Source organism: Lethenteron reissneri, unplaced genomic scaffold (genome assembly GCF_015708825.2).
Source record: "Lethenteron reissneri isolate LAM-NWPU_2019-01 unplaced genomic scaffold, ASM1570882v1 scaffold_156, whole genome shotgun sequence".
Lineage (NCBI taxonomy): Eukaryota > Metazoa > Chordata > Hyperoartia > Petromyzontiformes > Petromyzontidae > Lethenteron > Lethenteron reissneri.
This window is the reverse complement of record NW_026891289.1, coordinates 39257-111345: the sequence shown is the minus strand read 5'-3', so window position 1 is coordinate 111345 and position 72089 is coordinate 39257. Positions and strand designations below refer to the sequence as shown.

The 72089-nt window shown below is 45.8% G+C and overlaps 3 protein-coding genes and 1 long non-coding RNA gene across 6 annotated transcripts; all 4 read right to left on the bottom strand.

Annotated features, from left to right (window-relative positions):
- Positions 1 to 7881: 7881 nt before the first annotated feature.
- LOC133362635 (calcium homeostasis modulator protein 6-like) lies at positions 7882 to 8860 on the bottom strand. Its single transcript, XM_061581554.1, has 2 exons — positions 8483 to 8860; positions 7882 to 8358 (listed from the first exon to the last, which is right to left on the bottom strand). The coding sequence occupies exons 1-2, from the start codon at positions 8858 to 8860 to the stop codon at positions 7882 to 7884; spliced, it is 855 nt and encodes a 284-aa protein (XP_061437538.1).
- An 8241-nt stretch (positions 8861 to 17101) lies between these two features.
- Positions 17102 to 50393, bottom strand: LOC133362634 (zinc finger protein 91-like). Its single transcript, XM_061581553.1, has 8 exons — positions 50244 to 50393; positions 47954 to 48026; positions 45505 to 46882; positions 41733 to 41794; positions 37011 to 37521; positions 28442 to 29389; positions 23344 to 23411; positions 17102 to 21197 (listed from the first exon to the last, which is right to left on the bottom strand). The coding sequence occupies exons 3-8, from the start codon at positions 46852 to 46854 to the stop codon at positions 20048 to 20050; spliced, it is 4089 nt and encodes a 1362-aa protein (XP_061437537.1). The 5' UTR covers positions 46855 to 46882; positions 47954 to 48026; positions 50244 to 50393; the 3' UTR covers positions 17102 to 20047.
- On the bottom strand, positions 29579 to 33767 carry LOC133362638 (uncharacterized). The gene is made up of 3 exons (XR_009757519.1): positions 33178 to 33767; positions 30885 to 30957; positions 29579 to 29650 (listed from the first exon to the last, which is right to left on the bottom strand). It is a non-coding gene; the product is annotated as an uncharacterized LOC133362638 (long non-coding RNA).
- A 2000-nt stretch (positions 50394 to 52393) lies between the features above and the next one.
- On the bottom strand, positions 52394 to 69150 carry LOC133362636 (zinc finger protein ZFP2-like). Of its 3 annotated transcripts, XM_061581555.1 has the most exons (3): positions 69093 to 69143; positions 66050 to 66122; positions 60540 to 64032 (listed from the first exon to the last, which is right to left on the bottom strand). In XM_061581555.1, exon 3 carries the CDS (start codon positions 64002 to 64004, stop codon positions 61770 to 61772), a length of 2235 nt encoding a protein of 744 aa, XP_061437539.1. In that variant the 5' UTR covers positions 64005 to 64032; positions 66050 to 66122; positions 69093 to 69143; the 3' UTR covers positions 60540 to 61769. The 3 variants fall into 3 exon arrangements, with proteins under 3 accessions (XP_061437541.1, XP_061437539.1, XP_061437540.1); XM_061581557.1 differs by lacking the exons at positions 66050 to 66122; positions 69093 to 69143 and adding an exon at positions 52394 to 54319 and having other exon boundaries at positions 62113 to 65106; XM_061581556.1 differs by lacking the exon at positions 66050 to 66122 and having other exon boundaries at positions 69093 to 69150.
- Positions 69151 to 72089: the final 2939 nt, after the last annotated feature.

The following is a 72089-nucleotide window of genomic DNA, read 5'->3' as shown; positions in this document are numbered from 1 at the left end:
ACTACTTTGGGCTCGCATATCCATCAACGGAAGACAAACATCAGTGGAGGGATGCAGACAAGGACGATGAGTCAGATGCCTTCTATGACCTCCTGTCACAGGTGCTAGCTAATGTGGCCCCTCGGGATAGAGTCATCCTGTTGGGTGACTTCAATGCCCGAGTTGGTCATGATGCTGGCACCTGGGCTGGAGTGATTGGAAGGCATGGGCCAGATCAGCTCAATAACAACGGTAGGAGGCTGCTAGATTTTTGTACAGCCCATGGGCTTGTAATTTCCAACACGCTGTTCCGGCATCGGCGCATCCACACAACATCATAAATGCATGCCGGGTCCAAGCATGAACATCTGCTGGACCACGTAGTGACGGAACAGCGGATGTGGGTCCATGTCCTTGACACCAGGACCTACCGTGGAGCTGATCGCGCCCACTGACCATCAACTTGTCATCTGTAAGATGCGCCTGCCATCCTTCCACTCCGGTGGTGGGTGTTTTCAGTTTCATTGATTTAGAATAACCCTGTGAGCCATTCGGCTCTTGATTAGGGTGCAACCGCAACAAACAATCAAATTACAAGATACATTAAAAATTTACTGCACGCAAATTTAAACATCCCTTACAAAAACAATCAAATCTTCCAGAAAAAGCACCATTTGTTTATGCTGCGTACTAAACTGTGCAAAAAAAATCCCATTTTGATGTTAGATCACAATAACAATCAAAATACAATTTAGATTAAAATTCAAGTCTAACTCTATACTACATCAAAAAATCTGGCTAAACTAAACTTTTCTATAAATTACTAAAATAATGCTATAGAAACAATGTAACAGTGATCATAAGAAATGTGATTGAAAGTTAACAATAGCGACACACATACCATATATTACTAAACCTAGCATCCTTCGCTAGCTGCATGAGTCAATCCATAATAGCAGGAGTAACAATAGTAGAAGCAGCACACTATAATCAAAATAGATGATAATTTCTCGCATTGGTCATCTATAGCGATAGATTTGATTTCAGGCCACTGTATAGCAGTGGCAGCTAGGGTTGTACGACTCCTCTAGAGCAGTTTTGAGTGATGGTCTTGTAGGTAGTGATCCAAGCTGGAGTTTATTGGCGATAGCATTCCAGACCCTGGGGGCATCTATAGCAAAAGCCCTTCCTCCAGTATTTGTACGGCAATAAGGAATGCGAAGCTGGTAAATGAGCGAAGATCTTAGCTCATATTTGTTTTCCGAAACAATGAGGAGATCCAGCAGGTAATCTGCGGATTTTTTTGTATGTACATCGTAAATGAATAATATCTTATGCATAACCCGTCGATCATTAAGAGATGTTAAGTTTGACCCAATGTAGAGATCGCAGTGGTGGGTCCTATATGGGCAGTTCAATGTTATATATTGAGTCAAGCTTCTTCAGAACAGTACTGGGTGCTGATTTATACACGATGTCACAGTTATCAAGTAGAGGCATTATGGTAGCTTTTATCAATTCCAAACGGAAAATATGGGGGAAGCAGTGCTTGTGTCGATATAGAAAACCAATTTAAATTGTTGTCTTTCTACCAATATAATCAATGTGTTCTTTAAAATTAAATTGTGAATCCAGGATGACCCCAAGATACTTATAGATCTTAACTTTTTCTATTTCATCATTCGTTTTGAATATAAATGGGGGTAAATAACGTCCTGCTTTAGTCCTGGTGAGAAGCATAGCACCTTGGTTTTGGAGGTATTCAGGACTAGTTTAAGAACATCTAGCTGTTTGTCGAAATCACCCTGGAGCCTAGCAATGATACTCCGACTGATGCTTGATACTCCGACTAATGCTCCTACTGTTGTGGAGTGACTCATGCAGCCAGCTATGGCTGCAAAGTTTGGTAATACATGTTGTTTACGTCGTTTATTGTGAAAATTCGGTCACAGTTCCTATGACCCCTGTTTAATTGCTTTTATGGCTTTATTTTGGGAATTTTCGAAAAGTTTTTTGGTTTTGCCATGTTTGTTTGTTGTAGTACAGAGTTAAACTGATGGCCTTAATCTAAGTTGTCTTGTGGTTGTTGTTGTTTGACTTGCATCCCACTGGGATTTTTGCACACAGTGTTGGTGTACGGTGCCTTTTCTGCAATATTGTGCTGTCTTTTCTTGGATTTTCTGTTTGCACTCAGTCACATATTCACTTTAATATGTTTTTCTTGTTCATGTTTTTGTTTTTTGTTTGTTGCGGTTGCACCCGATTCAAGAGCCGAATGGCTCACAGGGCTACACCTAATAAATGAACTTGAACTTGGATCACGTCATCTGTAGAGCGTCCAGCACTAATCAGTACAGTGTCATCTGCAAATAGATTTACCTTTGAATGATTCAGATCAGTGCCTAATTCATTAACATAGAGAGAGAACAAGAGGGGGCCGAGGATTGAACCCTGTGGAACTCCTTTTGTTATCTTAACACTGTTTGACATCCAACCATCTGTGAATACAGTTTGGGTGCGAGAAGAGAGGTAATTTTTTTACCATTCTACTGCGTGTTTTGAGAAACGGAGGCAACTTAGTTTACTTAGCAGGGTGTTGTGGTCCACTGTATCAAAAGCTTTGGACAAGTCAAGAAATAGACTGGCGCAGTACTGCTTATTATCAAGACTACTGTAAATGTGATTCAGAGAGCCCAATGCAGCAGTTGCGGTGCTGTATTTTTTACGGAACCCAGATTGTTTTCTATGTAATATATTGTTGTCGGACAGGAAACTGCTAGTTTGATAGTTCAGTAATTTTTCAAAAAATTTCATTAACGGAGACAAAATTGAGATAGGTCGGTAGTTATTTGGATCATCTTGAGGGCCTCCTTTGTGTAGTGGACGAACATAGGAATGTTTCCATTCTATATGTACTGATGCTTCTTTGATGGATAGGTTGTAAATATGGGCTATCGGTTTGTATATTAGGTGACCAACATTAAGAAGAGCAAAAACAGGAATACTATCCGCTCCAGTAGCGGAAGACCCTTTGAGGTTAGACAGTTGTTTTAGAACATTATTTTCGTTTATAGATAAGAAATAAAATTTGTTTAACGTTTGGTCAGTGGTTTCCGAAATTACTTGAACTGGGGTTACTCCCAATACATTATCATAAAGGTCACCAGCAAGTAAAAATTGTCGACTATTTTTTGGGAATCTGAAAAACACACCCATTTCGGTTCAGCATAACAGTCAGATTATCTGTTTGAGTTGTTTTTCTATACATTTGATTGTTTCCCATAAAATCCTGGCATTGCCATGTGATTCCAGGAGCGCGGAGGAAAATTAAGCATTTTTTGCATTTCGTATTTTTTTGACGCATCTAATTTTTTTTAAATCCTGTATTCAAGCCAGTCATTTACCAAGTTACATTGATGAGCAAATTCCCAAGCCTTGTCCCTTGTTTTCATGAGCTAAGTAACGGAGCATGTTTGTTAAGAATTTTGAGAAATGTGGATCTGAAGGTCTCACAAGCCGTTGTCAGGTCGGGGATATCACAGACCTTGTCAATTTCCGAGTGAAATACATCATTTGTAAATGCCTGAAAGCTGAAGTGTCTCAGGGAGTGCTTCTCAACCAATTTAGGGGGGAAATTGGGTTTGGCTGATGATCTCACCCCAAATATGAACGAGTGATCACTAAGGTTAATACCCAAAACACCAGTCAGTGTGAAATTGTGAGGGGGCATGTCAATAGGACGTGAAGCAGAGATGAATGTCCCGGATTTTTAGGTTGGGTCTTGTTGGCACATTTATTGATTGAAACAGATTAAATTCATCTGTAAAATTTGAGACCACAGCCGGTGGATTTAACCAATTCCAATTTAGATCTCCCACTAAAACTATTTCACCTTTAGAAAGGCTCCCAAAAAGCTCTCTCAGTGCAGACTCAGCTTCTACATCCTTACCACTAGGCAGTCTATAGCAACACACTACCAATACACCCAGGACCCCATTCAAACCCACAGCGACCTGGTATCAGCTGGCGAATTAAAGTTGCAAGTGAGAATGTCATCATCGCTTGCAGCTGGGGATGTTATCGTCCCCGTCTCCTCCTGATGTTGAGCAGAAATGGGCGAGGTTTAGGACTGTGACTCATGCACCTGCAATGGCTGATTTGGGTACGCGGTCCAGACCTCCCCAGAGACCCTGGCTGACAGAGGAGGTGTTCAGGCTGGCTGAGAAAAAGCGGCAGGCCCATTCTCATCGTCTACAGCATCCCACGTCAGAGAATGAGGAGGCTTACCGCAGCCTACGCTCGGAGGTTTGGAGAGCCGTGAGGCTGAACCAATACCTCTGCCGTGGCTGACCATTGTTATCACACTGTGGGCTCGCATGATATTGTTTTTTCCGAGACCAAGGTACTCTGCAAACCTTCTGACTACCATCAAAGGTTTGTTCATGAAACCATCCAGATATATAAACATAGACATAACTTCGACCAAGAAGATGGGAACGAATTGAGCAATCACTGGACATATGTGATTAACCAGGTAAAGTCTTCTCCTGATTTATGGTTGTATCTGTAGTGGTGATACGCACTGGCAGTAGGGATCGTGTGGCAGCGCGTGGTGATTGGCTGTGTGTCGGTGACGCGCGCTGACAGTGAGGGATCATAGGGCAGCGCGGGGTCATGGGTTATGTGGTGGTGATTGGCTGTGTGTTGGTGACGCGCGCTGACAGCGAGGGATCGTGTGGCAGCGCGGGGTGATTGGTTGTGTGGTGGTAACACGTGCTGGGAAAACGGATCGTGTGGCAGCGCGTCGTGATTGGTCAACTAGAGTGGGTGCTCACATCGCGGTCCGCATAGGCTCCGTCTCTCCGGGAGCGGAGGTCTATAAAAGGTGATGCGCGCGGGCGCTCGGGGAGTTGGTGACCAGTGAAGACGGAAGACGGAGGAGGAAGAGATAGGGCCCTGAGACCCCTAGTCCCGCCGTCCTTGTAAGGGCCGGGACTCTGTGTGGCTCAGAGGCGGGACCTTGGGACCCGGGGCCGGACGTCCGTGTGAGGGCCAGGCCACGGGACCCAGTGGTCGTGACCCATACCCAAGCTGGGGTGGGTCTGTAGGTTCCCCTGAAAGCTACGGGGGCTGGAGAGCCTGTGTGTGTGTAGCCGGGTGGAACAGTGTAGCGTGAGCTGTAGTGACCACACGTGTTATTGTGGCAAGAACAGTGAGCTGTAGTGACCACACGTGTTATTGTGGCAAGAACAGTGAGCTGTAGTGACCACACGTGTTATTGTGGCAAGAACAGTGAGCTGTAGTGACCACACGTGTTATTGTGGCAAGAACAAGTGTTAATAAAGTGTGCTACCCGTCAAGTGGTCTCCCGCCGTAGTTTACTATACTACATATCTACCATATATGCCGGGTACTAGTCTATTTTTCTGAGTTAATTTCCCTCCACCCGCATCCTCACCTCTCTCGGCCTCCCACTTCCAGCCCCGCCCACTTCCCCCCCCCCCCCCCCGCAGCCTCATGTCCTCTCTCCCCCTAGCGCTCACGCAGCGCTGCCCCCCCCCTCTCTCTCTCTCTCCCTCCTTGCCCCTTCCCCCCTTCTTACCGATATAACCTCTTGCCACGGCAGTTCTCTATCCCACTTCAGCAATTTTGTCTTGCTTTGGTTTTCCCACCTGATGATGATTGCTTGTGTTATTTCGAACGACGTGACTTTACCGAAAGAACCACAGAGTATGGATTCCTGCAGTCACGAAAGCTTCAAATCAAGATTGTAGTACCATTGTTCGGCTACATGCAGGTTACCATTGGCACTTACCTGTAGTTGCGGACATGTGTCAACGGGGTGGTATACATGCCAGGTGGGATGAACACGGCAAAACTGATTCTTCCGCCGTTGCCGATCATTGCTACAACGCTGTGGGCTCTCATGAAATTGTCTTTTCCGAGACCAAGGTGCTCTGCAAGCCTCCTGGCTACCATCAAAGGTTTGTACATGAGGCCATCCAAATATACAAACACAGACATAATTTCAACCGTGATGATGGGTACAAACTTAGTAATAATTGGAAAGATGTTATTAACCATGCAAAAAAGATTTAACTACACATATTTGGAGCATTCCTGGCATCGATTTCAGCCGCACCACCTCTACATAACAAAAGGCTCAGTCAACCATTCTACACAACAAAGACTCATTTCCTGGCAGCGATTTCAGCCGCATCACCTCTACATAACTAAAGGCTCAGTCCCATTTACACGCACCTTTACATCATCCGCACTTAGTTTACACAACAAAGGCTTATTCCTAACAGCGTGCTTCAGCCGCACCGAACCTCACAAAAATAATATCCAGGGCCTACCTTGGCTCCTCCCACCCTCAACTAGTATATATACAAGGACTGTTTTCTTGGAATTTCTCTCACTTGATACAGCTATCGTGCTGTGACGGTTCCACCTGAAGACGGAAGCTTGTGTTGCCCCTGAAACGTCGCGATTTATTTATTTATTTATTATTAATAAAAAATTACCTACGTGACTTTACCGAAAAAACCTAAGAATATGAATCCTTGCAGTCACGAAAGCTTCAAATCTAGAATGAACAGGGCCGTTGGGCCACTAGGGTCCCCAGACCCCAAGAGGGGGGCTGGGGGATATTCCAGGGCCCCCTAGACAGTTCCAGAAGGGAGGTGTGGCTAGGGACGGAGAGACCCTGAAACGGGTATAAAAGCCGGACCCCTGAATGGGTTCGGCAGTTCTTGTCCGCCTGAAGACCTGAAGACTCGAAGAGTCCAGTGGGCAGAACCCGAACCCCTGGCTAGGGTCGGGTTCAGACATAACCAGGGTAGTGTTAGCGCTATTCCAAAGTGAGGGCACGTTAGTCCGGAGGGGCAATCTCCTTAGGATATCGGGTGTGAGGGGCCGTTACCCCTCTGTGTTATGTTCCCCTAGTGTTGCCTCTAGTGAACCGTCTCTCCTCGTCTTGGACCCACTACACAAGGATGGGTGGTGATCCTGGGTTGCTGAGGAAATGGAATCTGCCTCAATGGCCCGCAATCACAAATCGCTCTTTAATTCCATCAAATAAGTAACCTGCAGCACCACACATATTACCATCATCATGGGTAGTAGTTCTGAGTCTATGGGTGACAGTTCTGAGTCGATGGGTAGCAGTGCTGAGTTTATGGGTAGCAGTGCTGAGTCTATGGGTGACAGTGCTGAGTCTATGGGTGACAGTGCTGAGTCTGTGGGTGACAGTGCTGAGTCTGTGGGTGACAGTGCTGAGTCTGTGGGTGACAGTGCTGAGTCTATGGGTGACAGTGCTGAGTCTATGGGTGGCAGTGCTGAGTCTATGGGTGGCAGTGCTGAGTCTGTGGGTGACAGTGCTGAGTCTGTGGGTGACAGTGCTGAGTCTGTGGGTGACAGTGCTGAGTCTGTGGGTGACAGTGCTGAGTCTGTGGGTGGCAGTGCTGAGTCTATGGGTGACAGTGCTGAGTCTGTGGGTGGCAGTGCTGAGTCTGTGGGGTGCCACACGCCTCACCTGAGACAAGGTGTGGAGCCAGTTGTTGACCTCGTCGCGTATCCGTCTGGCGTCGGCGTCGCTGATGTTCACGTGCAGGGGAATGTTCGGGCAGGGGACGCGAGCCAACACCTCCGGCACGTTCAGCTCCTCGCTCAGGAGGTCCTTGCCGGCCCAGGTGTACCCGCTGTGAGCGCAGGCCACGTAGTCTCCCGTGAGCAGCGCGACGCTCACCCAAACTATGGGGGCGATCAGCGCCTTGAACAACATCGGCCAAAACCAGTGGCGGGTGCAGCGGCAACTCCTGCCGGTTGCTCCTCCTGATGCAGGAGCTGCAGCAGGAGGAGCTGCAGCACGTGCTGCTGCTTCTGCTGCATCAGCACGTGCTACTGCATCATCAGCACGTTTAGCTGCTGCAGTAGCACGTGATTCTGTAATAGCAGCTTTTTCAGCATCAGCTTTTGCAGCAGCAGCTTTTGCAGAAGTTGTTTCTGCAGCACGTGCTGCTGCAACAACTGCTGCAGCATGAGTTTCTGCATCAGCTGTAGAATCAGCTGCTTTAGCAGCTGCTGCAGCATCAGCTTTTGCAGCATCAACTTTTTCAGCATCAGCTTTTGCAGCACGTGCAGCATCAGAAGCAGTTGTTTCTGCAGCACGTGCAGCATCAAAAGCTGATGCAGCACGTCCTGCAGCAACAACTGCTGCAGCACGTGCTGCTGCAACAACTGCTGCAGCATCAGCTGCTGCAGCATCAGCTTCTGCATCAGCTTCTGCAGCAGCTGCTGCATCAGCTGCTTTAGCAGCTGATGCAGCATCAGCTTTTGCAGCATCAACTTTTTTAGCATCAGCTTTTGCAGCAGCAGCTTTTGCAGCAGCAGCACGTGCTGCAACAGCAGCATGTGCTGCTGCAACAGCAGCACGTGTTGCAGCAGCACGTGATGCAGCAGCAGCTATAGCATCAGCTTCTGCAGCACGAACATTACGTGCCTCTACAGCAGCTGCTGCAGCAGCAGCTGCTGCAGCTTCAGCTTCAACAGCATCGGCTTCAGCAGAACGTGCTGCTGCCGCTGCTCTGCTGCACCTCTGTTTGAGGGCAGCAACTCCTCCGGGGCAGCAGGCGGTCACCGCCTTCCAGGTATCGGGTTGCAGCAGGAACCCGACGCAGAGGAGAACGGCGGCCGGGACGAGGAAGACCACCGCGACGATGTAGACGTTGAGGTCGTGGACGCAGGGGCACCGGAACACGTAGTTGGTGAACACCTCCTGGCCCACGACCACGAGGGCCGCGGCGAGGCCGTTCCACACCGCGAGCTTCCACACCTTCAGCAGGGTGAAAGCGGCGTGCAGAGACTCAGCCATGGGCATGGTGTCACCGGCCTCGCTGGAGCTGTGGGGTCTCTCTCTGTCTGTATCTCTGTTTCTGTCTGTCTCTGTCTGTCTGTCTCTGGCTCTGTCTGTCTCCTGGTCTCTCTCTCAGTCTCCTGGTCTCTCGATCTCTCTCTGTCTGTCTCCCGCTGGCTCTCTGCCAAGGTGGTAACGGGGGAGCCCTGTTAATGGAGTTCGGTTCTCAGGAATGCGTAAACTTGCACGGTGGACGTGGCCATGCGGGCAGGAGTTTTTCACTTCTCATTTCACAATCTGAGCAGATAATCATCCTGTTATATTTGCACCTGTGTCTGTGCCTGTGTGTGTCTATACCTGTGTGTGTCTGTACCTCTGTGTGTGTGTCTGTGTGTGTGTCTGTGCGCAAGAAGCTTCAGGTCTTCTCAGGCCACTGTCATTCCCCCCCTCCCTTCTCTACACTTGCGAAACGTGGACCCCTCTAATGGAGGATCTTTGCCGGTTAGAAACATTTATGCTGGCCTGCCTACGATCCATCCTGGGTTAAACCAGGCTAGATTGTGTGAGCTCACAAATCCTTGAAAGATCTGGGCAAAGTCCCATCGGTGAGCTCCTCCGGCAGGCAAGGCTGCGTTGGCTGGGTCATGTAGCCCGCATGCCCAGCCACCGCATGCCCAAACAGCTTTTGTTCAGTCGGATCGAGGGGGCTAAACAGGCGCGGCACGGGCTAGAGAAGAGATGGAGTGATGTGGTACAGGAGGACGTGGAGCTGAGTGGACTTGCCGATGACTGGTACCAGCGGTGCCAAGATCGGCCTCAGTGGAGGAAGCTCGTGACGGACGCTACTGGGCAGTTGGAGACAGTCGCCCTCCAACAACAACGGAGGGCGGAGGAGCGACGCTCACAACAACGAGCGGAGTGCCGGGTGGCTAAAGCACAGCAAGTTGGTACAGTAGGGGGCACAGGTGGTGCATCAGCCAGTCATCTCGGTCATCTCAGTCAGTCTACCCGTGGCACCTGGGTCTGCCCCGTGACCTCCTGCCAGCGGGCGTTAGACACTTCACGTGGCCTCAAGGTGCACATGGCCTGGCACAAGCGTCGTGGTGACGTCACCGACACTTAGTGGCGAATGGCGATTGTTGTTATTTGAGTCCATGTGCATGTCTGCGACGATTTGTGTGTATGTACGTCCTTGTGGGTATGTGTATATAAGTCGATGTGTGTGTGTGCGAGTCGATGTGTGTGTGCGTGAGTCTGTGTGTGTCAGTCGATGTGTGTGTTAAGTGTTAATAAATGTGTGTGCATGCTGTGTATGTAGACCACTAATATTTCACAATTAGGTTGGTAATTTTTACAATAATATTGTATGTGTCGAAGTCCATGTGTGCGTGTGAGTCCATGTACGTGTCTGCGTCGATGTGTATGTGTGAGTCGATGTCTTTATGTATGTGGGTCAATGTCTGTAAGTCTGTGTAAGTAGATGTGTGTCTGTCTTTTTTGCCCGGGCAATGCCGGGTACTTCCCACTAGTCTAACCTATAAAAGGCATTTTTTGTCTGTCTATCTGTGTGTCTGTCTGTGTGTGGACAAAACTTGCGAAGGATTTGACTAGCGATTCGTGGGGTTGATGTTTAACAAGTACCTGATGACGATTGTTTGTGTTGCGATCGAAACGTCGTGATATTTGTATTATTATTTTTCTATCTACGTGGCTTTACCGAAAGACCCAAGAATATGAATTCCTGCTTTAAGTCAAGATTTATGCGGAGAATCTTTGTGTCCTGGCAGTTGCGCGTGTGTGCGGATGCGGGCGCTTGTGTGTGTGCGTGTCTGTGTGTGTGTCTGTGTGTGTGCGGGCGCCAATGCATGTACGGCCGAGAGGGTGAAGTTGGAGTGTGCGGGCGGAGGAAGATAAGAAACCAAACAAAACAAGCAGTTCGCAGGAAATTAGTTTTCAATTCAGTGTAGTAGCGTAGTGTATATCGTAGTGTAAAGTAGTGGTGCATAGTAGTGTAGTGGTGAGTGTAGTGTGTAGTAGTGAGTGTAGTGTATAGTAGTGTAGTGGTGAGTGTAGTGCATAGTAGTGTAGTGGTGAGTGTAGTGTATAGTAGTGTAGTTTATAGTAGTGTAGTGGTGAGTGTAGTGCATAGTAGTGTAGTGGGCCCAAACGGACACTCAGACGTACATATCATTATCAGAGTTGTTTTCTTTGCATTTTGATTGCTTGTGTTGTGGTTTTGCTAACAGATAAAAGGGCAAAAACCTATTACTGGCAGTACACCGTCGCAGCGTCATAAACCCACAGCTAAAAAGGAAAATATTTAGCAACCAAATAATAAAATATTAGTTTTCTGCACACAAACATTATTATTTTTTTAATTGCTAAATTATTTGTTTATAATAGTAAAGAATAAACCTGAGTTCTTAGAGAAATATTAAATCAAATTGTACTTTACATTGCCGTGGTGAGGCCTAGTCCCGTGCAGAGCCCGTGGCCTCGCCTAGATTGCCAAGCCGGAGGAGGTGACACATTGCCTGGCTGGGGACTGGGCCGCTCTCCCCACCCGCGCTGCAACAATGCCATCTAAGCGCTCTAATATTAATATCTATGGACTTTATAGCAATAACTGCACGCATTGGGGTGGGGGGAACATATGACTTTGAAGAATGAACCTCAGTGTTGTGTGTATATTTTTAAGCATTGTTAACGCGAATGAGATTTTTTAGCGATCGTGTGTGCGTTGCTCGGGGCGCAATAGCGCGCTTTGTCCCGCGGCGGGCGGCAAAGCTACATATATAAATAACGAAATATTTGGGATTATAGGTATGCCAGGGATAAAGACGTCCTCACCTTTAGAATTGCCTGTAATGATTGTAGCTTTGATAACATTACAATGTAATTCTTTCACAATTAACCTTGTGCCATTGCATAGTCTAGGTGGGTCCAAGTTTCTCAATAGCAAGACAGGTGCCCCAATTTTTAGTAGCAAGTTGTGTGGTGGTACACCCGGGAGCTGCAGAGAATTCAAGAATTCAACTGGATAGTGAATAATTTGATCACGGTCCAACACTGTGTCAATAGATTTGTAGGACTTGCTCTCTCCAGATAATTTCTGCAACAACATGGAATTTATTCTGTGAACGGCATAATTTTTCGGAGCCAAAATGGCCCTCTCCTCTAGCCAGACAACATCTTGAAAGTGTTGTTGCATGTTTGGGTACACTTTTTCTTCCAGTTCCTCTTCCGAAGTGGAAAGGATGCCTTTAGACATGGTGATAAGTCCATCTGTGCCATCAGCAAGAATTCTGCCATTTCCAATATCAAGGAGAGCTTCAGCAAAGTTTCCTGCCTCTTGGTCTCCATGGAGATATACACGCATGTTTGTAGTTAGTCTCAGTTTCATTACGTGCCTCCAGAGGAATGAAGACTTGATGCAGGCATTTAACTCATCAGCTTTGGTCCCTCGAAGTACCACAGGTAAGGTTTGTCGGAAGTCACCAGCCATGAGAAAAGTTACACCACCCATAATCCTGGAATTGTTGCGGAGGTCCTGCAAAGTTGTGTTGACAGCCTCAAATGCTCCCTTGTGGGACATGGTGCATTCATCCCACACTATTAATTCACAATTAACCAGGACTTGTGCAAGGGCAGTCCCCTTTGAAATATTGCAAACGGGGTTTTCTTGTCGGGATAGATCTAATGGAAGCTTGAATGTGGAATGGGCAGTTCTTCCTCCAATAAGCAGAGTCGATGCAATCCCTGACGATGCCACAAATTGGGGTGGGGGGGGGGTGAAGAGGACGTTAAACTTTGAAGAATTTACCTCAGCGTCGCGTGTTAATGCGTGTGCGTATTTTTTACGGGAATTAAAAATGGCGTCCACCCCGCAGCGACGGCTTGCTTTGCCCGTTGCCAGGGGCAACCACCCTCGGTCGGCGTCTCACGCATGCGCAACGGTGTGCTGCATCACGTGCCGGCCGGCAATAGTAAATAAATAAATAAAGAGAAAATCGCACTAAATCGATAATTAAACTGCTTTAAAGACGACGGACGAAAAAACGGAAATGCCTATTCCCACCACGGGGCACGGGACGTGCCTCCCGGCAAATTTTTTTTATCCTAAACCCCACGGCCCGAGCGCCAAATCCCTCGCAAGCGAGCATACACAGACGAACAGACAGGCGGACAGACAAAAAGTTACTTTTATAGGTAAGAAAAAAGATGCACGACTTTATCTATCTGTGACAAATGCTGCACTTTCCGTTGTTGCAGGGGGCACTGTAAACCTACGCGCCCCCTGCATGAACGACGGAGATGCAGGGACAGACGTTCGATCACGTTGGAATCGATCTGCACGGCCAGTTGTGTCGCCTTATCTCGATTCCACGATCCCAACCAGGTAAAAGTCCGCATCGAACCAAATCCCCAGCAAGGCCATCTACTTAACGACTAAATGTCGTTTTCAAATAAGTCTTCCAGATGTACAATGATATAAGCTTTTAAAGAAGAAATACAATTATCTAATTCAAAAGGTAATACAATTCAAAGTTGTTTCATTTTAAAACTTCAAAACGGAGCATCGCGAGCTTGCGTGGATGCGTCGTTCGTGCGCAATTTTTTTCGTGACTTTCCTGGCCCAAGGCCATAAATGGTTGTGAGGGGCACCGCAGGCGGTCAGGCTTGCTTCAACCCATGGTTGTGAACATCTAGACGTTAATCGGCATGGAACATTTCTTGTCCTAGTTCGCCAACATATAAGACGTCATGCAAAATTCGAATGAGTGTTGTTGTGGAGAATGTATCTACTAGATGTGCTCTGCCTTGTAACCGAATACAAATCTGTACCAAAAATGCATTTCAAATGTGCTCTTAAAATTACCTCCTTGCTATGAAGCAGATCAGCAGACACGACATCTTTAACTTATCGATTTCTCCATGAAACAAAGGAATGTTTTACACAAACTATAACTAGCACAGCCTTCTGGGAGTGTGTCATTGATTCAGTGCAAGCCACCTGTGGACCCGTATTGGTGCACAGCGTCTCAAGAGCAGCCGGGCTTGTTTCAACCGATGGTTATGAACATCCAGTCGTTAATCAGCAAGGGGCAATTCTAGTCCAAGTTAGACAAAATCTACGTCAACACGTAAGACAAAATTATAAATCGTGTTGTAGAGAATGTATCTCCTCTTCTTGGTTCTTTCGGTAAAGTCATGAAGAATGGAAATAATAAAATAATAAAATAAAACAGAATAAAATAATTCTCACGACGTTTCGGCCACAACGCAAGCAGCCGTCCTCAGGTGAAGAACAATGTACAAGGTGATATATAGTATCGTAATTGTATAGTATGTAGCTGCAGAAGATGAATCCCTGCAGTCACGAAAGCTTTAAATCGAAATGTATCTCCTCTACGTGTAACTTTTAAGTGGTATGCCTTGTAACTGATGAATGATCCGAGTGTGCTCCCTATTTCAAAGACAATGAGTTACTCCAGAGGCAGACGCTTCCTGAAAACACAAAAATATCCTTTGACCTGTATCACAAGAACAACGGGTCTCACCCGAGTTATCTGTACACGTTAATCCAATAACACACTTTGTCCTAACATTACTTATTAAATGTTTGACCCTTATAAACTGTCTCGGCCTCGCTGTGTGCTGCGTTGCACCGCTCGCTGAGTAGATAACCTCGCGTCCAATAAACCCTCAGAGCCAGGGTGAACATCCGACTTCAAACGTCACTTATTGATTTTAACGAGGTAAAACTGGTGATAAAACAGCACAGATACAGCATCTGTTATAACCCGGAAACACCAACACAATGAATGAACACCACAGCATCAGAACATTGTCTTAGATAACATGTTTCTCAACAATAGAACCTGGATGGACCAGGCCCCTACATTACCACTGAATAACTATACAAGAGCATAAGCTGCTGTGTTACATAAAGACACATCGTGTATTCATCACACTGCACCCCAAATGTACAGTATTACACAACACTAAATGTGGATGAGATATTTCATCATCCTTGCTCTCAGGATCGCAATATAGTTACTTGGGTACAAGTTTGACTCGACTTATTAAATTACATGTAACATTCACAATAAGGAAAGTTGCAGGCTCCGTTGTTAACTAGGCCTCGTATTTACCATAACAATTTAACAGCATTATAAAGGCATTTACATCATTATAACGGCCATTCTAACATTATAACAGCATTGCCAATATTATAAGAACATAAACGAACCTACAATGCTTCTTAAGCTCCCACAATGGATAATCGCGGCTGGCTTCACTGGGACGTGATGTGTGCCGCCATCTTGAATTATGTGTGTAATGGCCGACGCCCGCGTGGTTGAGTGGGAATCTTAAATCGCAACTTCCTGGTCACGTGACCAAAATTTTCATTAAAAACATGAAATTCCTGTGTACATACGCGCCCCCCCCCCATCTGCCGTGAGGCAAAGCCCCTGCCGTGAGGCAGAACATAAACAAAATGTTACATGTACGCACACAATAAGACAGGTATTCATTCAAAATTATTGAGTCATTTAAATAAAATTTAATTACTGCACTGAAAAATGCTGCCGGAGGAGGTGACACATTGCCTGGCTGGGGGCTGGGCCGCTCTCCCCACCCGCGCTGCAACAATGCCATCTAAGCGCTCTAATATTAATATCTATGGACTTTATAGCAATAACTGCACGCATTGGGGTGGGGGGAACATATGACTTTGAAGAATGAACCTCAGTGTTGTGTGTATATTTTTAAGCATTGTTAACGCGAATGAGATTTTTTAGCGATCGTGTGTGCGTTGCTCGGGGCGCAATAGCGCGCTTTGTCCCGCGGCGGGCGGCAAAGCTACATATATAAATAACGAAATATTTGGGATTATAGGTATGCCAGGGATAAAGACGTCCTCACCTTTAGAATTGCCTGTAATGATTGTAGCTTTGATAACATTACAATGTAATTCTTTCACAATTAACCTTGTGCCATTGCATAGTCTAGGTGGGTCCAAGTTTCTCAATAGCAAGACAGGTGCCCCAATTTTTAGTAGCAAGTTGTGTGGTGGTACACCCGGGAGCTGCAGAGAATTCAAGAATTCAACTGGATAGTGAATAATTTGATCACGGTCCAACACTGTGTCAATAGATTTGTAGGACTTGCTCTCTCCAGATAATTTCTGCAACAACATGGAATTTATTCTGTGAACGGCATAATTTTTCGGAGCCAAAATGGCCCTCTCCTCTAGCCAGACAACATCTTGAAAGTGTTGTTGCATGTTTGGGTACACTTTTTCTTCCAGTTCCTCTTCCGAAGTGGAAAGGATGCCTTTAGACATGGTGATAAGTCCATCTGTGCCATCAGCAAGAATTCTGCCATTTCCAATATCAAGGAGAGCTTCAGCAAAGTTTCCTGCCTCTTGGTCTCCATGGAGATATACACGCATGTTTGTAGTTAGTCTCAGTTTCATTACGTGCCTCCAGAGGAATGAAGACTTGATGCAGGCATTTAACTCATCAGCTTTGGTCCCTCGAAGTACCACAGGTAAGGTTTGTCGGAAGTCACCAGCCATGAGAAAAGTTACACCACCCATAATCCTGGAATTGTTGCGGAGGTCCTGCAAAGTTGTGTTGACAGCCTCAAATGCTCCCTTGTGGGACATGGTGCATTCATCCCACACTATTAATTCACAATTAACCAGGACTTGTGCAAGGGCAGTCCCCTTTGAAATATTGCAAACGGGGTTTTCTTGTCGGGATAGATCTAATGGAAGCTTGAATGTGGAATGGGCAGTTCTTCCTCCAATAAGCAGAGTCGATGCAATCCCTGACGATGCCACAAATTGGGGTGGGGGGGGGGGTGAAGAGGACGTTAAACTTTGAAGAATTTACCTCAGCGTCGCGTGTTAATGCGTGTGCGTATTTTTTACGGGAATTAAAAATGGCGTCCACCCCGCAGCGACGGCTTGCTTTGCCCGTTGCCAGGGGCAACCACCCTCGGTCGGCGTCTCACGCATGCGCAACGGTGTGCTGCATCACGTGCCGGCCGGCAATAGTAAATAAATAAATAAAGAGAAAATCGCACTAAATCGATAATTAAACTGCTTTAAAGACGACGGACGAAAAAACGGAAATGCCTATTCCCACCACGGGGCACGGGACGTGCCTCCCGGCAAATTTTTTTTATCCTAAACCCCACGGCCCGAGCGCCAAATCCCTCGCAAGCGAGCATACACAGACGAACAGACAGGCGGACAGACAAAAAGTTACTTTTATAGGTAAGAAAAAAGATGCACGACTTTATCTATCTGTGACAAATGCTGCACTTTCCGTTGTTGCAGGGGGCACTGTAAACCTACGCGCCCCCTGCATGAACGACGGAGATGCAGGGACAGACGTTCGATCACGTTGGAATCGATCTGCACGGCCAGTTGTGTCGCCTTATCTCGATTCCACGATCCCAACCAGGTAAAAGTCCGCATCGAACCAAATCCCCAGCAAGGCCATCTACTTAACGACTAAATGTCGTTTTCAAATAAGTCTTCCAGATGTACAATGATATAAGCTTTTAAAGAAGAAATACAATTATCTAATTCAAAAGGTAATACAATTCAAAGTTGTTTCATTTTAAAACTTCAAAACGGAGCATCGCGAGCTTGCGTGGATGCGTCGTTCGTGCGCAATTTTTTTCGTGACTTTCCTGGCCCAAGGCCATAAATGGTTGTGAGGGGCACCGCAGGCGGTCAGGCTTGCTTCAACCCATGGTTGTGAACATCTAGACGTTAATCGGCATGGAACATTTCTTGTCCTAGTTCGCCAACATATAAGACGTCATGCAAAATTCGAATGAGTGTTGTTGTGGAGAATGTATCTACTAGATGTGCTCTGCCTTGTAACCGAATACAAATCTGTACCAAAAATGCATTTCAAATGTGCTCTTAAAATTACCTCCTTGCTATGAAGCAGATCAGCAGACACGACATCTTTAACTTATCGATTTCTCCATGAAACAAAGGAATGTTTTACACAAACTATAACTAGCACAGCCTTCTGGGAGTGTGTCATTGATTCAGTGCAAGCCACCTGTGGACCCGTATTGGTGCACAGCGTCTCAAGAGCAGCCGGGCTTGTTTCAACCGATGGTTATGAACATCCAGTCGTTAATCAGCAAGGGGCAATTCTAGTCCAAGTTAGACAAAATCTACGTCAACACGTAAGACAAAATTATAAATCGTGTTGTAGAGAATGTATCTCCTCTTCTTGGTTCTTTCGGTAAAGTCATGAAGAATGGAAATAATAAAATAAAACAGAATAAAATAATTCTCACGACGTTTCGGCCACAACGCAAGCAGCCGTCCTCAGGTGAAGAACAATGTACAAGGTGATATATAGTATCGTAATTGTATAGTATGTAGCTGCAGAAGATGAATCCCTGCAGTCACGAAAGCTTTAAATCGAAATGTATCTCCTCTACGTGTAACTTTTAAGTGGTATGCCTTGTAACTGATGAATGATCCGAGTGTGCTCCCTATTTCAAAGACAATGAGTTATTCCAGAGGCAGACGCTTCCTGAAAACACAAAAATATCCTTTGACCTGTATCACAAGAACAACGGGTCTCACCCGAGTTATCTGTACACGTTAATCCAATAACACACTTTGTCCTAACATTACTTATTAAATGTTTGACCCTTATAAACTGTCTCGGCCTCGCTGTGTGCTGCGTTGCACCGCTCGCTGAGTAGATAACCTCGCGTCCAATAAACCCTCAGAGCCAGGGTGAACATCCGACTTCAAACGTCACTTATTGATTTTAACGAGGTAAAACTGGTGATAAAACAGCACAGATACAGCATCTGTTATAACCCGGAAACACCAACACAATGAATGAACACCACAGCATCAGAACATTGTCTTAGATAACATGTTTCTCAACAATAGAACCTGGATGGACCAGGCCCCTACATTACCACTGAATAACTATACAAGAGCATAAGCTGCTGTGTTACATAAAGACACATCGTGTATTCATCACACTGCACCCCAAATGTACAGTATTACACAACACTAAATGTGGATGAGATATTTCATCATCCTTGCTCTCAGGATCGCAATATAGTTACTTGGGTACAAGTTTGACTCGACTTATTAAATTACATGTAACATTCACAATAAGGAAAGTTGCAGGCTCCGTTGTTAACTAGGCCTCGTATTTACCATAACAATTTAACAGCATTATAAAGGCATTTACATCATTATAACGGCCATTCTAACATTATAACAGCATTGCCAATATTATAAGAACATAAACGAACCTACAATGCTTCTTAAGCTCCCACAATGGATAATCGCGGCTGGCTTCACTGGGACGTGATGTGTGCCGCCATCTTGAATTATGTGTGTAATGGCCGACGCCCGCGTGGTTGAGTGGGAATCTTAAATCGCAACTTCCTGGTCACGTGACCAAAATTTTCATTAAAAACATGAAATTCCTGTGTACATACGCGCCCCCCCCCCCCCCATCTGCCGTGAGGCAAAGCCCCTGCCGTGAGGCAGAACATAAACAAAATGTTACATGTACGCACACAATAAGACAGGTATTCATTCAAAATTATTGAGTCATTTAAATAAAATTTAATTACTGCACTGAAAAATGCTGCACCAGGTTACATTGTATTAACAAGCTATTTCAAAAAATATTCACCGTCTGCTTAACAGTGTATGTACAACATACTTTTGCGCCATTCAAAACGAGGCCTTTGCATGCTGGTGTCTGGGTCAAAATTGAGCAAATTCCAAACATTACAAACTCCACAACTGAGATGCCACATCAACCATCGCCCTCTACTGACAGGCTCTTGTCCACATGCAGGCCGGTAAAGGGCCACCACCTTGTGCCACATAGGGGCAGCTGCTACCTGGGGATGCTATTCGAGTGTTTGAGACGAGATACGATACAAAAATCCGAATTGCCGAGGCGAATAAGCAAGCACCATATAAATGCAATTAATAACATAGCGAATGCTTGGGAGCTTATTGGCTCCCGCTCCTGGTTAGAGATCTACCAAACCCACAGGTCCACAAAGACTGGCCGCTCTTACTCTGCAGGTTGAACCTAGGAATTGAGTGTTCAACTTCACATTCTTGTCATTAAAGGCCTGTGACAAAAGTGCATAACTTAGAGCGACATCGTCTCAAGCTTATACATCTACCGGGTCTCCATTTGACTTTGTATTGTCTCGGAGGAAGTCCACCCACACCTCCACTTCCACAAACTGCTGGGAGTTGCCTCGCTCTGCCTCACAGTCAGAATTCTCCTCCTGCTTCACGTTGCCTCCATCGATGTGAAGGTCCGATTTTGGAGTTGACTCTTCATCTTCACATTTTACCTTCACTTCTTCGCTCTTCACCATCACTTCTTCACATTTCACCTTCACTTCTTCGCTCTTCACCATCACTTCTTCACATTTCACATTCACCTCTTCATATTTCACCTCGATACCTTTAAAAGTGTCCAAGCTGGGATTTTCTTCCGGTTCTTGTTTGATGAGGGATGGGCTCATTGCGGCACTTTGACTTTCACAAGCTGATTTCAGACTCCACTCCTTGTGGATCTTCTGATGCTTGTGTGTTCTCTGGTGTCTTTGAAGAGCAGATGACTGTGCAAACGCCTTCACACACACACTGCACTTGAAGGGTTTCTCTCCCGTGTGTGTTCTCTGGTGTGCTACAAGAGTAGATGAATCTGAAAACGCCTTCCCACACACACTGCACTTGAAGGGTTTCTCTCCCGTGTGTGTTCTTTGGTGTACTTGAAGATTTTGTTTAAGTGCAAACATCGTCCCGCACAAAGTGCACTTGAAGGGGTTCTCTCCTGTGTGTGTTCTCTGGTGTAGTACAAGAGCAGATGAATGTGCATACGCCTTCCCACACACACTGCAGATGAAGGGTTTCTTTCCCGTGTGTGTTCTCTGGTGTATTACAAGAGTAGATGACTGTGCAAACGCCTTCCCACACACACTGCACTTGAAGGGTTTCTTTCCCGTGTGTGTTCTCTGGTGTGCTATAAGAGTAGATGACTGTGCAAACGCCTTCCCACACACTCGGCACTTGAATGGTTTCTCTCCCGTGTGCATTCTCTGGTGTTGTACAAGAGTAGATGAATGTGCAAACGCCTTCCCACACACACTGCACTTGAAGGGTTTCTCTCCTGTGTGAGTTCTCTGGTGCCGTGTCAAATTTCCAGCATAATCCGTGCTGTATGCACACCGGTCGCATTGTTGCCTTGTCGTACCGAGCTTCGCCGAGTGCCTTTGCTCCATCAGACAAATTCGACAGAGGAAGCGACAGCTGCGGACAGAAAAAAAGTTATATCCACGTTAGTATCGATGCACAGAGGAATGCATATTTACACAGTAACACATGACTTATAAGTCGACACTTATTCATATATTCATGATATAGTGAAAAAGATTCCCAAATTCATCACACGGGCTGTTATGGCACACAAAGAGAGAGCAAATGGTTATAACCGTGCCTGGAAGCCCTCGTATCTTCAAAATTAATGTTAACCCAAGACTCAGAGCACACAATTTCAGCTGTCTGGCTTCAAAAGGAATATTTATGAAAGCTAAATTCAGCTGACATAGCAAAGGGTGTTGAAAATAATAAAAATTTTGTTCTGCAGAAATGCATAAATTAATGTTCAATCGCAACTTAGAGGTGTGAAGCCAGGCACAGATGTCCTTGAATGCTGGGATGAACAGTTCCGACTTCAGCTGCACCGTGTGCTGTGTTAACTTCCTGACTCCATTCTTACAAAGAGTTCCAGAGGAAAAAAAAAACAACTACTGTTTTGGAAAAACCTCCGTGCTCAATAGAGTTAATAGACTTTACTGCAACTATAAACTTGACACTGTCACACACTCAAGAGGCGGAGCCAGGATTTTCAGGTAGGGGGGGAAACCCCTCCAACAATGAAAAATAATAGGAGTTGTTATTAAGTAAGGAGTTGTTAGTAAGGAGTTGTTAGTAAGAACTTGTCCCTTGCTTTTTATTTGACACGTGTGATCGGCATCGTGCTCGCTGAAGTTGTTGATGCCTTCAGGGAAGTCGTGTACTGTAGACGCAACTGCGCACAATTCTGTGAGTCGCTTGTAACTGCTTTGCCGTTTCTTATTGCCAATTATGGACTTGGACTGTTGTCCTCTCAGAGTCCCTGGCACGTAATAACATGTCACACGGTGGCGGTGGGGGTCGCAAAATGCTGATTTATCTATATATATAAAAGGGAAATCTGTGAATGTCTGTTCGAAAACATGAAACAAACTTGAAATTAGGCATGTGGGTAGCTTCCAGACTGTACACAATGCGAAAAGTATAAAAATAGACTTTTGTATTTTGGGGGGGGGGGGGGTGGGGCGCAATAATGCATTTATTTTGCACGCAAGTGAGCGGTGACGTCATATCTGTGATGTCACACCCGCATGCGGAAGCATTACACAGCGTGCTTGCTGACATCACCCCCACCCCCCCCAAACACTCCGCGTAGGACGTGTTTTAATCCAAGACAAGAATCCAAGTCCCGGGCAAAGCCGGGTAGTGAAGCTAGTTACTAATAAACCCCAATGATCCCATCGAAATTAGGGATTTCGATCGGATCGTTGGGGGGGCACGTGCCACCCCACCCCCACTGGCTCCACCACTGTCACGCACTGGCACGGTTCACAGGTGGTGGTGTGTCCAGACCCACGCCTGGCTACCTTCACCTGCTCAGTATTAATGCTTCCTCACTCCACCAAGTAATTCATTGAGGATCAACCAACACAGCCGAGGCTGCGTGTCTCTCTCTCTCTCTCCCAGTGGTCGCGTTGATTTCCTTCCCGATCCCCGGGTTTCCCCTCCACATGTCTTGAGTGAACACCGCCACGCGTCTAGAGTGAACACCGCCACGCGTCTAGAGTGAACACCGCCACACGTCTAGAGTGAACGCCACGCGTCTAGAGTGAACAACGCCACGCGTCTGGAGTGAACACCGCCACGAGTCTAGAGTGAACACCGCCACGCGTCTAGTGAACACCGCCACGCGTCCAGAGTGAACACCACCACGCGTCCAGAGTGAACACCGCCACGCGTCCAGAGTGAACACCACCACGCGTCTAGAGTGAACACCGCCACGCGTCCAGAGTGAACACCGCCACGCGTCTAGAGTGAACATCGCCACGCGTCCAGAGTGAACACCACCACGCGTCCAGAGTGAACACCGCCACGCGTCTATAGTGAACAACGCCACGCGTCTAGAGTGAACACCGCCACGCGTCCAGAGTGAACACCGCCACGCGTCCAGAGTGAACACCGCCACGCGTCCAGAGTGAACACCGCCACGCATCCAGAGTGAACACCGCCACGCGTCTAGAGTGAACACCGCCACGCGTCTAGAGTGAACACCGTCACGCGTCTAGAGTGAACACAGCCACACGCTATTGACAAGCCCCACCTTGTTATTATTGTGGTTGTGGGCAGGTCTTTTCTGAAAACAAGAGCGGTATAGCAGCTCAAGCGGGCGTGGCCTGGTAAAAAATGAAAAAAAAAACTCTGAATATTTAAAACAAAACAAAGTTACAAGGTAGCGAGCCAGGTGAAGAGAAATTAAAACTTAAGCAAGATACTCTTTGGTTCTTTCGGGAAAGTCATGTAGAATAAATAAATAAATAAATTTGACAATAGCATGCGACGTTTCGATTGCAACACAAGCAATCATCAGGTACAAATGAAAGAGAAAACAAACCTAGTCAACTTAGAAATTCTATATTTGAAGCTTTCGTGACTGCAAGGATTCAAATTCTTAGGTTTTTTCTGGTAAAGTCACGTCGGTAAAAAATTAATAAAAGTAAAATAAAAATAAAATAAAAATCACGACGTTTTGGAGGCAACACAAGCCTCCGTCTTCAGGTGGAACCGTCACAGCACGATTGCTGCATCAAGTAAGATGCAGCAATCATCAAGTAAGAAGCAGCAATCATCAAGTAAGATGCAGCAATCATCAAGTAAGATGCAGCAATCATCAAGTAAGATGCAGCAATCATCAAATAAGATGCAGAAATCATCAAGTAAGATGCAGCAATCGTGCTGTGACGGTTCCACCTGAAGACGGAAGCTTGTGTTGCCTCCAAAACGTCGTGATTTTTATTTTATTTTTATTTTACTTTTATTAATTTGAATTTTTTACCTACGTGACTTTACCAAAAAACCTAAGAATATGAAACTTAGAAATGTAATGCAATACAACACAGAGAGTCGGCTAACATAACAGTCAACACCCCACCTGGTTGATCACGTTCTTCCAAAGATTGCTCAATTTGAGAGAGAGACAAAACACAGACACGGAGACACACAGACAGACACATAAGCAGAGAGAGATGACACAAAGACACACAGAGAGAGACACACACATAGACATAGAGAGAGAGATGACAGAGAGACACACAGAGAGAGACACACACATAGACACATGACACAGACACACGGAGACACACACATAGACACAGACACACACACATAGACACACATAGACACAGAGACACACACACATAGACACACAGAGAGACAACGCCTCTGTGTCAAAGTCAACATTGGGGGGGACCAAATCTTCCGGGGGGTCTGGGGTCCCCCCCCCCCCAGAAAAATATCTAAATTTGAAAACTAATTTCCTGCCATTTCCTCCCTAAAATATTTGTAAAAGTTCACTAACACATGGGATGGAATTTTTTTTATTTGATACAATGTCTAATAGTGTATTGTATTACATTGCTGTTTTTTCTTTTTTACCTTTTCTTGTTTCATAGTATGTAATGGCAGAGATTAGGGATTCATAAAGTACAACGCAATCATATAAACAGAAATCTATGCATTGTTATATGAAGACAAGTCCAGATTTTGTGGCAAAGGTTTAGCAAATTGTTGTTTTTATTAACAGAGCATCGCAATTATTATTTACAAATATTTTTACAGCAATATATTGGAGGGGCATATTTGATTATTATAATTATTATAACATATTACACTTATTATAACATTATAATTAATATATATTATTATAACTATTACAACATATTATACTTATTATAACATTATAATTAACATATATTATATTTATTATAACATTATAATTTATATATTATCATTATTATAACATTATATTTACGGCCTTGTGTCAATGAGAGATTTGGAGGTTTGGTGACTGCACACAGAGAGAGACACTTAATCAAACAAACTTAGTCAAATTTAGAAATGCAATGCAACACAGAGAGTCGGTCAACACACAACTAACGCATCTCCTGGCTGATCGCGTTCTTCCACAGGTTGCTAAACTATCTTCTTGGTTCTTTCGGTAAAGTCACGTAGAATGGAAGTAATAAAATAATACAAATATTAAACATATTAGTTTGACTATTTTATTATTTCTATTCTACGTGATGTAAAACATATTAAAAGGTTATTATGTTTTTTTTTATTTCATTGGTTTATGTTTATTCTTTTATTATTTCCATTCTACGTGATGACTTTACCGAAAGAACCAAGCAGATGAATCACTGCAGGCACGAAAGAAGCTTTAAATCGAAATTGCTCAACTAAGCGAGAGAATTGAAGCGAACGCGACCAGGCGAGGGCAGGAGGCACTAGGCCCCGCGTTGTAAAGTTTCAATCTGCACATCGCTTCCATGCTCGCTGCTACTCAATTGACATCCCTACGAGAGAGAGAGCGAGGCTCTACCTCGGTAAACAACAACCACAACCACCACAACCACCACCACCACAACAACCACAACCACCACCACCACAACCGCGATGATAATTTCTCACCTCGGATTGCAGTTCACGCGCGGAGCCGCAACTTTCCGTTACCTCGTGACGTCACGCGGCAGCAGGTGACATGACGTCACTTGCGGGGTACACCTCCCCCTGGCGTTTGATGCCGATGAGGTCACGCTGAGCGGTGACGTCAGAGGGCGGGGTCGGAGTTCAAGTTTGTTGACAGAAGGGGAGCGGCAGTGTCGAAACGGCCTCAAACGAGTCCCCGGTGCGGTGTGTCAACATCGCCAGCACTGGGGAGACAAAGGCGGCCGGGCGTGGTGCTGGCCACCCACCCCCTCGTGTGCCGTGACGACCTGCACCGGTGCTGCTACTCGCTATGAGCAGCATTTTGTAGATGTTGTGGCTTGGCTCTCGACATTTCACGATGACATTTTCACGTCCTTAAAAAGATAATCGCCATACTAACCTATGCCGTTTTTTGGCAAAATCGATCCAAATTTTCTAGCTTTATTTTTCAACGAAAAGTGCATTCCTTAGTTGTGTTTAGCCTGAGTAGCCCATATATTACGATAAAAAGTGTGGAATTTCATGCATAAAATTTAGAAGTAAAAAGAAAAAGTGAATTCCTCCATTTTGTTAAGCATTAGTATGCTCTGTATTACATTAAAAGTGGGAAATTTCACCATAAAATTTTCACGTCCCAAACAGTAAATCGGCATACGAACCTCTGCCGTTGTTGGCTAAAATTTAACGAACTTTTACAGCTGTATCAAATCGGCATACTTTACCAATGCCGTTCTTGGCCAAGATTCGCTACATTTTCATAGCTAGATTTTCCAAAAAAAGTTAATTCCTCCATTTTGTTAAGCATTAGTATGCTCTATATTACTTTAAAAGTGGGAAATTTCACGATTAAATTCTCAAGTCCCAAAAGGAAAATCGGGGATACTTATGCCGGTTTTAACCAAAATAAGCAAAATTTTCATAGCTTTCTTTTTCAACAAAAAGTAAATTAATCAATTGTATTTACCCCTAGTATGCTATGTATTAGATTAAAAGTGGAACATTTTATGATGAAATGTTTACATCCCAATATAGAAAATAGGCATACTAACCTATGCCGTTTTTGGCCAATAATGGACACATTTTTACAGCTTCATTTTTTAACAAAAGTGCAATCCTCGGGTGTGCTTAGCCTTAGTATCCTATATATATTACGTTAAAAAAAGTGGGAAATTTCACGCCGGGTACTTCCCGCGAGTACTCTTATATAAGCACACAACGTCATCTGTGATGAACCCTGCACTTTCCTTCGTTTTCATGCAGGAGGCGCTGCAAACCTACTCGCCCCCTACATAAACGACGGAGGAGTAGGGACAGACGTTCGATCCCGTTGGAATCGATCTGCAGACGGCGGTCTTCTGGCACAGCCAGCTCTGTGTCGCCTTATCTCCACCCCGCGATCCCAACCAGGTGAAAGTCCGCATCGAACCGAACCCCGGTAAGGCCATTTACCTCACGACTAGAGAAATTTCACTACAAAATGTTGTTTTCAATGAAGTCTTCCAGATGTAAAATGACATAAGCTTTAATGAAGAAATACAATTATCTAATTCAAAAATAATACAATTCAAAGTTGTTTCATTTTAAAAATTCTAAACGGAGCATCGGGTGCTTGCGTGGATGTGTCGTTCGTGTGAATTTTTTTCGTGACTTTCCTGGCCTAAGGCCGTAAATGGTTGTGAGGGGCACCGCAGGCGGTCAGGCTTGCTTACAACCCCATGGTTGTGAACATCCAGACGTTAATCGGCAAGGACCATTTCTCGTCCTAATTCGACAAAATCTACGTCAACACGTAATACAAATTATAATTCGTGTTGTTGAGAATGTATCTCCTCTACGTGTAACTTTTGAGTGGTATGCCTTGTAACTGATGAATGATCCGAGTGTGCTCCCTATTTCAAAGACAATGAGTTGCTCCAAAGGCAGACGCTTCCTGAAACACAAAAGTACCCTTTGACCTGTATCACAAGAACTACTGAGTCTCACCTGAAGTGATCTGTACAGGTTACTTGCAAAACACACACTTTGTCCTAACATCACTAATTCAATGTTTGACCCTTATAGACAAAATGGTACATGTACGCACACCATCATACAAGTATTCATTCTAAATTATTGACAGGCATATTAACAAAATTGAATTACTGCACTGAAATATACTGCATTACGTTACATCCTATTAACAAGAAGCTAATTAAAAATATACGCACCGTCTGCTTAACAGTGTATGTACAACATACTAATGCACCATTCAAAACGAGTAGGCCATTGCATGCTGGCGTCTGGGTCAAAATTGATGAAATTCGAAACATTACCGACAAACTCCACAACTGAGATGCCACATCAACCATCGCCCCCTACTGACAGGCTCTTGTCCACATGCAGGCCGGTGCACGGCCACCACCTTGTGCCACATAGGGGCAGCTGCTACCTGGAGATGCTCTTCGAGTGTTTGAGACGAGAAACGATATAGAACTCCGAGTTGCCGGGGCGATTAAGCAAGCACCATATAAATGCAATTGATAACATAGCGAATGCTTGGGAGCTTATTGGCTCTCGCTCCTGGTTAGAGATCTACCCAACACACAGGTCCACACAGACTGGCCGCTCTTACTCTGCAGGTTGAACCTAGGAATTGAGTGTTCAACTTCATTCTTGTCATTAAAAGCCTGTCACAAAGGTGCGTCTATTGGAGCGACATCGTCACTGGCTTACACATCTACCGGGTCTCCATTTGACTTTGTATTGTCTCGGAGGAAGTCCACCCACACCTCCACTTCCACAAACTGCTGGGAGTTGCCTCGCTCTGCCTCACAGTCAGAATTCTCCTCCTGCTTCACGTTGCCTCCATCGATGTGAAGGTCCGATTTGGGAGTTGAATCTTCATCTTCACATTTTACCTTCACTTCTTCGCTCTTCACCATCACTTCTTCACTCTTCACCATCACTTCTTCACTCTTCACCTTCACTTCTTTACGTTTCACCTCGATACCTTTCAAAGCGTCCAAGCTGGAATTGTCTTCCGGTTCTTGTTTGATGAGGGATGGGCTCATTGCGGCACTTTGACTTTCGCAAGCTGATTTCAGACTCCACTCCTTGTGGATCTTCTGATGCTTGTGTGTTCTCTGGTGTCTTTGAAGATTTGATGACTGTGCAAACGCCTTCCCACACACACTGCACCTGAAGGGTTTCTCTCCCGTGTGTGTTCTCTGATGTATTTCAAGATGAGATGAAAATAAAAATGCCTTCCCACACACACTGCACTTGAAGAGTTTTTTTCCCGTGTGTGTTCTCTGGTGTACTTGAAGAGTTTGTTTACGTGCAAATGCCGTCCCGCACAGAGTGCACCTGAAGGGTTTCTCTCCGGTGTGTGTTCTCTGGTGTGCTACAAGACCAGATGAATGTGCAAACGCCTTCCCACACACACTGCACTTGAAGGGTTTCTCTCCCGTGTGTCTTCTCTGGTGTGCTACAAGACCAGAAGAATGTGCAAACGCCTTCCCACACACACTGCACTTGAAGGGTTTCTCTCCTGTGTGAGTTCTCTGGTGTATTATAAGAGTAGATGAAAATGCAAACGCCTTCCCACACACACTGCACTTGAAGGGTGTATCTCCCGTGTGTGTTCTCTGGTGTGCTATAAGAGTAGATGACTGTGCAAACGCCTTCCCACACACACTGCACTTGAAGGGTTTATCTCCCTGTGTGCATTATCTGGTGTTTTACACGAGTAGATGAATCTGAAAACGCCTTCCCACACACACTGCACTTGAAGGGTTTCTCTCCTGTGTGAGTTTTCTGGTGCCTTGTCAAATGTCCAGGATGATCCGTGCTGTATGCACACCGGTCGCATTGTTGCCTTTTTGCACCGAGCCGCGCCGAGTGCCTTTGCTCCATCAGACCAATTTCTGCAGAGGAAGCGACAGCTGCAGACAGAAAAAAAGTTACATCCACGTCAGTATCGATGCACAGAGGAATGCATATTTACACAGTAACACATGACTTATAAGTCGACACTTATTCATATATTCATGATTTAGTGAAAAAGTTTCCCAAATTCATCACACGGGCTGTTCTGGCACACAATGAGAGGGTGAATGGTCATAAACATACCTGGAAGCCCTCGTATCTTCAAAATGAATGTTAACCCAAAACTCCGAGCACGCAATTTTAGGCTGTCTAGCTACAAAAGCAATATTTATGAAAGCTAAATTTAGCTGACATAGCAAAAGGTGTTGAAAATAATACTATTTGTGTTATGCAAAAATGCATAAATTAATGTTCAATCGCAACTTAGGAGGTGTGAAGCCAGCCAGGCTCACGATGTCCTTGCACGCTGGAATGAACAGATCTGACTTCAGCTGCATGTGTATGCTGTGTTAACTTCTTGACTGTTTCCATTCTTATAAAGTTCCAGAGGAAAAAACCAAAAACTTGTTGTGATATAACCTCCGTGTTCAATAGAGTTAATAGACTTAACTGCCAACACAAACTTTACACTGTCACACACTGGCATGGTTAAGAGGTGTGTCCAGACCCATGCCTAACCACCTTCATTTGCTCACTATTAATGCTTCCTGACTCCACAAAGTAATTCAATGAGGATTAATCAACACCCCTGAGGCTGCGTGTCTCTCTCGCTCCCCGTGGTGAGATGTTAACTACCTCTCCTGGCATACAGGAAGTCGTGGATTCATCCCAACCCTGACGCCTGCTGTATATTTAGTTTGTGTGTCTTTCTCTCTTCCCGTGGTCACGTGGATTTCCCTCCGGATCCCCCGATTGTCCCCACTCCACATGCAGAGAGCGAACAACGCCACGTGTCCAGAGTGAACAACGCCACGTGTCTAGAGTGAACACCACCACACGTCTAGAGCGAACACCGCCACGCGTCCAGAGTGAACACCGCCACGCGTCCAGAGTGAACACTGCCACGCGTCCAGAGTGAACACCGCCACGCGTCTAGAGTGAACACCACCACACGTCTAGAGCGAACACCGCCACGCGTCCAGAGTGAACACCGCCACGCGTCCAGAGTGAACACCGCCACGCGTCCAGAGTGAACACCGCCACGCGTCCAGAGTGAACACCGCCACGCGTCCAGAGTGAACACCGCCACGCATCTAGAGTGAACACCACCACGCTGTTGACAAGCCTCACCTTGTTGTTGTTGTTGTTGTGAGCAGGTCGCTTCTGAAAACAAGAGCGGTACAGCAGCTCAAGCGGGCGTGGCCTGGTAAAAAATGAAAAAAAAAGTGTGAATATTTCAAATAAAACAAAGTTACAAAGTAGCGAGCCAGGTGAAGAGAAATTAAAACTTAAGCAAGATACTCTTTGGTTCTTTCGGTAAAGTCACGTAGAATAAAATAAATAAATAAAATTATAGTTTCAGTTTCATTTATTTGGTATAGCCCCGTGAGCCATTCGGCTCTTGAATCGGATGCAACCGCAACAAACAAAAACATGAACGAGAAAACATCTTAAAGTGACTATGTGACTGTGCAAACATAAAATCCAGGGAAAAACAGCAAAATATTCCACAAAAAGCACCGTACACCAACGCTGTGTGCAAATAGCAAACGACGTTTCAATTACAACACAAGCAATCATCATCAGGTACAAATGAAAGAGAAAAAAATCTAGTAAACTTAGAAATGTAATGCAATACAACACAGAGAGTCGGCTAACATAAGTCAACACCCCAACAGGTTGATTACGTTCTTCCAAAGATTTCTCAATTTGAGAAAGACAAAACACAGACACGGAGACACAGATACACATAGACAGACACATAAGCAGAGAGAGATGACAGAAAGACACAGAGAGAGAGAGATACACACATAGACACACAGAGAGAGATGACACAGAGACACAGAGAGACACACACACAGAGACACACAGAGAGATGACACAGACACAGAGAGAGACACACAGAGACATGACAGACACAGAGAGAGACACACACACACACAGAGACACACAGAGAACATTGGGGGGGACCAAATCTTGCAGGGAGTCTGGGGTCCCCCCCCAGAAAAATATCTAAATTTGAAAACTCATTTCCTGCCATTTCCTCCCTAAAATATTTGTAAAAGTTCACTAACACATGGGATGGAATTTTTTTTCTTTTATACAATAATGTCTAAAAGTGTATTGTATTACATTGCTGTTTTTTCTTTTTAACCTTTTCTTGTTTCATAGTATGTAATGGCAGAGATTAGGGATTCATAAAGTACAACGCAATCATATAAACAGAAATCTATGCATTGTTATATGAAGACAACTCCAGATTTCGTGGCCAAGGTTTAGCAAATGGTTCTTTTTATTAACAGAGCATCGCAATTATTATTTACAAATATTTTACAGAAATATATTGGAGGGGCATATTTGATTATTATAATTATAACATATCATGATTATTATAACATGTTATAATTATTATAACATATTATACTTATTATAACATTCTAATTATATATACTATATTTATTATAACATTATAATTACGGCCTTGTGTCAATGAGAGATTTGGAGCTTTGGTGACTGCACACAGAGAGAGACACTTAATCAAACAAACTTAATATTTGAAATGTAATGCAACACAGAGTCGGTCAACACACCAACTAACGTACTCTTAGGTTGTTTCGATAAAGTCACCATGTAGGTAGAAAATTAAATTAAAATTATAATAGTAAAAATAGAAATAAAATAATAAAATCACGCCTCACTTGATGCAGCAAATCTGGCTGTGACGGTCCCACCTGATGACAGAGACTTGTGTTGCCTCCGAAACGTCGTGATTTATTATTTTATATTTTATTTCTATTGTTACTTTTATTAATTGTAATTTCATTTTTCACCTACACGGTGACTTTACCGAACAAACCTAAGAGTATGAATCACTGCAGTCACGAAAGCTTCAAATCTCGAGTTAACACAACTAACGCATCTCCTGGCTGATCGCGTTCTTCCATAGGTTGCTAAACTATCTTCTTGGTTCTTTCGGTAAAGTCACGTAGAATGGAAATAATAAAATAATACAAATATTAAAAATAAGACTATTTTATTATTTCCATTCTACGTGATATAAAACTAATAAAATGTTATGTTTTATTTGTATTATTTTTTTATTTTATTTTATTATTTCCATTCTACGTGATGACTTTACCGAAAGAACCAAGCAGATGAATCACTGCAGTCACGAAAGAAGCTTTACATCGAAATTGCCCAACTAAGCGAGAGAATTGAAGCGAACGCGACCAGGCGAGGGCAGGAGGCACTAGGCCCCGCGTTGTAAAGTTTCAATCTGCACATCGCTTCCATGCTCGCTGCTACTCAAATAACATCCCTACGAGAGAGAGAGAGCGAGGCTCTACCTCGGTAAACAACAACCACAACAACCACAACAACAGCCACAACAACAACCACCACAACCGCGATGATAATTTCTTACCTCAGACTTCAGTTCCCGCGCGGAGCCGCAACTTTCCGTTACCTCGTGACGTCACGCGGCAGCAGCAGGTGACATGACGTCACTTGTGGGGTACAAGACACTCCCCTCCCACAATGAGCGGCTCTGTAACTTACATAAATTATGTTAATGAGCCTGGCCCACTCGTGGAGGGATGGGCCGTGGGTGCCGAACCGGTCACAACGAACTCGTGACGTCTTTCACGAATAATTTATGTTAATGAGCCGCCAGTCAGTGGGCGTGGCTTTGCCCAAATAAGGATAGTGCTTGAACAGATAACGGAAGTGACCCAGGCAGAGGTGACGTCACGCTCCCTTGAGACGGGTTGGGGTGAATACTTTGGTGACATGACGTCACTAGCAAGGTACACCTCCCCCTGGCGTTTCACGCCGATGAGGTCATGCTGAGTGGTGACGTCACGTAGCGGGATTAGAGTTTAAGTTGATTAAGATTAATTTTCCATTGCTCCCTCCCTTGAACAGAGACCCCTTGGGTGTGTGAGCTCAGCTCAACAATGTGGACATTATTGTGTGTGTACACACACACATGGACAGTGTGTACACACGTGTACATTGTGTGTGTGTGTACACACTGTGTGTGTGTACACTGTACACACTGTGTGTACACTGTGTGTGTGTACACTGTGTGTGTACATTGTGTGTACACTGTGTGTGTACACTGCGTGTGTACATTGTGTGTACACACTGCGTGTGTACATTGTGTGTGTGTGTACACTGTGTGTGTGTACACTGTGTGTGTGTACACTGTGTGTACACTGTGTGTGTACACTGCGTGTGTGTGTACACTGTGTGTGTGTGTACACTGCGTGTGTACACTGTGTGTGTACATTGTGTGTACTCTGTGTGTGTGTACTCTGTGTGTGTGTACTCTGTGTGTGTGTACTCTGTGTGTGTACATTGTGTGTACTCTGTGTGTGTGTACACTGTGTGTGTGTACATTGTGTGTGTACACTGTGTGTGTGTACACTGTGTGTGTATACTGTGTGTGTGTACTCTGTGTGTGTACACTGTGTGTGCATTGTGTGTACACTGTGTGTGTACGCTGTGTGTGTACACTGTGTGTGTGTACACTGTGTGTGTACACTGTGCGTGTGTACATTGTGTGTACACTGTGTGATGGCTGGGTGTATGGAATTGATGTGGTTGAGGAATTGTTCTAGAGCAGGCGGGCCATGTGGCCAGATGACAAAAATGTCATCTACGTACCTCTTCCATAAGGTCGGGCGTAGAGTGGCAGTCTGGACGGCGTCAGTCTCAAATTTCTCCATGAAGACGTTGGCTACAACCGGAGATAGGGGGGAGCCCATTGGGGTGCCCTCAGTTTGTTTGTAGAAAGTTCCATTCCAGGTGAAGTATGTATTGGTTAAGCAGTGTCTCACCAGGGGGGGTACCCCAGCATTCAGTCCTTGATGAACCAAGTCTTCAATGATTGCGATGGTGTCAGGTACAGGAACTTTGGTGGATAAGGAAAACACATCAAAACTGACAAGCAGGTCGTCTGGGGACAGGGAAACGTCGTGAGAATTGTATTTTATAATGTTTAATTTTTATTATTTTATTATTTCCCTTCTACGTGACTTTACCGAAAGAACCAAGAAGATTTACTGTTTGTTTTCTACCTGATGACGATTGCTAGTGTTGCAATCGAAACGTCCTATTCTATTATTTAATTTATTTCCTTTCTACGTTACTTTACCGAAAGAACCAAAAAGCAAAATGAAAATTCGCTGAAATGCCTTGACCAACATGGTTGCTTCTTCTTGGTTCTTTCGGTAAAGTCACGTAGAAGGGAAGTAATAAAATAATAAAAATAAAACATAATAAAATAATTCTCACGACGTTTATTATGTTTTATTTATATTATTTTATTACTTCCCTTCTACGTGACTTTACTGAAAGAACCAAGAAGATGAATCCCTGCTGCAGTCACGAAAGAAGCTTTAAATCGACATTTAACATGGTTGCTGTAGCGCCACCGTGTGGACACAGAGTGCAACTGCAGCGCCTCAGCGCGCTAATTGCAGCAGTGGAACTGTCGGTGTCTTCACGGCTTCATTGCAGGAACCCGCTTGGGACAAACGCCAGAACGCCGCCGCAGCAGCAGCAGCAGCAGCGACTCACAACTCGGGGGTGACGCCTGACAGCGGCAACTGCTGGCGTGCTGTGTTGGCCTACACTGCACATGTCCACCACATAGCAGACGTCACCACGCATTGAATACTTGTCCACCAGAGGGCACACGTAGCACGTCAAGCGACGGTTAAAAACAAACCGAAACTCTGCGGACAATTTGCGCTGCAATTCTTTATTCACGGATTTTAAAAAAAAATGGTTGGAGCGCCTCCCTGCGTGGTGACGTCATCGCGCTCGGGTTGGTGGGTGCCACCGTGCGTGGTGACGTCATCGCGCTCGGGTTGGTTGGGGCGCCTCCCTGCGTGGTGACGTCATCGCGCTCGGGTTAGTGGGAGCCCCCGTGCGTGGTGACGTCATCGCGCTCGGGTTGGTGGGCGCCCCCGTGCGTGGTGACGTCATCGCGGTCGGGGTGGCGGGCGCCCCCGTGCGTGGTGACGTCATTGCGCTCGGGTTGGTTGGGGCACCTCCCCGTTTGGTGACGTCATCGCGCTCGGGTGCCTCCCTGCGTGGTGACGTCATCGCGCTCGGGTTGGTTGGGGCGCCTCCCCGTGTGGTGACGTCATCGCGCTCGGGTTGGGGCGCCTCCCTGCGTGGTGACGTCATCGCGCTCGGGTTGGTTGGGGCACCTCCCTCCGTGGTGACGTCATCGTGTGGGCGGGGGGCTGGTCACGTGGGCGGGGGGGCTGGTCACGTGGGCGGGGGGGGCTGGTCACGTGGGCGGGGGGGCTGGTCAGAATGTGTCTCACATAATACAAAATTATAATTCGTGTTGTAGAGAATGTATCTCCTCTACGTGTAACTTTTGAGTGGTTTGCCTTGTAATAGATGAATGATCCGAGTGTGCTCCCTATTTCAAAGACAATGAGTTGCTCCAGAGGGAAATGCTTCCTGAAAACACAAAAATACCCTTTGACCTGTATCACAAGAACAATGAGTCTCACCTGAGTGATCTGTACAGGTTACTTGCAAAACACACACTGTGTCCTAACATGACTTATTCAATGTTTGACCCTTATAGACAAAAGGTTACATATACGCACACCATCAGACAAGTATTCATTCTAAATTAGTGACAGGCATATTAACAAAATTGAATGACTGCACTGAAATATACTGCATTAGGTTACATCGCATTAACAAGAAGCTAATTTTAAAAAAAACGCACCGTCTGTTTTACTGGTGCACAATCATACGAGTCAGGTGTGTGTCTTAACCTCCGCCGAACCCCTGAGACTGACTCACCGAACCCCTGGGGTTCGATCGAACCCAGGTTAAGAACCACTGGTCTAAGGCTTACGGATCTCCCGGGTCTCCATTTGACTTTGTATTGTCTCGGAGGAAGTCCACCCACACCTCCACTTCCAAACTGCTGGGAGTTGCCTCGCTCTGCCTCAGTCAGAATTCTCCTCCTGCTTCACGTTGTCTCCATCGATGTGGAATTGAATCTTCTTCTTCACATTCCACCTTCACCTCTTCATATTTCACCTTGATTTCTTTGAAAGTGTCCAAGCTGGGATTTTCTTCCGGTTCTTGTTTGATGAGGGATAGGCTCATTGAGGCACTTTGACTTTCATAAGCTGATTTCAGACTCCACTCCTTGTGGATCTTCTGATGCTTGTGTGATCTCTGGTGTCTTTGAAGATTTGGTGAAAGTGCAAACGCCTTCCCACACAAACTGCACTTGAAGGGTTTTTCTCCCGTGTGTGTTCTCTTGTGTGTTACAAGATGAGCTGAACGTGCAAACGCCTTCCCACACACACTGCACTTGAAGGGTTTCTCTCCCGTGTGTGTTCTCTGGTGTGCTCCAAGAGTAGATGAACATGCAAACGCCTTCCCACACACACTGCACTTGAAGGGTTTCTCTCCCGTGTGTGTTCTCTGGTGTGCTACAAGAGTAGATGACTGTGAAAATGCCTTGCCACACACACTGCACTTGAAGGGTTTCTCTCCCGTGTGTGTTCTCTCGTGTTTTACAAGAGTAGATAAATCTGAAAACGCCTTCCCACACACACTGCACTTGAAGGGTTTCTCTCCTGTGTGAGTTCTCTGGTGCCGTGTCAAATGTGCAGGACCATCCGTGCTGTATGCACACCGGTCGCATTGATGCCTTATTGCACCGAGCTGCGCAGAGTGCCTTTGCTCCATCAGACCAATTCTGCAGAGGCAGCGACAGCTGCAGACAGAAACAAAGAATATCCACACCATCTACACGTCAGTATCGAGGCACAGAGGAATGCATATATACACAGTCACACGTGACTTACACGTCTATAGTTATTCATATATTTATGATATAGTAAAAAAGTGTCCCAAATTCATCACATGGGCTGTTAAGGCACACAATGAGAGGGCAAATGGTTATAACCGTGCCTGGAAGCCCTCGTATCTTCAAAATGAACGTTAACCCAAAACTCAGCACACAATTTCAGCTGTCTGGCTTCTAAATAAATGTTTATGAAAGCTAAATTCAGCTGACATAGCAAAGGGTGTTGCAAATAATACTATTTGTGTCATGCACAAATGCATAAATTAATGTTCAATCGCAATTTAGAGGTGTGAAGCCAGGCACAGATGTCCTTGATTGCTGGGATGAGCAGTTCCGACTTCAGCTGCTGCACGTGTGTGCTGTGATCACTTCCTGACTCCATTCTTACAAAGACTTCCAGAGGAAAACTTAAATAAACTACTGTTTTGATATAACCTCTGTGCTCAACAGAGTTAATAGACTTTACTGCAAATACAAACTTGACAATGTCACACACACTCAGAGGTGGAGCCAGGATTTTCAGGTAGGGGGGGAAACCCCTCCAGCAATGAAAAATTACAGGAGTTGTTAGTAAGAAAGGAGTTGTTAGTAAGAAAGGAGTTGTTAGTAAGAAAAGACTTGTCCCTTGCTTTTCATTCGACGCGTGTGATCATCATCGCGCTCGCTGAACGTGTTGATGCCTTCAGGAGAGAAAAATAGACTTTTGTATTTTGGGGGGGGGGGGGGGGGGGAAATGACCATGATGTATGTGGAATCAACCCGCATCACACCTGAGCTAAGCGCTCTGCAATGCTTACCCCCCTACCACATGGCTCTTCGCGCGCCGTACTTCTACAGCTGTTCACAGCGTGCCGGGAGATTTTAGGTGGCGCTTCGCTCCTGGCCGATTAAGTCATTGGCTTCTCGGAGTTTCAATACAAATCCGTGTGAAGAACGGGTACAACTGCCATCTTAAATATAAAGCAGAACTTACACCTGTTTGTTTGTGTGAAGCAGCAAAAAGTCTCCAACGCTGAGCTCTGGCGAAATGAAATATTCACAGATTATGCTGCTGGGATTTCTAAGCGAACGCCATGTCATTCCCTTCCCGAGTGGCAAAAATCGACCTGACGTAGCAGTGGGTTCAGGTTGAATTTCCTCGATTGAAAACATCCGATTTAGGTAAATTGAAGTGTTTCGGCTTCCTTCTTGCAAGCATCAATTTTTTCAGGGTTTTTCAGTGAATTATGAGAGAATATTAAATTAATCCAAGACAAGTATCCAAGTCCCGGGCAAAGCCGGGTAGTGAAGCTAGTTACTAATAAACCCCAATGATCCTATCGAAATTACGGATTTCTATCGGATCGTTGGGGGGGCACGTGCCACCCCACCCCCACTGGCTCCACCACTGTCACACACTGGCATGGTTCACAGGTGGTGGTGTGTCCAGACCCACGCCTGGCCACCTTCACCTGCTCAGTATTAATGCTTCCTCACTCCACCAAGTAATTCATTGAGGATCAACCAACACAGCCGAGGCTGCGTGTCTCTCTGTGGTGAGATGTTAACTACCTCTCCTGGCATACAGGAAGTCGTGGGTTCCATCCCGACCCTGACGCCTGCTGTATATTTGTAGTTTACGTGTCTCTCTCTCTCTCCCCGTGGTCGCGTGGATTTCCTTCCCGATCCCCGGGTTTCCCCTCCACATGTAGAGAGTGAACACCGCCACGCGTCCAGAGTGAACACCGCCACGCGTCTAGAGTGAACACCGCCACACGTCCAGAGTGAACACCACCAGGTGTCTAGAGTGAACACCACCACGCGTCTAGAGTGAACACCGCCACATGTCCAGAGTGAACACCGCCACGCGTCTAGAGTGAACACCGCCACACGTCCAGAGTGAACACCACCAGGTGTCTAGAGTGAACACCACCACGCGTCTAGAGTGAACACCGCCACACGTCCAGAGTGAACACCGCCACGCGTCTAGAGTGAACACCGCCACACGTCCAGAGTGAACACCACCAGGTGTCTAGAGTGAACACCACCACGCGTCTAGAGTGAACACCGCCACACGTCCAGAGTGAACACCGCCACGCGTCTAGAGTGAACACCGCCACGTGTCTAGAGTGAACACCGCTACGTGTCTAAAGTGTACACCACCACGCGTCTAGAGTGAACACCACCACGTGTCTAGAGTGAACACCGCCACACATCTAGAGTGAACACCACCACGCGTCTAGAGTGAACACCGCCAAGCGTCTAGAGTGAACACCACCACGCGTCTAGAGTGAACACCGCCAAGCGTCTAGAGTGAACACCACCACGCGTCTAGAGTGAACACTGCCACGCGTCCAGAGTGAACACCACCACGCGTCTAGAGTGAACACCACCACGCGTCTAGAGTGAACACCACCACGTGTCTAGAGTGAACACCACCACGTGTCTAGAGTGAACACCACCACGCGTCTAGAGTGAACACCACCACGCGTCTAGAGTGAACACCGCCAAGCGTCTAGAGTGAACACCACCACGCGTCTAGAGTGAACACTGCCACGCGTCCAGAGTGAACACCACCACGCGTCTAGAGTGAACACCGCCAAGCGTCTAGAGTGAACACCACCACGTGTCTAGAGTGAACACCACCACGCGTCTAGAGTGAACACCACCACGCGTCTAGAGTGAACACCGCCAAGCGTCTAGAGTGAACACCACCACGCGTCTAGAGTGAACACTGCCACGCGTCCAGAGTGAACACCACCACGCGTCTAGAGTGAACACCACCACGTGTCTAGAGTGAACACCGCCAAGCGTCTAGAGTGAACACCACCACGTGTCTAGAGTGACCACCACCACGCGTCTAGAGTGAACACCGCCACGCGTCTAGAGTGAACACCACCACGCGTCTAGAGTGAACACTGCCACGCGTCTAGAGTGAACACCTCCACGCGTCTAGAGTGAACACCACCACGCGTCTAGAGTGAACACCACCACGTGTCTAGAGTGAACACCGCCACGTGTCTAGAGTGAACACCACCACGCGTCTAGAGTGAACACCGCCACGTGTCTAGAGCGAACACCGCCACGTGTCTAGAGTGAACACCACCACATGTCTATAGTGAACACCGCCACGTGTCTAGAGTGAACACCACCACGCGTCTAGAGTGAATCCCGCCACGTGTCTAGAGCGAACACCGCCACGTGTCTAGAGTGAACACCACCACATGTCTAGAGTGAACACCACCACGTGTCTAGAGTGAACACCGCCATGCGTCTAGAGTGAACACCACCACATGTCTAGAGTGAACACTGCCACGCGTCTAGAGTGAACACCACCACGCGTCCAGAGTGAACACTGCCACGCGTCTAGAGTGAACACCGCCACGCGTCCAGAGTGAACACCACCACGTGTCTAGAGTGAACACCACCACACGTCTAGGGTGAACACCGCCACGTGTCTAGAGTGAACACCGCCACGCGTCCAGAGTGAACACCTCCACGCGTCCAGAGTGAACACCACCACGTGTCTAGAGTGAAAACCGCCACGCGTCTAGAGTGAACACCACCACGCGTCTAGAGTGAACACCGCCACGCGTCTAGAGTGAACACCGCCACGCGTCCAGAGTGAACACCGCCACGTGTCTAGAGTGAACACCACCACGTGTCTAGAGTGAACACCACCACGTGTCTAGAGTGAACACCACCACGCGTCCAGAGTGAACACCGCCACGTGTCTAGAGTGAACACCACCACGTGTCTAGAGTGAACACCACCACGTGTCTAGAGTGAACACCACCACGTGTCCAGAGTGAACACCGCCACGTGTCTAGAGTGAACACCGCCACGCGTCTAGAGTGAACACCGCCACGTGTCCAGAGTGAACACCACCACGTGTCTAGAGTGAACACCGCCACGTGTCTAGAGTGAACACCGCCACGTGTCTAGAGTGAACACCGCCACGTGTCTAGAGTGAACACCGCCACGTGTCTAGAGTGAACACCGCCACGTGTCTAGAGTGAACACCGCCACGTGTCCAGAGTGAACACCGCCACGTGTCTAGAGTGAACACCGCCACGTGTCCAGAGTGAACACCGCCACGTGTCTAGAGTGAACACCGCCACGCTGTTGACGTGCCTCACCTTGTTGTTGTTGTGGGCAGGTCGCTTCTGAAAACAAGAGCGGTACAGCAGCTCAAGCGGGCTTGGCCTGGTAAAATGAAAAAAAAAACAGTGTTAGTATAGAATATTTAAACAAAGGTACAAAGTGGCGATCTGGGTCAAGACAAATTAAACTAAGCGAGAGAATTGAAGCGAATGCGACCAGGCGAGGGCAGGAGGCAAGGCCCCGCGTTGTAAAGTTCCAACGTGGACATCGCTTCCATGCTCGCTGCTACTCAATTGACATCCCTATGAGAGAGAGAGAGCGAGGCTCTACCTCTGTACACAACAACAACCACCACAACCACAACCAACACAACACGCACCACCACCACAAATACCACAACCACCACAACTACCACCACCACAACCACCACCACCACAACTACCACCACCACCCCCACCACAACAACTACCACCACCACCACAACAACTACCACCACAACAACTACCACCACCACAACAACTACCACCACCACAACTACCACCACCACCACAACAACTACCACCACCACAACAACTACCACCACCACAACTACCACCACCACCACAACAACTACCACCACCACAACAACTACCACCACCACAACTACCACCACCACCACAACTACTACCACTACCACAACAACTACCACCACCACAACAACTACCACCACCACAACAACTACCACCACAACTGCAACCACCACAACCGCAACCACCACCACAACCACCACAACCACCACCACCCCCATCACTACCACCACAACTACCACCACAACCACCACCACAACCACCACCACAACCACCACCACCACAACCACCACCACAACCACCACAACCACAACAACCACAACAACCGCGATGATAATTTCTCACCTCGGATTGCAGTTCACGGGCGGAGCGGCAACTTCCTGGTCCCTCGTGACGTCACGCGGCAGCAGGTGACATGACGTCACTTGCGGGGTACACCTCCCCCTGGCGTTTGACGCCAATGAGGTCACGCTGAGCGGTGACGTCAGAGAGCGGGGTCAGAGTTCAAGTTTGTTGACAGAAAGGGAGCGGCAGTGTCGAAACGGCCTCAAACGAGTCCCCGGTGCGGTGTGTCAACATCGCCAGCACTGGGGAGACAAAGGCGGCCGGGCGTGGTGCTGGCCACCCACCCCCTCTGTGTGTGCCGTGACGACCTCCACCGGTGCTGCTACTCGCTATGAGCAGCACTTTGTAGATGTCGCGGCTTGGCTCTCCAGCACACCGCTGGCGACATTTCACGATGACATTTTCACGTCCATAAAAGGATAATCGCCATACTAACCTAGGCCGTTTTTTGGCAAAATTGATGCAATTTTTTTTTAGCTTTTTTTGCAACGAAAAGTGCATTCCTTGGTTGTGTTTAGCCTGAGTAGCCCATATATTACGTTAAAAAGTGGGGAATTTCATGCATGAAATTTTCGTATATAAAAAAGTTAATCGGCATACTGTGCCGTTTTTAGGCTCAATAAGCCCAACGTTCACAGCTTTATTTTAGGACGAAAGTTAATTCCTCTATTGTATTTAGCCTTAGTATGCCATGTGTTAGATTAAAAGTGGAACATTTCACGATGAAATGTTCACGTCCCAAACAGGAAATCGCCATACGAACCTCTGCCGTTTTTGGCTAAAATTGAACGAATTTTTACAGCTGTATTTTTTAACAAAAAGTGCATTCCTCGGTTGTGTTTAGCCTGAGTAGTCTATATATTACATTAAAAGTGAGAAATTTCACCATGAAATTTGAAGTAAAAACATCAAATCGGCATACTTTACCAATGCCATTCTTGGCCAAAATTTTCTCAATTTTCATAGCTAGATTTTCCAAGAAAAAGTGAATTCCTCCATTTTGTTAAGCATTCGTATGCTCTATATTACTTTAAAAGTGGGAAATTTCACGATTAAATTTTCACGCCCCAAAAATAAAATCGGCATACTTATGCCGGTTTTAACCAAAATAAGCAAAATTTGTATAGCTTTCTTTTTCAAAAAAAAGTTCATTCATCAATTGTATTTACCCTTAGTATGCTATTAGATTAAAAGTGGAACATTTTATGATGAAATGTGCACGTCCCAATATATAAAATCGGCATACTAACCTATGCCGTTTTTGGCCAATAATGGACAAATATTTGCAACTTCATTTTTCAACAAAAGTGCAATCCTCGGGTGTGCTTAGCCTTAGTATCCTATATATTACGATAAAAGGTGGGAAATTTCACGCCGGGTATTTCCTGCGAGTACTCTTATATAAGCACACAACTTCATCTGTGATGAACCCTGCACTTAGTTTTCATGCAGGAGGCGCTGCAAACCTACGCGCCCCCTGCATGAACGACGGAGGAGCAGGGACAGACTTTCAATCGCGTTGGAATCGATCTGCAGACGGCGGACTTCTGGCGCGGCCAGCTCTGTGTCGCCTTATCTCCACCCCGCGATCCCAACCAGGAGAAAGTCCACATCGAACCGAACCCCGGTAAGGCCATCTACTTAACGACTAGAGAAAATTCACACGAAATGTCGTTTTCAATCAAGTCTTCCAGATGTAAAATGATGTAAGCTTTTATTGTAGAAACACAATTCAAAACAATATACAATTTAAAGTTGTTTCATTTTAAAACTTCAAAACGGAGCATCGGGTGCTTGCGTGGATGCGTCGTTCATGGACAATTTTTTTCGTGACTTTCCTGGCCTAAGGCCGTAAATGGTTGTGAGGGGCACTGCAGGCGGTCAGGCTTACTTCAACCCCATGGTTGTCAACATCCAGACGTTAATCGGCAAGGACCATTTCTCGTCCTAATTCGACAAAATCTACGTCAACACGTAATACAAAATTATAATTCGTGTTGTTGAGAATGTATCTCCTCTACGTGTAACTTTTGAGTGGTATGCCTTGTAACTGATGAATGATCCGAGTGTGCTCCCTATTTCAAAGACAATGAGTTGCTCCAAAGGCAGACGCTTCCTGAAAACACAAAAGTACCCTTTGACCTGTATCACAAGAACTACGAGTCTCACCTGAATGATCTGTACAGGTTACTTGCAAAACACACACTTTGTCCTAACATCACTTATTCAATGTTTGACCCTTATAGACAAAATGGTACATGTACGCACACCATCATACAAGTATTCATTCTAAATTATTGACAGACATATTAACAAAATTGAATTACTGCACTGAAATATACTGCATTACGTTACATCCTATTAACAAGAAGCTAATTAAAAATATACGCACCGTCTGCTTAACAGTGTATGTACAACATACTAATGCACCATTCAAAACGAGTAGGCCATTGCATGCTGGCGTCTGGGTCAAAATTGATGAAATTCGAAACATTACCGACAAACTCCACAACTGAGATGCCACATCAACCATCGCCCCCTACTGACAGGCTCTTGTCCACATGCAGGCCGGTGCACGGCCACCACCTTGTGCCACATAGGGGCAGCTGCTACCTGGAGATGCTCTTCGAGTGTTTGAGACGAGAAACGATATAGAACTCCGAGTTGCCGGGGCGATTAAGCAAGCACCATATAAATGCAATTGATAACATAGCGAATGCTTGGGAGCTTATTGGCTCTCGCTCCTGGTTAGAGATCTACCCAACACACAGGTCCACACAGACTGGCCGCTCTTACTCTGCAGGTTGAACCTAGGAATTGAGTGTTCAACTTCATTCTTGTCATTAAAAGCCTGTCACAAAGGTGCGTCTATTGGAGCGACATCGTCACTGGCTTACACATCTACCGGGTCTCCATTTGACTTTGTATTGTCTCGGAGGAAGTCCACCCACACCTCCACTTCCACAAACTGCTGGGAGTTGCCTCGCTCTGCCTCACAGTCAGAATTCTCCTCCTGCTTCACGTTGCCTCCATCGATGTGAAGGTCCGATTTGGGAGTTGAATCTTCATCTTCACATTTTACCTTCACTTCTTCGCTCTTCACCATCACTTCTTCACTCTTCATCATCACTTCTTCACTCTTCACCTTCACTTCTTTACGTTTCACCTCGATACCTTTCAAAGCGTCCAAGCTGGAATTGTCTTCCGGTTCTTGTTTGATGAGGGATGGGCTCATTGCGGCACTTTGACTTTCGCAAGCTGATTTCAGACTCCACTCCTTGTGGATCTTCTGATGCTTGTGTGTTTTCTGGTGTCTTTGAAGATTTGATGACTGTGCAAACGCCTTCCCACACACACTGCACCTGAAGGGTTTCTCTCCCGTGTGTGTTCTCTGATGTATTTCAAGATGAGATGAAAATAAAAATGCCTTCCCACACACACTGCACTTGAAGGGTTTCTCTCCCGTGTGTGTTCTCTGGTGTCTTTCAAAAGCAGATGACTTTGAAAACGCCTTCCCACACACACTGCACTTGAAGGGTTTTTCTCCCGTGTGTGTTCTCTGGTGTACTTGAAGAGTTTGTTTACGTGCAAATGCCGTCCCGCACAGAGTGCACCTGAAGGGTTTCTCTCCGGTGTGTGTTCTCTGGTGTGTTATAAGAGCAGATAAATCTGAAAACGCCTTCCCACACACACTGCACTTGAAGGGTTTCTCTCCCGTGTGTCTTCTCTGGTGTGTTATAAGAGCAGATACATCTGAAAACGCCTTCCCACACACACTGCACTTGAAGGGTTTCTCTCCCGTGTGTCTTCTCTGGTGTGCTACAAGACCAGATGAATGTGCAAACGCCTTCCCACACACACTGCACTTGAAGGGTTTCTCTCCTGTGTGAGTTCTCTGGTGTATTATAAGAGTAGATGAAAATGCAAACGCCTTCCCACACACACTGCAATTGAAGGGTGTATCTCCCGTGTGTGTTCTCTGGTGTGCTATAAGAGTAGATGACTGTGCAAACGCCTTCCCACACACACTGCACTTGAAGGGTTTATCTCCCGTGTGCATTCTCTGGTGTTTTACACGAGTAGATGAATCTGAAAACGCCTTCCCACACACACTGCACTTGAAGGGTTTCTCTCCTGTGTGAGTTTTCTGGTGCCTTGTCAAATGTCCAGGATGATCCGTGCTGTATGCACACCGGTCGCATTGTTGCCTTTTTGCACCGAGCCGCGCCGAGTGCCTTTGCTCCATCAGACCAATTTTGCAGAGGAAGCGACAGCTGCAGACAGAAAAAAAGTTACATCCACGTCAGTATCGATGCACAGAGGAATGCATATTTACACAGTAACACATGACTTATAAGTCGACACTTATTCATATATTCATGATATAGTGAAAAAGTTTCCCAAATTCATCACACGGGCTGTTCTGGCACACAATGAGAGGGTGAATGGTCATAAACATACCTGGAAGCCCTCGTATCTTCAAAATGAATGTTAACCCAAAACTCCGAGCACGCAATTTTAGGCTGTCTAGCTACAAAAGCAATATTTATGAAAGCTAAATTTAGCTGACATAGCAAAAGGTGTTGAAAATAATACTATTTGTGTTATGCAAAAATGCATAAATTAATGTTCAATCGCAACTTAGAGGTGTGAAGCCAGCCAGGCTCACGATGTCCTTGCACGCTGGAATGAACAGATCTGACTTCAGCTGCATGTGTGTGCTGTGTTAACTTCTTGACTGTTTCCATTCTTATAAAGTTCCAGAGGAAAACAAAAACTATTGTTGTGATATAACCTCCGTGTTCAATAGAGTTAATAGACTTAACTGCCAACACAAACTTTACACTGTCACACACTGGCATGGTTAAGAGGTGTGTCCAGACCCATGCCTAACCACCTTCATTTGCTCACTATTAATGCTTCCTGACTCCACAAAGTAATTCAATGAGGATTAATCAACACCCCTGAGGCTGCGTGTCTCTCTCGCTCCCCGTGGTGAGATGTTAACTACCTCTCCTGGCATACAGGAAGTCGTGGATTCATCCCAACCCTGACGCCTGCTGTATATTTAGTTTGTGTGTCTTTCTCTCTTCCCGTGGTCACGTGGATTTCCCTCCGGATCCCCCGATTGTCCCCACTCCACATGCAGAGAGCGAACACCGCCACGCGTCCAGAGTGAACACCGCCACGCGTCCAGAGTGAACACCGCCACGCGTCCAGAGTGAACACCGCCACGCGTCCAGAGTGAACACCGCCACGCGTCCAGAGTGAACACCGCCACGCGTTCAGAGTGAACACCGCCACGCATCTAGAGTGAACACCACCACGCTGTTGACAAGCCTCACCTTGTTGTTGTTGTTGTTGTGAGCAGGTCGCTTCTGAAAACAAGAGCGGTACAGCAGCTCAAGCGGGCGTGGCCTGGTAAAAAATGAAAAAAAAAGTGTGAATATTTCAAATAAAACAAAGTTACAAAGTAGCGAGCCAGGTGAAGAGAAATTAAAACTTAAGCAAGATACTCTTTGGTTCTTTCGGTAAAGTCACGTAGAATAAAATAAATAAATAAAATTATAGTTTCAGTTTCATTTATTTGGTATAGCCCCGTGAGCCATTCGGCTCTTGAATCGGATGCAACCGCAACAAACAAAAACATGAACGAGAAAACATCTTAAAGTGACTATGTGACTGTGCAAACATAAAATCCAGGGAAAAACAGCAAAATATTCCACAAAAAGCACCGTACACCAACGCTGTGTGCAAATAGCAAACGACGTTTCAATTACAACACAAGCAATCATCATCAGGTACAAATGAAAGAGAAAAAAATCTAGTAAACTTAGAAATGTAATGCAATACAACACAGAGAGTCGGCTAACATAAGTCAACACCCCAACAGGTTGATTACGTTCTTCCAAAGATTTCTCAATTTGAGAAAGACAAAACACAGACACGGAGACACAGAGACACATAGACAGACACATAAGCAGAGAGAGATGACAGAAAGACACAGAGAGAGAGAGATACACACATAGACACACAGAGAGAGATGACACAGAGACACAGAGAGACACACACACAGAGACACACAGAGAGATGACACAGACACAGAGAGAGACACACAGAGACATGACAGACACAGAGAGAGACACACACACACACAGAGACACACAGAGAACATTGGGGGGGACCAAATCTTGCAGGGAGTCTGGGGTCCCCCCCCAGAAAAATATCTAAATTTGAAAACTCATTTCCTGCCATTTCCTCCCTAAAATATTTGTAAAAGTTCACTAACACATGGGATGGAATTTTTTTTCTTTTATACAATAATGTCTAAAAGTGTATTGTATTACATTGCTGTTTTTTCTTTTTAACCTTTTCTTGTTTCATAGTATGTAATGGCAGAGATTAGGGATTCATAAAGTACAACGCAATCATATAAACAGAAATCTATGCATTGTTATATGAAGACAACTCCAGATTTCGTGGCCAAGGTTTAGCAAATGGTTCTTTTTATTAACAGAGCATCGCAATTATTATTTACAAATATTTTACAGAAATATATTGGAGGGGCATATTTGATTATTATAATTATAACATATCATGATTATTATAACATGTTATAATTATTATAACATATTATACTTATTATAACATTCTAATTAATATATACTATATTTATTATAACATTATAATTACGGCCTTGTGTCAATGAGAGATTTGGAGCTTTGGTGACTGCACACAGAGAGAGACACTTAATCAAACAAACTTAATATTTGAAATGTAATGCAACACAGAGTCGGTCAACACACCAACTAACGTACTCTTAGGTTGTTTCGATAAAGTCACCATGTAGGTAGAAAATTAAATTAAAATTATAATAGTAAAAATAGAAATAAAATAATAATAAAATCACGCCTCACTTGATGCAGCAAATCTGGCTGTGACGGTCCCACCTGATGACTTGTGTTGCCTCCGAAACGTCGTGATTTATTATTTTATATTTTATTTCTATTGTTACTTTTATTAATTTTAATTTCATTTTTCACCTACACGGTGACTTTACCGAACAAACCTAAGAGTATGAATCACTGCAGTCACGAAAGCTTCAAATCTCGAGTTAACACAACTAACGCATCTCCTGGCTGATCGCGTTCTTCCATAGGTTGCTAAACTATCTTCTTGGTTCTTTCGGTAAAGTCACGTAGAATGGAAATAATAAAATAATACAAATATTAAAAATAAGACTATTTTATTATTTCCATTCTACGTGATATAAAACTAATAAAATGTTATGTTTTATTTGTATTATTTTTTATTTTATTTTATTATTTCCATTCTACGTGATGACTTTACCGAAAGAACCAAGCAGACGAATCACTGCAGGCACGAAAGAAGCTTTAAATCGAAATTGCTCAACTAAGCGAGAGAATTGAAGCGAACGCGACCAGCCGAGGGCAGGAGGCACTAGGCCCCGCGTTGTAAAGTTTCAATCTGCACATCGCTTCCATGCTCGCTGCTACTCAAATAACATCCCTACGAGAGAGAAAGAGCGAGGCTCTACCTCGGTAAACAACAACCACAACAACCACAACAACAGCCACAACAACAACCACCACAACCGCGATGATAATTTCTTACCTCAGATTTCAGTTCCCGCGCGGAGCCGCAACTTTCCGTTACCTCGTGACGTCACGCGGCAGCAGCAGGTGACATGACGTCACTTGCGGAGTACAAGACACTCCCCTCCCACAATGAGCGGCTCTGTAACTTACATAAATTATGTTAATGAGCCTGGCCCACTCGTGGAGGGATGGGCCGTGGGTGCCGAACCGGTCACAACGAACTCGTGACGTCTTTCACGAATAATTTATGTTAATGAGCCGCCAGTCAGTGGGCGTGGCTTTGCCCAAATAAGGATAGTGCTTGAACAGATAACGGAAGTGACCCAGGCAGAGGTGACGTCACGCTCCCTTGAGACGGGTTGGGGTGAATACTTTGGTGACATGACGTCACTAGCAAGGTACACCTCCCCCTGGCGTTTCACGCCGATGAGGTCATGCTGAGCGGTGACGTCACAGAGCGGAGTTGGAGTTTAAGTTGATTAAGATTCATTTTCCATTGCTCCCTCCCTTGAACAGAGACCCCTTGGGTGTGTGAGCTCAGCTCAACAATGTTGACATTATTGTGTGTGTACACACACACATGGACAGTGTGTACACACGTGTACATTGTGTGTGTGTACACACTGTGTGTGTGTACACACTGTACACACTGTGTGTACACTGTGTGTGTGTACACTGCGTGTGTACATTGTGTGTGTGTACACACACATGGACAGTGTGTACACACGTGTACATTGTGTGTGTGTACGTACACACTGTGTGTACACACTGTGTGTACACACTGTGTGTGTGTGCACTGTGTGTGTGTACACTGTGTGTGTGTACACTGTGCGTGTGTACATTGTGTGTACACTGTGTGATGGCTGGGTGTATGGAATTGATGTGGTTGAGGAATTGGTCTAGAACAGGCGGGCCATGTGGCCAGATGACAAAAGTGTCATCTTCGTACCTCTTCCATAAGGTCGGGCGTAGAGTGGCAGTCTGGACGGCGTCAGTCTCAAATTTCTCCATGAAGACGTTGGCTACAACCGGAGATAGGGGGGAGCCCATTGGGGTGCCCTCAGTTTGTTTGTAGAAAGTTCCATTCCAGGTGGAGTATGTATTGGTTAAGCAGTGTCTCACCAGGGGGGGTACCCCAGCATTCAGTCCTTGATGAACCAAGTTTTCAATGATTGCGATGGTGTCAGGTACAGGAACTTTGGTGGATAAGGAAAACACATCAAAACTGACAAGCAGGTCGTCTGGGGACAGGGAAACGTCGTGAGAATTGTATTTTATTATGTTGTATTTTTATTATTTTATTATTTCCCTTCTACGTGACTTTACCGAAAGAACCAAGAAGATTTACTGTTTGTTTTCTACCTGATGACGATTGCTTGTGTTGCAATCGAAACGTCCTATTCTATTATTTAATTTATTTCCTTTCTACGTTACTTTACCGAAAGAACCAAAAAGCAAAATGAAAATTCGCTGAAATGCCTTGACCAACATGGTTGCTTCTTCTTGGTTCTTTCGGTAAAGTCACGTAGAAGGGAAGTAATAAAATAATAAAAATAAAACATAATATAATAATTCTCACGACGTTTATTATGTTTTATTTATATTATTTTATTACTTCCCTTCTACGTGACTTTACTGAAAGAACCAAGAAGATGAATCCCTGCAGTCACGAAAGCTTTAAATCGAAATTTATTTTATTATGTTTTATTTGTATTATTTTATTACTTCCCTTCTACGTGACGACTTTACCGAAAGAACCAAGAAGATGAATCCCTGCTGCAGTCACGAAAGAAGCTTTACATCGACATTTAACATGGTTGCTGTAGCGCCACCGTGTGGCCACATAGTGCAACTGCAGCGCCTCAGCGCGCTAATTGCAGCAGTGGAACTGTCGGTGTCTTCACGGCTTCATTGCAGGAACCCGCTTGGGACAAACGCCAGAACGCCGCAGCAGCAGCAGCAGCGACTCACAACTCGGGGGTGACGCCTGACAGCGGCAACTGCTGGCGTGCTGTGTTGGCCTACACTGCACATGTCCACCACATAGCAGACGTCACCACGCATTGAATACTTGTCCACCAGAGGGCACACGTAGCACGTCAAGCGACGGTTAAAAACAAACCGAAACTCTGCGGACAATTTGCGCTGCAATTCTTTATTCACGGATTTTAAAAAAAAATGGTTGGAGCGCCTCCCTGCGTGGTGACGTCATCGCGCTCGGGTTGGTGGGTGCCACCGTGCGTGGTGACGTCATCGCGCTCGGGTTGGTTGGGGCGCCTCCCTGCGTGGTGACGTCATCGCGCTCGGGTTAGTGGGAGCCCCCGTGCGTGGTGACGTCATCGCGCTCGGGTTGGTGGGCGCCCCCGTGCGTGGTGACGTCATCGCGGTCGGGGTGGCGGGCGCCCCCGTGCGTGGTGACGTCATTGCGCTCGGGTTGGTTGGGGCACCTCCCCGTGTGGTGACGTCATCGCGCTCGGGTGCCTCCCTGCGTGGTGACGTCATCGCGCTCGGGTTGGTTGGGGCGCCTCCCCGTGTGGTGACGTCATCGCGCTCGGGTTGGGGCGCCTCCCTGCGTGGTGACGTCATCGCGCTCGGGTTGGTTGGGGCACCTCCCTCCGTGGTGACGTCATCGTGTGGGCGGGGGGCTGGTCACGTGGGCGGGGGGGCTGGTCACGTGGGCGGGGGGGGCTGGTCACGTGGGCGGGGGGGCTGGTCAGAATGTGTCTCACATAATACAAAATTATAATTCGTGTTGTAGAGAATGTATCTCCTCTACGTGTAACTTTTGAGTGGTTTGCCTTGTAACAGATGAATGATCCGCGTGTGCTCCCTATTTCAAAGACAATGAGTTGCTCCAGAGAGAGATGCTTCCTGAAAACACAAAAATACCCTTTGACCTGTATCACAAGAACAATGAGTCTCACCTGAGTTATCTGTACAGGTTACTTGCAAAACACACACTGTGTCCTAACATGACTTATTCAATGTTTGACCCTTATAGACAAAAGGTTACATATACGCACACCATCAGACAAGTATTCATTCTAAATTAGTGACAGGCATATTAACAAAATTGAATGACTGCACTGAAATACACTGCATTAGGTTACATCGCATTAACAAGAAGCTAATTTTAAAAAAAACGCACCGTCTGTTTTACTGGTGCACAATCATACGAGTCAGGTGTGTGTCCTAACCTCCGCCGAACCCCTGAGACTGACTCACCGAACCCCTGGGGTTCGATCGAACCCAGGTTAAGAACCACTGGTCTAAGGCTTACGGATCTCCCGGGTCTCCATTTGACTTTGTATTGTCTCGGAGGAAGTCCACCCACACCTCCACTTCCACAAACTGCTGGGAGTTGCCTCGCTCTGCCTCAGTCAGAATTCTCCTCCTGCTTCACGTTGTCTCCATCGATGTGGAATTGAATCTTCTTCTTCACATTCCACCTTCACCTCTTCATATTTCACCTTGATTTCTTTGAAAGTGTCCAAGCTGGGATTTTCTTCCGGTTCTTGTTTGATGAGGGATGGGCTCATTGAGGCACTTTGACTTTCACAAGCTGATTTCAGACTCCACTCCTTGTGGATCTTCTGATGCTTCTGTGATCTCTGGTGTCTTTGAAGATTTGGTGAAAGTGCAAACGCCTTCCCACACAAACTGCACTTGAAGGGTTTTTCTCCCGTGTGTGTTCTCTTGTGTGTTACAAGATGAGCTGAACGTGCAAACGCCTTCCCACACACACTGCACTTGAAGGGTTTCTCTCCCGTGTGTGTTCTCTGGTGTGCTCCAAGAGTAGATGAACATGCAAACGCCTTCCCACACACACTGCACTTGAAGGGTTTCTCTCCCGTGTGTGTTCTCTGGTGTGCTACAAGAATAGATGACTGTGAAAATGCCTTGCCACACACACTGCACTTGAAGGGTTTCTCTCCCGTGTGTGTTCTCTCGTGTTTTACAAGAGTAGATAAATCTGAAAACGCCTTCCCACACACACTGCACTTGAAGGGTTTCTCTCCTGTGTGAGTTCTCTGGTGCCGTGTCAAATGTGCAGGACCATCCGTGCTGTATGCACACCGGTCGCATTGATGCCTTATTGCACCGAGCTGCGCTGAGTGCCTTTGCTCCATCAGACCAATTCTGCAGAGGCAGCGACAGCTGCAGACAGAAACAAAGAATATCCACACCATCTACACGTCAGTATCGAGGCACAGAGGAATGCATATATACACAGTCACACGTGACTTACACGTCTATAGTTATTCATATATTTATGATATAGTAAAAAAGTGTCCCAAATTCATCACATGGGCTGTTATGGCACACAATGAGAGGGCAAATGGTTATAACTGTGCCTGGAAGCCCTCGTATCTTCAAAATGAACGTTAACCCAAAACTCAGCACACAATTTCAGCTGTCTGGCTTCTAAATAAATGTTTATGAAAGCTAAATTCAGCTGACATAGCAAAGGGTGTTGCAAATAATACTATTTGTGTCATGCACAAATGCATAAATTAATGTTCAATCGCAATTTAGAGGTGTGAAGCCAGGCACAGATGTCCTTGATTGCTGGGATGAGCAGTTCCGACTTCAGCTGCTGCACGTGTGTGCTGTGATCACTTCCTGACTCCATTCTTACAAAGACTTCCAGAGGAAAACTAAAATAAACTACTGTTTTGATATAACCTCTGTGCTCAACAGAGTTAATAGACTTTACTGCAAATACAAACTTGACAATGTCACACACACTCAGAGGTGGAGCCAGGATTTTCAGGTAGGGGGGGAAACCCCTCCAGCAATGAAAAATTACAGGAGTTGTTAGTGAGAAAGGAGTTGTTAGTAAGAAAGGACTTGTCCCTTGCTTTTCATTCGACGCGTGTGATCGTCATCGCGCTCGCTCAACGTGTTGATGCCTTCAGGAGAGAAAAATAGACTTTTGTATTTTGGGGGGGGGGGGGGGGGGGGGGAAATGACCATGATGTATGTGGAATCAACCCGCATCACACCTGAGCTAAGCGCTCTGCAATGCTTACCCCCCTACCACATGGCTCTTCGCGCGCCGTACTTCTACAGCTGTTCACAGCGTGCCGGGAGATTTTAGGTGGCGCTTCGCTCCTGGCCGATTAAGTCATTGGCTTCTCGGAGTTTCAATACAAATCCGTGTGAAGAACGGGTACAACTGCCATCTTAAATATAAAGCAGAACTTACACCTGTTTGTTTGTGTGAAGCAGCAAAAAGTCTCCAACGCTGAGCTCTGGCGAAATGAAATATTCACAGCTTATGCTGCTGGGATTTCTAAGCGAACGCCATGTCATTCCCTTCCCGAGTGGCAAAAATCGACCTGACGTAGCAGTGGGTTCAGGTTGAATTTCCTCGAGTGAAAACATCCGATTTAGGTAAATTGAAGTGTTTCGGCTTCCTTCTTGCAAGCATCAATTTTTTCAGGGTTTTTCAGTGAATTATGAGAGAATATTAAATTAATCCAAGACAAGTATCCAAGTCCCGGGCAAAGCCGGGTAGTGAAGCTAGTTACTAATAAACCCCAATGATCCTATCGAAATTACGGATTTCTATCGGATCGTTGGGGGGGCACGTGCCACCCCACCCCCACTGGCTCCACCACTGTCACACACTGGCATGGTTCACAGGTGGTGGTGTGTCCAGACCCACGCCTGGCCACCTTCACCTGCTCAGTATTAATGCTTCCTCACTCCACCAAGTAATTCATTGAGGATCAACCAACACAGCCGATGCTGCGTGTCTCTCTGTGGTGAGATGTTAACTACCTCTCCTGGCATACAGGAAGTCGTGGGTTCCATCCCGACCCTGACGCCTGCTGTATATTTGTAGTTTACGTGTCTCTCTCTCCCCGTGGTTGCGTGGATTTCCTTCCCGATCCCCGGGTTTCCCCTCCACATGTAGAGAGTGAACACCGCCACGCGTCTAGAATGAACACCGCCACACGTCCAGAGTGGACACCGCCACGCGTCTAGAGTGAACACCACCAGGTGTCTAGAGTGAACACCGCCACACGTCTAGAGTGAACACCGCCACACGTCCAGAGTGAACACCGCCACGCGTCTAGAGTGAACACCGCCACGTGTCTAGAGTGAACACCGCTACGTGTCTAAAGTGTACACCACCACGCGTCTAGAGTGAACACCACCACGTGTCTAGAGTGAACACCGCCACACATCTAGAGTGAACACCACCACGCGTCTAGAGTGAACACCGCCAAGCGTCTAGAGTGAACACCACCACGTGTCTAGAGTGAACACCACCACGCGTCTAGAGTGAACACCACCACGCGTCTAGAGTGAACACCGCCACGTGTCTAGAGTGAACACCGCTACGTGTCTAAAGTGTACACCACCACGCGTCTAGAGTGAACACCACCACGTGTCTAGAGTGAACACCGCCACACATCTAGAGTGAACACCACCACGCGTCTAGAGTGAACACCGCCAAGCGTCTAGAGTGAACACCACCACGTGTCTAGAGTGAACACCACCACGCGTCTAGAGTGAACACCACCACGCGTCTAGAGTGAACACCGCCAAGCGTCTAGAGTGAACACCACCACGCGTCTAGAGTGAACACTGCCACGCGTCCAGAGTGAACACCACCACGCGTCTAGAGTGAACCACCACGTGTCTAGAGTGAACACCGCCAAGCGTCTAGAGTGAACACCACCACGTGTCTAGAGTGAACACCACCACGCGTCTAGAGTGAACACCGCCACGCGTCTAGAGTGAACACCACCACGCGTCTAGAGTGAACACCACCACGCGTCTAGAGTGAACACCGCCAAGCGTCTAGAGTGAACACCACCACGCGTCTAGAGTGAACACCACCACGTGTCTAGAGTGAACACCACCACGCGTCTAGAGTGAACACCACCACGTGTCTAGAGTGAACACCACCACGCGTCTAGAGTGAACACCAGCACGTGTCTAGAGTGAACACCACCACGCGTCTAGAGTGAACACCACCACGCGTCTAGAGTGAACACCGCCAAGCGTCTAGAGTGAACACCACCACGCGTCTAGAGTGAACACTGCCACGCGTTCAGAGTGAACACCACCACGCGTCTAGAGTGAACACCACCACGTGTCTAGAGTGAACACCACCACGCGTCTAGAGTGAATCCCGCCACGTGTCTAGAGTGAACACCACCACGTGTCTAGAGTGAACACCGCCACGTGTCTAGAGTGAACACCACCACGCGTCTAGAGTGAATCCCGCCACGCGTCTAGAGTGAACACCGCCACGCGTCTAGAGTGAACACCACCACGTGTCTAGAGTGAACACCGCCACGTGTCTAGAGTGAACACCGCCACGTGTCTAGAGTGAACACCGCCACGTGTCTAGAGTGAACACCGCCACGCGTCTAGAGTGAACACCGCCACGTGTCCAGAGTGAACACCGCCACGCGTCCAGAGTGAACACCGCCACGTGTCTAGAGTGAACACCGCCACGTGTCTAGAGTGAACACCGCCACGCGTCTAGAGTGAACACCGCCACGTGTCTAGAGTGAACACCGCCACGTGTCCAGAGTGAACACCGCCACGTGTCTAGAGTGAACACCGCCACGCTGTTGACGAGCCTCACCTTGTTGTTGTTGTGGGCAGGTCGCTTCTGAAAACAAGAGCGGTACAGCAGCTCAAGCGGGCTTGGCCTGGTAAAATGAAAAAAAAAACAGTGTTAGTATAGAATATTTAAACAAAGGTACAAAGTGGCGATCTGGGTCAAGACAAATTAAACTTAAGCGAGAGAATTGAAGCGAATGCGACCAGGCGAGGGCAGGAGGCAAGGCCCCGCGTTGTAAAGTTCCAACGTGGACATCGCTTCCATGCTCGCTGCTACTCAATTGACATCCCTATGAGAGAGAGAGCGAGGCTCTACCTCTGTACACAACAACAACCACCACAACCACAACCAACACAACACCCACCACCACCACAAATACCACAACCACCACAACTACCACCACCACAACCACCACCACCACAACTACTACCACCACCACCACAACAACTACTACCACCACCACCACAACTACCACCACAACTACTACCACTACCACAACAACTACCACCACCACAACAACTACCACCACCACAACTACCACCACCACCACAACAACTACCACCACCACCACAACAACCACCACCACAACTACCACCACCACAACAACTACCACCACCACAACAACTACCACCACCACAACTACCACCACAACTACCACCACCACCACCACAACAACCACCACAACAACTACCACCACCACCACAACAACTACCACAACAACTACTACCACTACCACAACAACTACCACCACCACAACAACTACCACCACCACAACAACTACCACCACCACAACAACTACCACCACAACAACCACCACCACCACCACCACAACAACCACCACCACAACAACCACCACCACCACAACTACCACCACAACAACTACTACCACCACAACTACCACCACCACCACAACAACCACCACCACCACCACAACTACCACCACAACTGCAACCACCACAACCACCACCACAACCACCACCACAACCACCACCACAACCACCACCACAACCACCACCACCACTACCGCGATGATAATTTCTCACCTCGGATTGCAGTTCACGGGCGGAGCGGCAACTTCCTGGTCCCTCGTGACGTCACGCGGCAGCAGGTGACATGACGTCACTTGCGGGGTACACCTCCCCCTGGCGTTTGACGCCAATGAGGTCACGCTAAGCGGTGACGTCAGAGAGCTGGGTCAGAGTTCAAGTTTGTTGACAGAAAGGGAGCGGCAGCGTCGAAACGGCCTCAAACGAGTCCCCGGTGCGGTGTGTCAACATCGCCAGCACTGGGGAGACGAAGGCGGCCGGGCGTGGTGCTGGCCACCCACCCCTCGTGTGCCGTGACGACCTCCACCGGTGCTGCTACTCGCTATGAGCAGCACTTTGTAGATGTCGTGGCTTGGCTCTCCAGCACACCGCTGGCGACATTTCACGATGACATTTTCACGTCCATAAAAGGAAAATCGTCATACGAACCGAGGCCGTTTTTTGGCAAAATTGATGCAATTTTTTTTTGCAACGAAAAGTGCATTCCTTGGTTGTGTTTAGCCTGAGTAGCCCATATATTACGTTAAAAAGTGGGGAATTTCATGCATGAAATTTTCGTATATAAAAAAGTTAATCGGCATACTGTGCCGTTTTTAGGCTCAGTAAGCCCAACGTTCACAGCTTTATTTTAGGACGAAAGTTAATTCCTCTATTGTATTTACCCTTAGTATGCCATGTGTTAGATTAAAAGTGGAACATTTCACGATGAAATGTTAACGTCCCAAACAGGAAATCGCCATACGAACCTCTGCCGTTTTTGGCTAAAATTGAACAAATTTTTACAGCTGTATTTTTTAACAAAAGTGCATTCCTCGGTTGTGTTTAGCCTGAGTAGTCTGTATATTACATTAAAAGTGAGAAATTTCACCATGAAATTTGAAGTAAAAACATCAAATCGGCATACTTTACCAATGCCATTTTTGGCCAAAATTTTCTCAATTTTCATAGCTAGATTTTCCAAGAAAAAGTGAATTCCTCCATTTTGTTAAGCATTCGTATGCTCTATATTACTTTAAAAGTGGGAAATTTCACGATTAAATTTTCACGTCCCAAAAATAAAATCGGCATACTTATGCCGATTTTAACTAAAATAAGCAAAATTTTCATAGCTTTCTTTTTCAAAAAAAAGTTCATTCATCAATTGTATTTACCCTTAGTATGCTATTAGATTAAAAGTGGAACATTTTATGATGAAATGTGCACGTCCCAATATAGAATATCGGCATACTAACCTATGCCGTTTTTGGCCAATAATGGACAAATATTTGCAACTTCATTTTTCAACAAAAGTGCAATCCTCGGGTGTGCTTAGCCTTAGTATCCTATAGATTACGATAAAAAGTGGGAAATTTCACGCCGGGTACTTCCCGCGAGTACTCTTATATAAGCACACAACTTCATCTGTGGTGAACCCTGCACTTTCCTTCTTTTTCATGCAGGAGGCGCTGCAAACCTACGCGCCCCCTGCATGAACGACGGAGGAGCAGGGACAGACGTTCAATCGCGTTGGAATCGATCTGCAGACGGCGGTCTTCTGGCACGGCCAGCTCTGTGTCGCCTTATCTCCACCCCGCGATCCCAACCAGGAGAAAGTCCGCATCGAACCGAACCCCGGTAAGGCCATCTACTTAACGACTAGAGAAAATTCACACAAAATGTCGTTTTCAATTAAGTCTTCCAGATGTAAAATGACATAAGCTTTAATGAAGAAATAAAATTATCTAATTAAAAAATAATACAATTCAAAGTTGTTTCATTTTAAAAATTCTAAACGGAGCATCGGGTGCTTGCGTGGATGTGTCGTTCGTGTGAATTTTTTTCGTGACTTTCCTGGCCCAAGGCCGTAAATGGTTGTGAGGGGCACCGCAGGCGGTCAGGCTTGCTTCAACCCCATGGTTGTGAACATCCAGACGTTAATCGGCGAGGACCATTTCTCGTCCTAATTCGACAAAATCTACGTCAACACGTAATACAAAATTATAATTCGTGTTGTTGAGAATGTATCTCCTCTACGTGTAACTTTTGAGTGGTATGCCTTGTAAATGATGAATGATCCGAGTGTGCTCCCTATTTCAAAGACAATGAGTTGCTCCAAAGGCAGACGCTACCTGAAAACACAAAAGTACCCTTTGACCTGTATCACAAGAACTATGAGTCTCACCTGAGTGATCTGTACAGGTTACTTGCAAAACAAACACTTTGTCCTAACATCACTTATTCAATGTTTGACCCTTATAGACCAAATGGTACATGTACGCACACCATCAAACAAGTATTCATTCTAAATTATTGACAGGCATATTAACAAAATTGAATTACTGCACTGAAATATACTGCATTAGGTTACATCCTATTAACAAGAAGCTAATTAAAAAAATACGCACCGTCTGCTTAACAGTGTATGTACAACATACTAATGCACCATTCAAAACGAGTAGGCCATTGCATGCTGGCATCAGGGTCAAAATTGATGAAATTCTAAACATTACCTACAAACTCCACAACTAAGATGCCACATCAACCATCGCCTCCTACTGACAGGCTCTTGTCCACATGCAGGCCGGTGCACGGCCACCACCTTGTGCCACATAGGGGCAGCTGCTACCTGGGGATGCTCTTCGAGTGTTTGAAACGAGATACGATGCAAAACTCCGAGTTGCCGAGGCGATTAAGCAAGCACCATATAAATGCAATTGATAACTCTGTGTATGCTTGGGAGCTTATTGGCATTCGCTCCTGGTTAGAGATCTACCCAACCCACAGGTCCACACAGGCTTGCTGCTCTTACTCTGCAGGTTGAACCTAGGAATTGAGTGTTCAACTTCACATTCTTGTCATTAAGAGCCTGTGACAAAGGTGCATCTATTGCAGCGACATCGTCTCAAGCTAACACATCTACCGGGTCTCAATTTGACTTTGTATTGTCTCGGAGGAAGTCCACCCACACCTCCACTTCCACAAACTGCTGGGAGTTGCCTCGCTCTGCCTCACAGTCAGAATTCTCCTCCTGCTTCACGTTGCCTCCATCGATGTGAAGGTCAGATTTTGGAGTTGACTCTTCATCTTCACATTTTACCTTCACTTCTTCGCTCTTCACCATCACTTCTTCACTCTTCACCATCACTTCTTCATATTTCACCTTGACACTTTTAAAAGCGTCCAAGCTGGGATTTTCTTCCCGTTCTTGTTTGATGAGGGATGAGATCATTGCGGCACTTTGACTTTCACAAGCTGATTTCAGACTCCACTCCTTGTGGATCTTCTGATGCTTGTGTGTTCTCTGGTGTCTTTGAAGAGCAGATGACTGTGCAAACGCCTTCACACACACACTGCACTTGAAGGGGTTCTCTCCCATGTGTGTTCTCTGGTGTACATGAAGAGATGAATCTGAAAATGCCTTCCTGCACGGAGTGCATCTGAAGGATTTCTCTCCCGTGTGTGTTTTCTGGTGTTTTTTTAAAACAGATGACTGTGCAAACACCTTCCCACACACACTGCACTTGAAAGGTTTCTCTCTCGTGTGTGTTCTCTGGTGTGCTACAAGATTAGCTGACTGTGAAAATGCCTTCCTACACACACTGCACTTGAAAGGTTTCTCTCTCGTGTGTGTTCTCTGGTGTGCTACAAGATTAGCTGACTGTGAAAACGCCTTCCCACACACACTGCACTTGAAGGGTTTCTCTCCCGTGTGTGTTCTCTGGTGTGCATGAAGAGCAGATGAATGTGCAAACGCCTTCCCACACACACTGCACTTGAAGGGTTTCTCTCCCGTGTGTGTTCTCTGGTGTGCTACAAGAGAACATGAATGTGAAAACAACTTCCCACACACATTGCACTTGAAGGGTTTCTCTCCTGTGTGTGTTCTCTGGTGTGCTACAAGATTAATTGACTGTGAAAACGCCTTCCCACACACACTGCACTTGAAGGGTTTCTCTCCTGTGTGTGTTCTCTGGTGTGCTACAAGATTAGCTGACTGTGAAAACGCCTTCCCACACACACCGCACTTGAAGGGTTTCTCTCCCGTGTGTGTTCTCTGGTGTGCTACAAGAGTAGATGACTGTGAAAACGCCTTCCCACACACACTGCACTTGAAAGGTTTCTCTCCCGTGTGCATTCTCTGGTGTGCTACAAGAGTAGATGACTCTGCAAACGCCTTCCCACACACACTGCACTTGAAGGGTTTCTCTCCCGTGTGTATTCTCTTGTGTGCTACAAGATGAGATGAAAGTAAAAACGCCTTCCCACACACACTGCACTTGAAGGGTTTCTCTCCCGTGTGTGTTCTCTGGTGTGCTACAAGATGAGATGAATGTGTAAACGCCTTTCCACACACAATGCACCTGAAGGGTCTCTCTACCGTGTGTGGTCTCTGGTGTACATGAAGAGAAGATGAATCTGAAAATGCCTTCCCGCACGGAGTGCATCTGAAGGATTTCTCTCCCGTGTGTGTTTTCTGGTGTTTTTTAAAAACAGATGACTGTGCAAACACCTTCCCACACACACTGCACTTGAAAGGTTTATCTCTCGTGTGTGTTCTCTGGTGTGCTACAAGATTAGCTGACTGTGAAAACGCCTTGCCACACACACTGCACTTGAAGGGTTTCTCTCCCGTGTGAGTTCTCTGGTGCGTTATAAGAGTATATAAATGTGCAAACGCCTTCCCACACACACTGCACTTGAAGGGTTTCTCTCCCGTGTGTGTTCTCTGGTGTGCTACAAGAGTAGATGACTGTGAAAACGCCTTCCCACACACACTGCACTTGAAAGGTTTCTCTCCCGTGTGCATTCTCTGGTGTGCTACAAGAGTAGATGACTCTGCAAACGCCTTCCCACACACACTGCACTTGAAGGGTTTCTCTCCCGTGTGTGTTCTCTGGTGTGCTACAAGATGAGATGAACGTGTAAACGCCTTTCCACACACAATGCACCTGAAGGGTCTCTCTCCCGTGTGTGTTCTCTGGTGTACATGAAGAGTAGATGACTCTGCAAACGCCTTCCCACACACACTGCACTTGAAGGGTTTCTTTCCAGTGTGAGTTCTCTGGTGCTGTGTAAAATGTTCAGGACGATCCGTGCTGTATGCACACAGGTCGCATTGATGCCTTTTTGCACCGAGCCGCGCCGAGTGCCTTTGCTCCATCAGACAAATTCTGCAGAGGAAGCGACAGCTGCAGACAGAAAAAAAGAATATCCCCACCATCTACACATCAGTATCGATGCACAGAGGAATGCATATACAGTCACACGTGACTTACACGTCTATACTTATTCATATATTCATGATATAGTGAAAAAGTGTCCCAAATTCATCACACGGGCTGTTATGGCACACAATGAGAGAGCAAATGGTTATAACTGTGCCTGGAAGCCCTCGTATCTTCAAAATGAATGTTAACCCAAAACTCAGAGCATACAATTTCGGCTGTCTGGCTTCAAAAGGAATATTTATGAAAGCTAAATTCAGCTGACATAGCAAAGGGTGTTGAAAATAATAAATTTTTTGTTCTGCAGAAATGCATAAATTAATGTTCAATCGCAACTTAGAGGTGTGAAGCTAGGCACAGATGTCCTTGAATGCTGGGATGAACAGTTCCGACTTCAGCTGCACCGTGTGCTGTGATAACTTCCTGACTCCATTCTTATAAAGAGTTCCAGATGAAAAAAAATACAACTACTGTTTTGGGAAAACCTCCGTGCTCAATGGAGTTAATAGACGTTACTGCAACTATAAACTTCATACTGTCACACACTCAAGAGGCGGAGCCAGGATTTTCAGGTAGGGGGGGAAACCCCTCCAGCAATGAAAAATGATAGGAGTTGTTATTAAGTATGAAGTTGTTAGTAAGGAGTTGTTAGTAAGAACTTGTCCCTTGCTTTTTATTTGACGCGTGTGATCGGCATCGTGCTCGCTGAAGGTGTTGATGCCTTCAGAGAAGTCGTGTACTGTAGACGCAACTGCGCACAATTCTGCGAGTCGCTTGTAACTGCTTTGCCGTTTCTTATTGCCAATTATGGACACGGACTGTTGTCCTCTCAGAGTCCCTGGCACGTAATAACATGCCACACGGTGGCGGTGGGGGTCGCAAAATGCTGATTTATCTATATATATAAAAAGGAAATTTGTGAATGTCTGTTCGAAAACATGCAACAAACTTGAAATTAGGCATGTGGGTAGCTTCCAGACTGTACACAATGCGAAAAGTATAAAAATAGACTTTTGTATTTTGGGGGGGGTCTGGTGGGGTGCAATAATGCATTTATTTTGCACGCAAGTGAGCGGTGACGTCATATCTGTGATGTCACACCCGCATGCGGAAGCATTACACAGCGTGCTTGCTGACATCACCCCCACCCCCCCCCAAACACTCCGCGTAGGACGTGTTTTAATCCAAGACAAGAATCCAAGTCCCGGGCAAAGCCGGGTAGTGAAGCTAGTTACTAATAAACCCCAATGATCCCATCGAAATTAGGGATTTCGATCGGATCGTTGGGGGGGCACGTGCCACCCCACCCCCACTGGCTCCACCACTGTCACGCACTGGCATGGTTCACAGGTGGTGGTGTGTCCAGACCCACGCCTGGCCACCTTCACCTGCTCAGTATTAATGCTTCCTCACTCCACCAAGTAATTCATTGAGGATCAACCAACACAGCCGAGGCTGCGTGTCTCTCTCTCTCTCTCCCAGTGGTCGCGTTGATTTCCTTCCCGATCCCCGGGTTTCCCCTCCACATGTCTTGAGTGAACACCGCCACGCGTCTAGAGTGAACAACGCCACGCGTCTGGAGTGAACACCGCCACGAGTCTAGAGTGAACACCGCCACGCGTCTAGTGAACACCGCCACGCGTCCAGAGTGAACACCGCCACGCGTCCAGAGTGAACACCGCCACGCGTCTAGAGTGAACACCGCCACGCGTCCAGAGTGAACACCACCACGCGTCTAGAGTGAACACCGCCACGCGTCTATAGTGAACAACGCCACGCGTCTAGAGTGAACACCGCCACGCGTCCAGAGTGAACACCGCCACGCGTCCAGAGTGAACACCGCCACGTGTCCAGAGTGAACACCGCCACGCATCCAGAGTGAACACCGCCACGCGTCTAGAGTGAACACCGCCACGCGTCTAGAGTAAACACCGCCACGCGTCTAGAGTGAACACAGCCACACGCTATTGACAAGCCCCACCTTGTTATTATTGTGGTTGTGGGCAGGTCTTTTCTGAAAACAAGAGCGGTATAGCAGCTCAAGCGGGCGTGGCCTGGTAAAAAATGAAAAAAAAAACTCTGAATATTTAAAACAAAACAAAGTTACAAGGTAGCGAGCCAGGTGAAGAGAAATTAAAACTTAAGCAAGATACTCTTTGGTTCTTTCGGGAAAGTCATGTAGAATAAATAAATAAATAAATTTGACAATAGCATGCGACGTTTCGATTGCAACACAAGCAATCATCATCAGGTACAAATGAAAGAGAAAACAAACCTAGTCAACTTAGAAATTCTATATTTGAAGCTTTCGTGACTGCAAGGATTCAAATTCTTAGGTTTTTTCTGGTAAAGTCACGTCGGTAAAAAATTAAAATTAATAAAAGTAAAATAAAAATAGAATAAAAATCACGACGTTTTGGAGGCAACACAAGCCTCCGTCTTCAGGTGGAACCGTCACAGCACGATTGCTGCATCAAGTAAGATGCAGCAATCATTAAGTAAGAAGCAGCAATCATCAAGTAAGATGCAGCAATCACCAAGTAAGATGCAGCAATCATCAAGTAAGATGCAGCAATCATCAAGTAAGATGCAGCAATCATCAAGTAAGATGCAGCAATCATCAAATAAGAAGCAGCAATCATCAAGTAAGATGCAGCAATCATCAAGTAAGATGCAGCAATCATCAAGTAAGATGCAGCAATCATCAAATAAGATGCAGCAATCATCAAGTAAGATGCAGCAATCATCAAGTAAGATGCAGCAATCATCAAGTAAGATGCAGCAATCATCAAGTAAGATGCAGCAATCATCAAGTAAGATGCAGCAATCATCAAGTAAGATGCAGCAATCATCAAATAAGATGCAGCAATCATCAAATAAGATGCAGCAATCATCAAGTAAGATGCAGCAATCATCAAGTAAGATGCAGCAATCATCAAGTAAGATGCAGCAATCATCAAGTAAGATGCAGCAATCATCAAATAAGATGCAGAAATCATCAAGTAAGATGCAGCAATCGTGCTGTGACGGTTCCACCTGAAGACGGAAGCTTGTGTTGCCTCCAAAACGTCGTGATTTTTATTTTATTTTTATTTTACTTTTATTAATTTGAATTTTTTACCTACGTGACTTTACCAAAAAACCTAAGAATATGAAACTTAGAAATGTAATGCAATACAACAGAGTCGGCTAACATAACAGTCAACACCCCACCTGGTTGATCACGTTCTTCCAAAGATTGCTCAATTTGAGAGAGACACGGAGACACATAGACAGACACATAAGCAGAGAGAGATGACACAAAGACACACAGAGAGAGACACACACATAGACATACAGAGAGAGATGACAGAGAGAGACACACACATAGACACATGACACAGACACACAGAGACACACACATAGACACACATAGACACAGAGACACACACACATAGACACACAGAGAGACAACGCCTCTGTGTCAAAGTCAACATTGGGGGGGACCAAATCTTCCGGGGGGTCTGGGGTCCCCCCCCCCCCCCCCCCCCCAGAAAAATATCTAAATTTGAAAACTAATTTCCTGCCATTTCCTCCCTAAAATATTTGTAAAAGTTCACTAACACATGGGATGGAATTTGTTTTATTTGATACAATGTCTAATAGTGTATTGTATTACATTGCTGTTTTTTCTTTTTTACCTTTTCTTGTTTCATAGTATGTAATGGCAGAGATTAGGGATTCATAAAGTACAACGCAATCATATAAACAGAAATCTATGCATTGTTATATGAAGAAAAGTCCAGATTTTGTGGCAAAGGTTTAGCAAATTGTTGTTTTTATTAACAGAGCATCGCAATAATTATTTACAAATATTTTTACAGCAACATATTGGAGGGGCATATTTGATTATTATAATTATTATAACATATTACACTTATTATGACATTATAATTATTATATATTATTATAACTATTCTAACATATTATAATTATTATAACATATTATAACGTAATCGCCTGGCTGATTACGTTCTTCCACAGGTTGCTCAATTTGAGAGACAAAACACAGACACGGAGACACACAGACAGAGAGAGATGACACAGAGACACACACACACAGAGACACAGAGAGACACACACATAGACACACAGAGAGAGACACACACACAGAGACACAGAGAGACACACACATAGACACACAGAGAGAGACACACACACAGAGACAGAGAGACACACACACAGACACACAAGCAGAGAGAGATAACACAGAGACACAGACATATAATTATTTTATATTATAATTATTAAAATATATTATAATTACGGCTTTGTGTCAATGAGATTTGGAGCTTTAGTGACAGCACAGAGAAAGACACTTAATCAAACAAACTTAATATTTGAAAAAGTAATGCAATGCAACACAGAGAGTCGGTCAACACACAACTAACGCATCGCCTGGCTGATTACGTTCTTCCACAGGTCGCTAAACTATCTTCTTGGTTCTTTCGGTAAAGTCACGTAGAATGGAAATAATAAAATAATAAAAATATAAAAAATAAGACTATTTCATTATTTCCATTCCACGTGATATAAAACTTAATAAAATGTAATGTTTTATTTGCGTTATTTATTTTATTTTATTATTTCTATTCTACGTGATGTAAAACATATTAAAAGGTTATTATGTTTTTTTTTTATTTCATTGGTTTATGTTTATTCTTTTATTATTTCCATTCTACGTGATGACTTTACCGAAAGAACCAAGCAGATGAATCACTGCAGGCACGAAAGAAGCTTTACATCGAAATTGCTCAACTAAGCGAGAGAATTGAAGCGAACGCGACCAGCCGAGGGCAGGAGGCACTAGGCCCCGCGTTGTAAAGTTTCAATCTGCACATCGCTTCCATGCTCGCTGCTACTCAAATAACATCCCTACGAGAGAGAGCGAGGCTCTACCTCGGTAAACAACAACAACACCACAAACCACCACAACAACCACCACCACAACAACAATCACCACAACCGCGATGAGAATTTCTCACCTCGGATTGCAGTTCACGCGCGGAGCGGCAGATTCCTGTTACCTCGTGACGTCACGCGAGAGCAGCAGGCGGTGACATGACGTCACTTGCGTGGTACAAGACACTCCCCTCCCACGACGAATGGGACTTAACTTGAATAAATTATGTTAATGAGACCAGCCCAGACGTGGAGGGACGGGGCGGGGCTGCTGAACCCGTCGCAAAAAAAATGAGGCGCCAGTCACCGGAAGTAGCTTTGCCCAAATAAGGATTGGCACTGGGACAGATATCGGCAGCGGCCGAGCGGAGGTGACGTCACGCTCAAGAGCTTCGCGGTCGGGGGGGTGGGGCGAATACCTTGGTGACATGACGTCACTAGCGAGGCTAAAATTGAACGAATTTTTACAGCTGTATTTTTTAACAAAAAGTGCATTCCTCGGTTGTGTTGAGCAGCCTATATATTACATTAAAAGTGAGAAATTTCACCATGAAATTTGAAGTAAAAACATCAAATCGACATACTTTACCAATGCCGTTCTTGGCCAAAATTTGCTACATTTTCATAGCTAGATTTACAAGAAAAAGTGAATTCCTCCATTTTGTTAAGCATTAGTATGCTCTATATTACTTTAAAAGTGAGAAATTTCACGATTACATTTTCACGCCCCAAAAATAAAATCAGTGATACTTACTTATGCCGGTTTTAACCAAAATAAGCAAAATTTTCATAGCTTTCTTTCTCAACAAAAAGTTCATTCATCAATTGTATTTACCCTTAGTATGCTATGTATTAGATTAAAAGTGGAACATTTTATGATGAAATGTGCACGTCCCAATATAGAATATCGGCATAATAACCTATGCCGTTTTTGGCCAATAATGGACAAATATTTGCAACTTCATTTTTCAACAAGTGCAATCCTCGGGTGTGCTTAGCCTTAGTATCCTATAGATTACGATATAAGGTGGGAAATTTCACACCGGGTACTTCCCGCGAGTACTCTTATATAAGCACACAACTTCATCTGTGGTGAACGCTGCACTTGCCTTCGTTTTCATGCAGGAGGCGCTGCAAACCTACGCGCCCCCTGCATGAACGACGGAGGAGCAGGGACAGACGTTCGATCGCGTTGGAATCGATCTGCAGACGGCGGACTTCTGGCGCGGCCAGCTCTGTGTCGCCTTATCTCCACCCCGCGATCCCAACCAGGAGAAAGTCCGCATCGAACCAAACCCCGGTAAGGCCATCTACTTAACGACTAGAGAAAATTCACACGAAATGTCGTTTTCAATCAAGTCTTCCAGATGTAAAATGATGTAAGCTTTTATTGTAGAAACACAATTCAAAACAATATACAATTTAAAGTTGTTTCATTTTAAACTTCAAAACGGAGCATCGGGTGCTTGCGTGAATGCGTCGTTCGTGTGCAATTTTTTCGTGACTTTCCTGGCCCAAGGCCGTAAATGGTTGTGAGGGGCACCGCAGGCGGTCAGGCTTGCTTCAACCCATGGTTGTCAACATCCAGACGTTAATCGGCAAGGACCATTTCTCGTCCTAATTCGACAACATCTACGTCAACACGTAATACAACATTTTAATTCGTGTTGTTGAGAATGTATCTCCACTACGTGTAACTTTTGAGTGGTATGCCTTGTAAATGATGAATGATCCGAGTGTGCTCCCTATTTCAAAGACAATGAGTTGCTCCAGAGGCAAAAGCTTCCTGAAAACACAAAAGTACCCTTTGACCTGTATCACAAGAACAATGAGTCTCACCGGACTGATCTGTACAGGTTACTTGCAAAACACACACTTTGTCCTAACATCACTTATTCAATGTTTGACCCTTATAGACAAAATGGTACATGTACGCACACCATCAGACAAGTACTCATTCTAACTTATTGAGTCTTCTTCTTCCTAGCGTTGTTCCCGCTGTGGCGCAGGGTCCGCTTTTCGGCATTGTCTTCTCCATTTGGCTCGGTCCAGGGCATCTTCAGGGGATGCGTTGACCATCTTCATGTCTTCCTTTATTCGATCCATCCATCGCTTCTTCGGACGTCCGAGTGGACGGCGGCCCTCTGGCTCATTACGCATGGCAGTCTTGGCCACTGATGACTCTTCACTTCGCATCACATGGCCGTACCACCGAAGCCTTGCTTCAAGCATCTTGTCCGCAATGGGGGCCACACCAAGTCGCTTCCGAACGTCTTCGTTCATGACACGATCCCATCGAGTGAGCCCGAGGCTCCATCTGAGCATCCTCATCTCCATGGTGTGGAGAGCTTGTTCGTGTACAGTTGTGTCATTTTAACAAAATTGAATTACTGCACTGAAATATGCTGCCATCAGGTTACATCGTATTAACAAGAAGCTATTTTAAATGATACCACCGTCTGCTTAACAGTGTATGTACAACATACTATTGTGTCATTCAAAACGAGTCGGCCATTGCATGCTGGCGTCTGGGTCAAATTTTGCAAATTCTAAACATTACCTACAAACACCACAACTGAGATGCCACATCAACCATCGCCCCTACTGACAGGCTCTTGTCCACATGCAGGCCGGTGCAGGGCCACCACCTTGTGCCACACAGGGGCAGCTGCTACTTGGGATGCTCTTGGAGTGTTTGAAACGAGATACGATACAAAACTCCGAGTTGCGAGGCGATTAAGCAAGCACCATATAAATACAATTGATAACATAGTGAATGCTTGGGAGCTTATTGGCTCTCGCTCCTGGTTAGAGATCTACTCAACACACAAGTCACACAGACTGGCCGCTCTTACCCTGCAGGTTGAACCTAGGAATTGAGTGTTCAACTTCATTCTTGTCATTATAGCCTGTGACAAAGGTGCATCTATTGGAGCAACATCGTCTCAGGCTTACACATTTACCGGGTCTCCATTTGACTTTGTATTGTCTCGGAGGAAGTCCACCCACACCTCCACTTCCACAAACTGCTGGGAGTTGCCTCGCTCTGCCTCACAGTCAGAATTCTCCTCCTGCTTCAC

Bases quoted from the DNA above. Each gene is read 5' to 3' on its own strand.
- LOC133362635 (XM_061581554.1), bottom strand. From the start codon at position 8,860: ATGCCCATGGCTGAGTCTCTGCACGCCGCTTTCACCCTGCTGAAGGTG. The intron at 8,359-8,482 runs GCACGTAATGTT...CTGCTGCAAAAG, and splicing joins CTGCAGCAGCTGCTGTAGAG to CTGCTGCTGCAAAAGCTGAT.
- LOC133362634 (XM_061581553.1), bottom strand. From the start codon at position 46,854: ATGGAGCAAAGGCACTCGGCGCGGCTCGGTGCAAAAAGGCAACAATGC. The intron at 41,795-45,504 runs TAAGCCAGTGAC...TTACCAGGCCAA, and splicing joins ATGGAGACCCGGTAGATGTG to GCCCGCTTGAGCTGCTGTAC. The intron at 21,198-23,343 runs GTGGGGCTTGTC...TTCTGTCCGCAG, and splicing joins ACAACCACAATAATAACAAG to CTGTCGCTTCCTCTGTCGAA.
- LOC133362636 (XM_061581557.1), bottom strand. From the start codon at position 64,064: ATGGTGGGGATATTCTTTTTTTCTGTCTGCAGCTGTCGCTTCCTCTGC. The intron at 54,320-62,112 runs GTGGAGTCTGAA...CGGTGCAATAAG, and splicing joins CATCAGAAGATCCACAAGGA to GCATCAATGCGACCGGTGTG.